Raw genomic sequence first — 72,089 nt, forward strand, 5'->3', positions numbered from 1 at the left:
ACCAAGTAGTTAAGCTTGTTTGGACAATATCCCACTTCTCTGTGAACATTCAATGGACTTATGATATGGACAAAAGCACACAAAAACTGCAGGGGCAGCTTGTTGCAACTGCCAGCAACTGGACACATAAGATCTTGACCCTGTCGAAGGAGGAGAGGCAGTGTTTTGGTGGTGGCTCGGATGTTGAGCCATACTGCAGTGGTCAGGACTTGGTGTTGCTGTGGATTTTGTATTGTTAGCTGTACTTGTGTTACGTTGCATATGGAGATAACCTATAAGTAATGTAATAAGCCCTCCAACCCCTACAGTGTACTAGACAACCCGGACCCAACCTTCTCGGGCACACTATAATGGGAAGTCTGGAACACTAATTGGAATAGGTGTGGTACACCCGTACGAGAGAAGGTGCAGGGCACTATCCTACACAAGGGGCAGTGGGACAAATGGAATATCGAAACCTTACACCTTGACGCCTGGCCCTATCAGGAAATGTGTCGCCATATGTCCTAGGCTTTTCCAGGGATACCTGGGCAGGAGGATCCCAAAAGAAAAGGAAAAAAAAGGGGTGGAGTGTTAGGATATAGATATTCAGGCCAGTCTGTAAAGGCCTATACCCTAAGAATTTAGGTGTATTCTTATCACTTGGCTAGTTATAGAGGTATAAAAGAAAGGAATCAAAATCACTGTGTGCCGGTGTAAGGGCCTTCTCTTACTGTGACAGTCTGAGGCCCTGTTCTTAGGCTAAGGCCTTTGGCTAAGCAGCAGAAGCAGCCATAAGCTGGGAAGCGAACAGAGCCTGGGTGCAGGCTCTGGGCTGGGGCAGGGGGTAGGGGTGCAAGTTCTGGGATGGGTCAGGGTTGCAGTGCTTAACTGGGCTCCAAGGCTTCTTATTGGCTGCAGGGGTGCTCGGGGTGCTGGCAGCACGCGGAGGCACAGCCCTGCCCCAGGGATGCAGGGAGGGGCCGGCAGCCACTGGAGCGAGCAGGCAGACGCCTCTCAGCTCCGCTGCACTGCTGGGGCCCCTGTGCGGGAGCCCCCAGGGGCAGCAGGTGGGGCCAAGGGAGAGACCCAGACTCAAAACTGCTGGAGCCCCACAGGCCACATGCGGAGGTTTGCAGGCCACAGATGGCCCGCAGGCCAGGAGGTTGAGACCCCTGCTTTGCAGGTTTGTTTACCTCCCTTACAGGCAGAGTCAGCCTTCAGCTAGGAGGCCTCCAGCTCCCTCCCTGACTGACTTCTCCCTGGCTGCCCCCTGCCTTCTGGCTCCCTGCCAGCCTTTATAGCCCTTGGCTTGTCAGGCCAGTAGGTGTTGCCAATCCTCAGGCCGGCATCAGGACTTTTCCATCAGCCCCAATCTGCTTCCCTTGACTGGAGCTGACCAGGCAGGGGCTAATTAGGTGCTTTTGCACCAGCACCCTGCTACAAATATATATAAAAATGGGGCCAAAGCTGGAGAAATGCCAGATCAGAAACAGATGAATGAGACTGAAAGACCAGACCAGGAGATCCTGGGAGGATGACCATCATCGAGCAAGAAAGGACTTCTCAGTGTCCTGGAATGTGGAAACTTGGGCCCATTTACCTATTCTGTCTTGTCTGTTATTCTTTGTTTTGCATAAATGTATGCCCACACTCTATGTCACAATAATTCTGTCTGAAATTGTGTTAAATAAAGGTACAATAGGTTAAGCCTACATTGGGTGGACGTGTGACTCCGTTTCCCACTCTACACTCTCAACAGCCACTTACACAATTTGCTAAAACAGAATACGTTCCACATAAGTTCCCTCATCTCTGCTTCATACACTAATTTAGCAAAGGTGTCACACTGATCTAATAATCAGAGCAACAAGTGGGGGCCTGTTATCCAACACATACAGGTTACGTAAGTACATACCATATTATGTAAATGTCTGGCAGTTATAAGAGCTGAATTGGTCTATGTTTTTTCCCCCACAGAGTTCTGTTCACTCATGCTAAGCTACATCTCACACTACCCTGCAATAGTATAACTGATCATTTAGCACAAGCAGATATGAAACTTGGTGCCTTCATGGACCAGTACCTGGAATATTGTGTTGAAAACAAAGGTAAGGAAGGTAAAGGTTCAGAACTACACATTAAGGAACTGGGATGAACTGTTAGGCTGAATTTTAGTGAGGTGTAAAAGAGTTTTGTAACTTGTAAAATCCTCCTAGAACTAATGCTGTAGTATATTATTTTTGACTTTTAGCAATAAACCTGACTGACATTGGTTATTTGATCTCCTGAACATATTTCATACTGAACCAAAGTGTGGTCAAGAAATTGACTATACAGTTTATCAACGATAGGCAGCAGAGGGCAGCAGATGGTGAATGACAGGGAACTAGGCACTAGGGAACAGCAGAGACAAGACTAGGAAAGGAGTGGCTATAGTAAACAAATATATATAATGGACACTAGGGGCAGCAGAGGGTGGGGGTGGGGAAGGGGTGGTTACACTGTATAATGTGCACTAGGGGAACCAGAGGGTGAGAGATGGGAATATGGAGCTATATTCTTTAATGGGTGCTTATATAACTCACACACCTTTTTGGTGTGCTGCTCTGTCCCCTCTAGTGGCACCGAGACCACTTAGAGATTAATGAGTGTGCTACAGCCTTAGCTAAGAACATGTGGCTTTTAGCTCATGCAGTAGAGGCTTATACATTTAGCTCCAGAGGTCCCAGGTTCGATCCTGCCTACCGACAACTGGGATGTGTCAGCGTTACACTTGATAGCTGTAGAGGTGAGGGATAGAAAAGGACGTTTAACTGAATGGGGGGGGGGGGAGGGAGGCAACAGCAGAGTGTGTGATGAGAAAGGTGTGACTATATTAAATGTGCACAAGGTGGCCACAGAAAGTGAGAGATGGGATACAAATTTCTATAGGGTATATTGATCTGTATGAGGGACACAAGGTAAGAATTAAGAAAGAGGTGACTATACATAAAATGGGCCATAGGGGGCAGAAGAGAATAAGTGATGGCAAAGGGGTGGCAATACTATATAATTAGGGCTTCTGGTTTTAAATTTTAACTGATAAACACCAATAAAATGTCCCCAATACAAAACAGATAAATTTAATAAAGTAAACATTGATGTTTATTTAATGAACAACAGAAAAACATCAGAAATGGTTACTCAGTTCATGTTGACATTACCTCTTTTCCCTGCGCAATTTATTTATATAGGCAGTATCTGAGCTTCCTGGCTTGTATCTAAGGGCTTCCCACACAGAAGCAATAATATGGATTATGGGGGCATGATTTTTAAGGTGTACTAATGTGTTACACACTAATTAGGAACAAATTAATCCTGACAATAGTAATGGTCCATTACTAGATGGGCATGGTAGAAATATCAATAATTATGCAGAAAAGGCAGAAGTGTTCAACAAATATGTCTGTTCCATATTTAGAGGGAAAAACAGATTATGTAGTCTCATCATATGGTGATGATAGCACTCTTGCCATTCCACTAATATCTCTAGAGGATGATAAACAGCTGCTACATTTTTAAAAGAGCAAGGACTGATAACTTGCATCCAAAAGTCTTAAAACAGCTGGCTGAGGAGCTCACTCAATGTTAATGTTGATTTTCAATAAGTTTTGGCCCACTGGGGAAGTTTCAGAATACTGAAAGAAAGCCAATGTTGTGCCAACTTTTAGAAAGCGTAAACAGGATGATATTGACAAGATAATGGAGTGGCTGATATGGGACTCCATTAATAAAGGAGAGTAATGTCATTAATGCCAATCAACTTTAAACTGTAGAAAATAGATTGTGTCAAGCTAAATTGATATTTTTTGATGAAATTACAAGTTTGGTTAATAAAGGTAATAGTGTTGAAATAATATACTTGGACTTCTCTACAATGTTTGACTTGGTTAGGGTTAGGGTTAGGGTTAAGGTTACACAACTTTTGATATAAAAAAACCCCTAGAACTATATACAATAAACACGGCACACATTACATGCATTAAAAACCTGCTAACCAATAGGTCTCAAAATGTAACTGTAAATGGGGCATCATCACAGAGTGGGGTTATTTCCAATAGTGTCCAGAGGGGATCTGTTCTTGTCCTTATGCTGTTTAATATTTTTATCAATTACCTGGAAGAAAATATAAAACAATCACTGATAAAGTTTGAAGAAGACAAAAAAAAAGTGGGAGTGTTAAATAAGGAATAGGACAGGTCACTAATACAGAGCGATCTGTGTATGCAACACACTTTGCACAATTTGCTTCCAGAGTTTACTTTGGATGTTTGATTTGGGAACCCGAGTACAAGCAAACAATACTTGTTTTAATATGGCTAAATGTAAACATCTATAAACAAAGAATGTTGGCCGGGGGACTCTATGCTGGAAAGCAGTGACTCTAAGAAAGATTGGGGCGGGGGATGGTGGATAATCATCTGAACATGAGCTCCCAATGTGACACTGCGGCCAAAAGTGCTTATGTGATTCTAGGATACGTAAACTGGGGCTTCTCGAGTAGGGGTAGAGAGGTTATTTTATTTGGCACTAGTTTGACCACTGCTTGAATATTTTGTACACTTCTGGTGTCCACAGTTCCAGAGGGATGTTGATAAATTTGAGAGGGTTCAAAGAAGAGGTACAAGAATAATTAAAGGCTTAGAAAACTTACTTTACAGTGATAGACTCAAAGAGCTCAGTCTGTTTAGCTTAACAAAGAGGTTGATTGACTAGATTGCAGTCTATAAGAATCCACATAGAAAACATACCCTCTCCCCCCAGAGTCCAGCTGCAGGGTGCCCCCCAGACCAGATACTCGCATGCACCCCCTCAACCCCCAGAGCCCAGCAATCCAAAGGAAGAAACCATTTCAAAGGTTCACTGAACTTCATACAATGCACAGTCAATCTGTAGAACTCTTTGCCATAGGATGTTGTGAAGGCCAAGACTATAACACGGTTCAAAAAAGAACTAGACAAATTCATGGAGGATAGGTCCATCAATTGCTATTAGCCAGGATAGGCAGGGATGGTCTCCCTAGCCTCTGTTTGCCAGAACCCCCATGACGCTTCCATTTTATGGGCCTGGAGTGCCTTCAAGACCATGACCTGGTCTCCTACTTGGAAGGAACGCTCTCTGGCATGTTTATCATACCAGGCTTTTTGCTCTTTTTGAGCATCTTTTAGGTTTTCTTTAGCAAGGGCTAAAGAGGTTCGGAGGGTGTTTTGTCAGTTGGTTACAAGTCCAGAATGTTAGTTCCTGGAGAAGGTGTCAACCCCTCCCACCACTGCCACCATGTCAGGGTTCCCTCCCCACTCTGAATTCTAGGGTACAGATGTGGGGACCCTCATTCCTCCAAAGCCAGTTACATCCCATCCTTTGAGCCATTTATCAAACAGATCTGTCATCTGGTTTACATAAGCCACATTACTTAGTCCAGGCCCTCTCTTAAGGGTTCGAAATTTTACTCTGTAAGTTTCAGGTGTAACTTGAAATTGTTTTAAAATCAAATCCTTGAATTTATCATAGTCAGAAGCCTCATCAATAGGCATCTTGTTGAATATGTCCAGAGCTCTTCCAGTCAATTTTGCGACCAATGTGGTCATCTTGTGAGCGTCAGGAATTTTATGGAGTGTGCACAGTCTCTCAAAGGTGAGAAAATAATCTGCAATATCACTGGATTCATCATACTGTGGACATAGTCACTCCTATTTGTGGATTGTTGGGGAAGGATTGTTAGGGTTATTCAGTGTATTCTGCTGAGCCCTTGCCTTCTCTATCTCCAGTGCATGCTTCTTCTCTTTTTCCCTCTCCTCCATTTCTTTTTCTTTTGCCTCCATAGCTCTCCAGTGGGCAGCCTCTTGGGCAGCCTCCTTTGTCTTTGCCCTGGCTTTTTCTCCAGCCGTTTCTGCCTCCCTAGCAGCTTTTTCTTTGGCCGCTTGTGCATCAATCTCCATCTGTCTGAGTTCTACCCGTCTTTCATGTTCCTTCTGTCTTTCCTCAGCTTCAAATCTGGCTAATTCCAGTTTCTGTTGGAGATTGCTTTCTGTCATCCTAGCCTCTCTGTGTTTAACCTAGCTATTCCAGAGAGTTAGAAAGAAAAAAAAACCCTGCTTGTGAATTCCCAGTTCGCTGTGCTGTAACCTGATACCTTTGCCTCTGATAACTGTTCCCAGCCTACAGAAAAATTCTTGTGTTAAAAAAACTAACACCTCTGCCTCCAGGCAGAGACAGAAAAAGCTCTAGCTGCTTTCAGTTAAAAAACCAAACCTCTTCAGGTCTGTGCTTTTGGTTCAAAATGATCTCTGGTTCAAAATGATCTCACTGCTCTGCCACCATGTCAGGGTTCCCTCCCCACTCTGAACTCTAGGGTACAGATGTGGGGACCCGCATGAAAGACCCCCTAAGCTTATTTTTACCAGCTTAGGTTAAAAACTTTCCACAGGCACAAGTTTTGTTTTGTCCTTGAACAGTATGCTGCCACCACCAAGTGATTTAGACAAAGAACAGGGAAAGGACCACTTGGAGTTCCTATTTCCCCAAAATATCCCCCCAAGCCCTTACACCCCCTTTCCTGGGGAGGCTTGAGAATAAACAAGATAAGCACAAATCAGCTTTGGATTTTTAAGACCCAAAAAACCCAATCAGATTCTTAAAAAACCCAGAACTTTATTAGAAGAACAAAAGAAGATAAGAGAACAACTCTGTAAGATCAGAATGGAAGATAATCTTACAGGCCATCAGATTCAAAACATAGAGAATCCCTCTAGGCAAACCGTCAAGTTACAAAAAGACACAAAACCAGGAATACACATTTCCTCTAGCACAGCGAATTTCACAAGCCAAAACAAAGAAAACCTAATGCATTTTCTAGCTAGATTACTTACTAACTTTACAGGAGTTGGAGGGCTTGTATCCTTGATCTGTTCCCAGCAAAGGTATCACACAGAGAGACAAAAGCCTTTCCCCTTGCCCTCCAGATTTGAAAGTATCTTGTCCCCTCATTGGTCATTTTGGGTCAGGTGCCAGCTAGGTTACCTGAGCTTCTTAACCCTTTACAGGTAAAAGGACTTTGCCTCTGGCCAGGAGGGATTTTATAGCACTGTATACAGAAAGGTGGTTATCCTTCCCTTTATATTTATGACTCTCCTCTTGACCTGCTGCTTACAAACAGGGAGGAATTGGTAGGGGAAGTAGAAGTGGGTGTCAACCTAGGCTCAGTGACCATGAAATGGTTGAATTCAGGATCCTCACAAAAGGAAGAAAGGAGAGTAGAAAAATATGGACCCTGGACCAGAAAAGCAGACTTTGACTCCCTTAGGGAACTGATGGGCAGGATCATGTGGGAAGCTAATATGAGGGGGAAAGGAGTCCAGGAGAACTGGCTGTATTTTAAAAAAGTCTTATTGAGAGCGCAGGAACAAACCACCCTGAAGTGCAGAAAGAACAGCAAATATGACAGGTGACCAGCTTGGTTTAACACTGAAATCTTCGCTGAGCTTAAACTCAAAAAGGAAGCTTACAAGAAGTGGAAATTTGGACAGATGACTAGTGAGGAGTATAAAAATGTTGCTAGAGCATGCAGGGGTGTAATCAGGAAGGCCAAGGCACAATTGGAGTTGCAGTTAGAAAGGGATGTGAAGGGTAACAAGAAGGGTTTCTGCAGGTATGTTCGCAACAAGAAGAAGGTCAGGGAAAGTGTGGGACCCTTAATGAATGGGTGAGGCAACATAGTGACAGAGGATGTTGAAAAAGCTGAAGTACTCAATGCTTATTTGCCTTGGTCTTCACTGACAAGGTCACTCCCCAGATTGTTGCACTGGGCATCACAGTATGGGGAGGAGGTGAGCAGCCCTTAGTGGTGAAAGAGCAGGTTATGGACTATTTAGAAAAGCTGGACGTGCACAAGTCCATGGGTCTAGATCTAATGCGTCCAAGAGTGCTGAGGGAGTTGACTGACGTGATTGCAGAGCCATTATCTTTGAAAATTTGTGGCGATCTGGGGAGGTCCTGGATGATTGGAAAAACGCAAATATAGTGCCTATATTTAAAAAAGGGAAGAAAGAGAACCTAGGGAACTACAGACCGGTCAGCCTCACTTAAGTCCCTGGCAAAATCATGGAGCAGATACTGAAGGAATCAATTTTGAAGCATTTGGAGGAGAGGAAGGTGATGAGGAACAGTCAACATGGATTCACCAAGGGCAAGTCATGCCTGACCAATCTGATTGCCTTCTATGATGAGATAACTGGCTCTGTGGATATGGGGAAAGTGGTGGATGTGATATATCTTGACTTTAGCAATACAATCTCCCACAGTATTCTTGCCAGCAAGTTAAAAGGTATGGATTGGGTGAATATACTATAAGGTGGATAGAAATCTGGCTAGATTGTTGGGCTCAACGGGTAGTGATCAACGGCTAAATGTCTAGTTGGTAGCCGTTATCAAGCGAAGTGCCCCAGGGGTCGGTCCTGGGGCCGGTTTTGTTCAACATCTTTATCAATGATGACACTAAGCTGGGGGGAGAGGTAGATATGCTAGAGGGTAAGGATAGGGTCCAGAGTGACCTAGACAAATTGGAGGATTGGTCCAAAAGAAATATGATGAGGTTCAACAAGGACAAGTGCAGAGTCCTGCATTTAGGAAGGAAGAATCCCATGAATCACTGCAGGTTGGGGACTGACTGGATAAGCAGCAGTTCTGCAGAAAAGGACCTGGGGACTACAGTGGATGAGAAGCTGTTTATGAGCCAGCAGTGTGCCCTTGTTGCCAAGAAGGCCAATGGCATATTGGGTTCTATTAGTAGGAGCACTGCCAGCAGATCGAGGGAAGTGATTATTCCCCTCTATTCAGCACTGGTGAGGCCAGACCTGGAGTATTGTGACCAGTTTCGGTCCCCCCACTACAGAAAGGATGTGGATAAATTGGAGAGAGTCCAGCGGAGGGCAAGGAAAATTATTAGGGGGCTGGGGCACATGACTTATGAGGAGCGGCTGAGGGAACTGGGCTTATTTGGTCTACAGAAGAGAAGAGTGAGGGGGGATTTGATAGCAGCCTTCAACTACCTGAAGGGGGGGGGGCGTTCCAAAGAGGATGGATCTAGGCTGTTCTCAGTGGTGGCAGATGACAGAACAAGAAACAACAGTCTCAAGTTGCAGTGGGAGAGGTCTGGGTTGGATATTAGGAAACACTATTGCACTAGGAGGGTGGTCAAGCACTGGAATGGGTTACCTAGGGAGGTGGTGGAATCTTCATCCTGAGAGGTTTTGAAGGCCTGGCTTGACAAAGCCCTGGCTGGGATGATTTAGTTGGTGTTGGTCCTGCTTTGAGCAGGGGATGGGACTAGATGACCTCCTGAGGTCTCTTCCAACCCCAATATTCTATGATTCTATGATCTTACCTTACATGAACTGCACCAGAATCTTTGCATTCAATGTTCTGCAGTTAGCTACGGTTGCTGGCCATGCTGAGTTTTTATCAGGTAACACGTTGGTAAACATAATAAAACAGATATGTCATGGCATATATCAAAACTAACAGATAACAATCTGACTCAGCACTTGCACTATGCAATATATACAGAGAGTGAGCAGCTGTCCAGGTAGAGTGGCGTTGATACTGGAGAAATTCCCCAGATTCTATTTTGTGTTCTTAACCTCCATTTTGTGTCCCTGGTTTCTCTCTTGAATAAGCAGGAGTCACTTTGCCACCTATAAGCTGCAGTCACTTACCATTGGATGGTATAGGTCACATGACCAGAGCTCAGCGTAGAATGAGGTACAGCTACAAAGTGTTTCTAGGTGGAGCAGGCCAAGTAGAAGATTCTAAGGGTTACTAAAGGTCATTAGCAAAAAGCCAAGGGGTTCCAAGTTGGTGCCTTGACAAAAAGCCCAGTTGGGAAGGTCATAGCTCTGAAGTAAACAATGGGAAACATGTGTGGACCTCTGGCAGCATCCAAGGGTGAGTTAATGCCTGACAATGAGCATGTGCTATCTAAGGTTAAGAATAGCTCGTATAAAAGAACTGAAGCCTAGGACAGTATAAAAGGCAGACTATCGACAGACAGAAGACAAGCAGGTGCTTGCCAGAAGAGCTGCTGGAAAGAAGTTAAAGGCTCCTGAGAGATCTGACAGCAGACAGAGGAGCAGAGCTGACTGACCAGAGCTGACTAGGAAGAAGCAGAAGAAGCAAGCAGCAGATAGAAACAAGCAAATAATACATCAAAGCCAAAGGATAGAGTAAGCCTGCTAGTTTTTAATTATAGTATTGCATAAAAGTTAAGAACTGCGGTCAGTGATTTGTTACAGTCCTGCCCTGCCCCTGTGCGGCTCCGGGAAGCAGCTGGGACCTGGAGGAGGGGGGGCACAGGGGTCTGTGTGTTGCCCTGGTCGCTCCTCCAGGTACCTCCCCCGAAGCTCCCATTGGCCACGGTTCCCAGTTTCTGGCCAATGGGAAGGTACCTGGAGGAGCGTACAGGGCAACACACAGACCCCTGTGCCCCCCAGGTCCTGGCTGCTTCCCGGAGTGGCGTGGGGGCAGGACAGGCAGGCAGGCAGGGAGCCTGCCCTGCCCCGGTGCGCACCGGGCCGGACCTGCCCCCTGAACTCCTCCTGCAGCCGAACCCCCTGCCCTGAGCCCCCTGCTGCACCCCACACCCCTCCTGCACCCCAACCCCCTGTCCTGAGTCCCCTGCTGCACCCCGCACCCCTCCTGCACCCCAACCCCCTGCCCTGAGCCCCCTGCTGCATCCCACACCCCTCCTGCACCCCAACCCCCTGCCCTAAGCCCCCTGCCGCACCCCGCACACCTCCTGCACCCCAACCCCCTGCCCTGAGCCTCCTGCCGCACCCTGCACCCTGCCCCCCTGCCCCACCCAGCACCCCAACCCCCTGCCCTGAGGCCCCTGATGCACCCTGCACCCCTCCTGTACCCCAACCACCTGCCGCACCCTGCACCCCTCCTGCACCCCCTGGGGGCAGGGAGGGGGCAGAGTTGGGGTGGGGATTTCAGCGAAGGGGTTGGAATGGGGGCAGGGAAGGGGTGGGAAGAGGTGGGGCCTCACGGAAGGGGTGGAGTGGGGGCGGGGACAGGGCAGTGGGTGGGGGGTGGTCAGTGGTGCAGCCCTCGGGCCAATGTACTAGTTCTCATGTGGCCCTTGTGGTCATATGAGTTTGAGACCCCTGAGTTGCATTAATAAAAATATACTTTGTTTTGAAAAGAATACTGCCTGTGTCAATCACTTTATCAGAAGGTTACATACATGTCATAGAATATCAGAGTTGGAAGGGACCTCAGGAGGTCATTTAGTCCAACCCCCTGCTCAAAGCAGGCACAATCCCCAATTTTATTTGCTCCAGGTCTCTAAATGGCCCCCTCAAGGATTGAACTCACAGGCCTGGGTTTAGCAGGCCACTGCTCAAACCACTGAACTATCCCTCCCCCTGTCCGCCAAGTGTTTTCCTTGACTAACCTGGAGGCCTGTACCTTGGGAAAGGCAGATTAAGAGGGTAATAGGCTATTCCAGGGGCACCAAAGCCTATTTTTCAGGGTTACAGCATCATTATAGATATGTATCATAGAATCATAGAAGATTAGGGTTGGAAGAGACCTCAGGAGGTCATCTAGTCCAACCCCCTGCTCAAAGCAGGACCAACACCCACTAAATCATCCTGACATCCCCTGAAATGAACAGTGCCAGCTGTGTTCCACAATCCTCTCTTGGGTCAATTCCATGCGTATGCTTTCTTGAGGGGATTTGTCAAAAAACAGTGCCAATGACAACATTGGAGTGGGCTTATTTTATTTGTTTATAGCTAACTTTAAAAGAATTGGAGCTATGTGAATGTATGATGTCTCTGTTCCTTGGTAGCAAGAGGAAAATACATTAGTAACATGACAAGAATGTTCAGCAGAACCTATAAGAAATGGGAGCCCAAGTCCAGTTTAAATTCAAAAGCAGTTGGGTGTCTGGAAAAATTAATTAGGTTGGCTTGAAAATCCTAGGACTGATCTATCTATCTATCTATCTATCTATCTATCTATCTATCTATCTATCCTCCTGCACCTCCAATCATTAAGCAATATCATTCAGGTAATTAGGACCTAGAGTCTGATCCAGTATTTCAGCACTTCCTACGTCACTATATTAAATGTTCATTTTCTCTCGTATACTTTAAGGTAAAGGAAGAATAAATTAGATGTTGGCCTGAGCTTTTGGATTTCCTGAAAGAGGTGGAGTTTTCCTTTTTCACTGGCAGAGGAATTTAAAATTACAGGGCAAACAGGAAAGCAAAGATGGAAATATTTCATAAACACAAGGTATACCATTCCTCTTACATTTTGCAGTTTCACTACCTATTGTCTTGGAAATGCTTGATCACACTTCATATGAAGGGTACATTCACAAACAACTCATAAAGAGTTCATAAATGATAAATAGATTTTTTAAATAAATGGCTAATCAATTATTATAGGGTCCAACAGCTCAACAGGTGGTTTTAGTCTTGGGGTATAAGCACCCATAATATCTTTTACCGATGTGCTTATCTATAATGCACACTACTCCTGTCTTTCATGAGCTTATAACATCTATTAACCATTTATTAACTAATTATAATATGAAGCGTGACCAAATAATTTCATCTTCGGCTTTTTTTTTCTAAACTATTCTGAAGTTCATTTGCTCCATTTATTCAAAGACAATGCCACATTGTTTCATTGTAGCTATGCAATACAGACTCAGGCCCAATCTTGCTATATTTGGGAGCACCTAAAATACATCCTCTGAACTGTAGGGTTCATTTTGACCAGTACTTATTTCCTATTTATCCTGTGTGGTGGGGTGTATCAACCCAGCACTGGTAATGCAGGGGTTAAGAAACTGCTTTGGGCCCAAGAGGCTCCGCCCCCTCACTCTTGCTGGGCATGCTTCCAATGGAGGGAGCAGATAAAAAGAAACAGCTCAGCTCAGTCTGGCCTGGATGAGGAGGGCTCAAATGTTCGGAAGTGTCTATGAGTTTCTCAGCTGTTTTCATTGTAGTTGTAGCCATGTTGGTCCCAGGATATTAGATTTTGAATGATTTCTGGTAACATGTTAACTCCTTATGTTTAACAAGCTGTACCACCTTGTATTTAGCTGCGACACTCTGAGTACCCTTCCCAGATCTGAAGAGCTCTGTGGAGCTTGAAAGCTTGTCTTTCTCACCAACAGAAGTTGGTCCAGTAAAAAATATCCCCTTACCCACTTTGTGTTTCTTTCTCCTCACAGAGTTTTCCCCCCATGTTGTTCCAGTGTAGGAGAAATGTCTAAAATCTCTCTAAACGGGCTCTGGGTTCCACCTGGAACATGCTTTAACGGATTTTCTGGATCTCTGTAGATTGTCCCATCTCTTACAGATTTTTGAGAGATGATACATTCTCTTGACATTTTTTTTCACAGAGTGAAGGTAAAATCCGAATTTCCCGTGAGCTCTCAGAAGGGGAAAAATTAGGAACAAGCAACAGAAAGGTGCGGGTGAAGAAATGCCTGGATAGCCTGGGGATTCCCTGTAATCTGGTAGGAGTCAATTAATGTCTTATAGAATTGTAGAGGAATATATAGGACATTGACAATGGTAACGAATACTCATACAGAGCTGGTGAAAATATGTTCATCAAAAAGTTATGGGTTGTTGGGTTTTTTATTTTATTTTATGTTTTTGTTTGTTTTGTTTTCTGGTTTTATTTTAAAGGCTTTTAGAATAAAACAAACTGAAATAAATGGGACTTAAGTGAGTGGCTAAAATTAAGTGCATGTTTAAGTGCTTTGCTGAATTGGGATGAACTTAAATACACGTTTAAATATAAATGATGGATAGAACAGGCTGGGAAATATATTTTATTTTCAGAGGGAAAAAAGAAAAAAAAATTCATTTATATTGAATTTTTTCACAGATTCTTTTAAAACCTAAAACCTGATTTTTTCTGTTTCCTAAAACTAAGTATATTGTATGAGGTGTGTGCGTATATACATATGGCAGTTTTTTATTGTTAAACAATGATTTTTTCCAGGTTTTGGGCAAAACCCTAACATATCAATAAAAATGTTCTTTTTAATAAAAAAGACATTTTTCATCCCCCAAACTCCAAAACAAAACAAAACAAAAAACCTTGTTCAAAAATTTTCCAGCAGTTCTGACAATTAACAGTAGTTATGCTACATGGAATACATAATATACACACACATCATCTATTATAACAGCTATTGGAGTTATTCTTGAAGAAGTAGAATTCAGGAAAGCTTGTGAATAAAGTTACTCATGGAAGTTGTCTCATTCAAATCAGTGTAAATAAAGAAATGTAAATAAAGACACTCCCAAATGTAAATGCTTGCAGAATTGGATCCTACAAAATATTCTTTCAAATCCCATGATGGGGGATATCCTAGGTGGGAATGGCAGGTGTTTGACTGCAGATGCCGTGAAAGTAACTTAGATGAGCAATGGCGGTTCCTCAGTAATCCCAGTTTATATGTTGTTGAGTCTTTTCCCTTCCTCAGGATGATGTGCCCAATATCGCCATCCTGGGAGCTGGTGGAGGTCTGCGGGCCATGATCGCCCTTCATGGAACCCTGCAGGAGCTACAAAAGCATAGTCTCTTGGACACCATCATGTACCTGTGCGGGGTCTCAGGTTCCACTTGGTAGGTGCATGTCAAGAGATGTGGTGAATGAAAGTGTGTCCCTCTGTAGAACTGACAACCAGGGGAAATTATTGCTATTGTTATTATTAACGAAAGGATATGCTGGGTACTTCATCATCAATAGGAGAAAACTGTCTGTCCATTTCCTGAGGAGATGAGAATGGGTGAGTATGCCAACATGTTACCCGCACAATCTAGGGCACCATACCTTTACCCTACCATGGGCTCAAGGCATAACCCAGTTAATTTAGTCACCCCAAACTTTTCCATCCTGGGCTCGGGGGATAAGGCACCCATGCTTACCTGTCCTGGGCTCAGAGCGAAACCTAGTCAATTTATGTACCCTCCCTTACCCGTCTTGGGTCCAGGGAATAATCTTCAGTGGGTTTATGGGACTTTTTACCAGTAAAAGAACCTTACACAGTAATGTCCTTAACTTCTATTTATGAACAGTTAACAAAACAGAATACACAAGCTACGCATACAATTCTCACCACTCCTAATAAGGCAAATGAACATTTCTTGATGGCCAGTCAAGATTAGAAGTTTCAGGGCTCCAGCTTCTGCACGGTATGGTCAGTAGAGTGCTGAGGTCTGTCATCTCTGATCTTGAGCTGTGTCCTGGAGTTAGGTTCCAAAGAACTTCCCTTTGGACCTCAGTTTATATGCTTAAAACTTGGGTCCTACTTACCTGTACCTAAACCAATCATTTAAAACTAAACAGTATTTTTCACCAATCCTGGTCCATTATGAAACAATTATTTAACCAATCATACCCCATCACCTTAGTTGATTTAAATCTTTCAAAATTATTTATGCAACATACAGAAACAATTAAAGAAATAGACAGAGACCATACAGAGAAACAATAGAGAAGTAGGGACCATAATGGCAAAACAATAGAAGTATAGATTTCACCATCACAACTGTTGGTAAGTGGTTTCTTGCCAGACCGAATACTATAAAACAAAGTTGTCTATAAGCATCCTAAGATCTGTTTATTTATCTGGCAATGATGGGTACTATTAGGACAGGAGTGCCTTCTTAACAACCCAATATTATATTTTTTGATGCAAATTAGATGGGACATGACTCCCTGGTTCTTAGCTCCTGGTGGCTGTTGTCCTATGGCTGTTGCTTCTTACTACAGAAAGGCCTTGGCCTACATACATTGCAATGTAAGCCCAGGGTTCAAACTCAGACTCAAACTCAATACCTCTTCCATCTACACACAAATCATGCAAACCCAGAGCAAGGATCCTAGGACTCCATGAGGGTGGAGGGTCTGAGCATGAGTCAGGTGAGGACCAGATTCAGGACTAATTGCTTTGCAGTGTAGACACAGTCCCACTGGACTCATGCTCTGGGAGTCAACCAAAGATGACCCACAGGCCAACTTCCTTTGTCCTCTTGACAGTCAAATTTGGTAGACCGTGAAGTTTTCCCACACTGAAGCAAGAACAAAGGGCTAATGCAGCCACGTTTTGGGAGCGTGCTAGAAAGTCTGGGATATGGGTGGCTGAATTCAGTCCCACATAATGCAGTGTAGACTCTAGAGCCCCAGGTTGTGACCAGGAGTTTAACAATTCCAAACCTGGGGTTACACATGAGTCTAGATGCTCAAGTCTCAGGTTAACAGATCCAGAGCCTGCTAACCTGATTTATACTAACATTGCTGTATGTACATGCCTTTTAAGTCTGACCCTTCTAAGATTTCTACATGGGCAAAAGTGACAGGGGCCCAGCCCTATAGTTCTAATTTAGTATTTATAACTCTTACAGTGTCATTGTGAATCTCTTGAATTCTGGTGTTTCCCTTAGAGCCCAAGCTCCATCAGTCATGTGATTTTTGTGAGTCTCACAGCTCATCTAGGCTATAGACGCACAGCTGTGCCACTGCAGTTTAGCTGCTGTAGTGCTTCAGTGTAGACACTACCTACATTGGAGGGAGGGGTTCTCCCGTCAGTATAGGGAATCCAGCTCCTTGACAGGCCATAGCTAAGCTGACAGAAGAATTCTTCCATCCACCTAGCGCTGCCTACATAGGGACTTAAGTTAGCTTAAATATGGCACTCCGAAGTGTGGATTTTTCACCCCTTGAGCAACACAGTTATGCTGGCCTAACAGTCTAGTGTAAACCAGGCATCAGCTTTCATTATTTTATGAAGCATACATGTCTGTCTCTGGTGGTTGTGGAGAAAAGCTTGGAAATGTGAACCCTACCAGCTCAAATGACAGAAGGCAAGTGAAAGGAACCCAAGTTTTTAAAATAAATCTCATGATTTTTAAGCCAAACTTGGGATTTCCTGTGACCTGACGTGACTTTTGGCATACTTGTAGTTTGCATTAGTGCTGAAATCAGGATAGCAGAACAGTGCCTACTACCTTCTTTGTCCCTTTTTCTTCAGTTGAGAGGCTGTTATTTTAGTTGTGGTTAAAGAGAGGCAGAGTGTGAACAATGGTTTGCGCCATAGGAAAAGTGAGAAATGCACATAACTGGTGTTTGTTAAACTGGAACAAGTGACAGGGTGTAACACAAGATGGGGATAACCAGGTGGAAAAGAGACAACAATGGTCACAGGTTTGTAGGATAGGGTGGAGAGTTAGTTTCTCAATGGAAAAGGAGACTGTGTCCTTCAGAACATCCAGCTAATCTAACAGGGCCACATACTGATAGCCTTGCTCACAATGAGTAGCAGTTGACACAGGACCCTAAGGGAGTTAGGCATTCCGTTGGTGATGCAATTCAATGGGAGACTGATACCAGTGGTGCCACAAGTACTCCTTTTCTTGATACCAGTGGGTGACTTCCTAATTATCGGTTTCAGAGTAGCAGCCGGGTTAGTCTGTATTCGCAAAAAGAAAAGGAGTACTTGTGGCGCCTTAGAGACTAACCAATTTATTTGAGCATAAGCTTTCGTGAGCTACAGCTCACTTCATCGGATGCTGTAGCTCACGAAAGCTCATGCTCAAATAAATTGGTTAGTCTCTAAGGTGCCACAAGTCCTCCTTTTCTTTTTCCTAATTATCATAATTACTTATCTGCCCCACATTAACATAGTATCTGAGCACCACTGTATTTATCTCCATAACACCCCTGTGAGTTAGGAAAGTGCCTGTATCCCCCTTTTCCTATGGGGAACCAAGGTTACAATCTCTGGGAGAGCAGGGAGCAGAACCCACATTTCCTGAGTTCTAGGCAAGTGTCCTAACCACTGAACCATCCTTCCCCTCCCAAACTTTCTGCACAAATAGTCCCACTGAAGTCAATGTTAGGGTGAAAGAGTCATCATGGGCAGGACAGATCTGTGGATGTTACAGATATCCTGAATGTAACCAGAGCTGTTCAAACTCTGTGTTATGGACCCTGTGTATTGCTAATGGAGATTCCCCATTTGCTCAACCTGGTAAGGACCTGGGGGATTTGGATTTTATCTCTGCTGATGCTGTGGCTTTCCACAGAAGCCATCCAGACAGCCATGTGATCCTTGGGGGTTACAAATGCATTGCCATGATAGAACAATAAGTGAAAATATTCTAATAAATAATTATGCAGACATTGAAAGGGCTGGGGAAAATTGCCCATATCCTGTTCCCCTTGCAATGTGTGTTTTGTCTCTGTAATAGGTGTATGTCATCTCTCTACAAAAATGGGGACTGGGCAGAGAAATTGCAGGCCTTGGAGGAAAGTATGTGTGCTAGACTTTCCAAATACACCTGGAGCATCCCAAAGGCAACGAAAATGCTACTCGAGGCGGCTGAAGATGAAAATTACTCCCTGACTGAGTTCTGGGCCTACACTGTGGTCTATGGAATGTTACATGAGGTGGGTGAAAAACTTTCCCTTTTGTAACTTTCTAAGGTCCCCGTCTAGCCCCACTCACCAACCTACCCAACCTTATGACTTGGGATTGCACGTTGATTTGAGTCCACACAGGAAAACAAGAGGGCTTGGACCCAAGTTGCTGTGGCACACTGGCTCTGACCTACCCCTCTATTAAGAACCTAAGACCTTGGGTCCTGAGTGCATGCTGAGCCAAGTCAGACTGATTTTTGTGTGCGGAGAAACGGGTCTTGGGCTCACACCTGAGTCAGACCCTGGGCTTAGTGTATAGAACTTCCCTCAGGGAGTCTGCAGGGGAAGTGGGGATTAAGTCTTAGGCTAATGGCTTGACCACTTAGTCATTGAGGAAGGTTTATTCTCATAAATAAATAAATGCTGAGTGGCTCCACTGAATTCTGTGGAGTTACTTGAGTTACTTCATCTATACACTTGGGTGACTGAGGGCAAACTCCACATCCGTCTAGCTACCATCTCAGCCTGTGGAAGTGTGTTGGCGCCCTGAGCTCAGGCTTGGACTGAGCGGCTGGGCAGAGACTGTAGGCAATGTTACAATCACAGTTTAAAAGTAGGAGTGTGTTTGTCTGAACTTATAAAATCCTGTCTGTACAGCTGGACAAGGGACACTTGTCTGAGCAGCGGAGTGCTTCTGAGAACGGACATAACCCCTATCCCATCTATGCAGCAGTGGATGAGCGAAGTTTTTCCAAAGTAACTGAATACTCTCCAGGTAAAAACAAACAACCAAATCTGTATGTAATCTCAGTGTAAAGAAGCCTGTCATTTATTTCACCTCCATACAACTCCTCGAGGCAGCAGAGATGTTGAGGTTGTCTTTAGAGCTGATTGAAAATGAAAAAACAAATTGTGAAAAAAAATAAAAAAATTTAAATCTTTTTTGTTCACCAGGATTATTAATGGGCCCCTTTTTCTTGTTGCATGACATTTGTTTCCTTTGTTTCCCCTAGAAATTGTATCAAAACATAGAATCAATCATAGAATCATAGAATATCAGGGTTGGAAGAGACCTCAGGAGGTCATCTAGTCCAACCCCCTGCTCAAAGCAGGACCAATCCCCAATCAAATCATCCCAGCCAAGGCTTTGTCAAGCCTGACCTTAAAAACTTCCAAGGAAGGAGATTCTACCACCTCCCTAGGTAACGCATTCCAGTGTTTCACCACCCTCCTAGTGAAAAAGGTTTTCCTAATATCCAACCTAAACCTCCCCCACTGTAACTTGAGACCATTACTCCTTCTTCTGTCATCAGCTACTACTGAGAACAGTCTAGATCCATCCTCTTTGGAACCCCCTTTCAGGTAGTTGAAAGCAGCTGTCAGATCCCCCCTCATTCTTCTCTTCTGCAGACTAAACAATCCCAGTTCCCTCAGCCTCTCCTCATAAGTCATGTGTTCCAGACCCCTAATCATTTTTGTTGCCCTTCGCTGGACTCTCTCCAATTTATCCACATCCTTCTTGTAGTGTGGGGCCCAAAACTGGACACAGTACTCCAGATGAGGCCTCACCAATGTCGAATAGAGGGGAACGATCACGTCCCTCGATCTGCTCGCTATGCCCCTACTTATACATCCCAAAATGCCATTGGCCTTCTTGGCAACAAGGGCACACTGCTGACTCATATCCAGCTTCTCGTCCACTGTAACCCCTAGGTCCTTTTCCGCAGAACTGCTGCCTAGCCATTCGGTCCCTAGTCTGTAGCTGTGCATTGGGTTCTTCCGTCCTAAGTGCAGGACCCTGCACTTATCCTTATTGAACCTCATCAGGTTTCTTTTGGCCGAATCCTCCAATTTGTCTAGGTCCCTCTGTATCCTATCCCTGCCCTCCAGCGTATCTACCACTCCTCCCAGTTTAGTATCATCCGCAAATTTGATGAGAGTGCAATCCACACCATCCTCCAGATCATTTATGAAGATATTGAACAAAACCGGCCCACATATTTTAATTTGATTTTCTTTAACAAAATCTTGATTTTCAGTAAGAAAAGAGTAAGTGAAACAAAACCTTAAAAAAATTCCTTAAAATATCAGTAAAACTATGGCAGAAAATTTCACAAAACAGGGAAAATCCAGGTAACATTTAAGACTGCTGGGAATAAGTTTTGTTCATGCAAAAACCTTTTTTGAGAAAAATTCAAACTCACTCTTGTTTTCTTTTTTCCTTTCTCCTGTTTTGGAAAATCTTTCTAGGTGGAGACACACTTTATTTATTATCTTATTTACTTATTTAGATTTAACAATATAAAATTATGTGTCTTGAAGCATCTAGGAAGCTAACAGAATTAATAACGCAGTAAAATTCCTGGAGCATGAAAGAATAATTTCACAAGAAACTCACCAGCCATCACTCCATTCACTTATAGGTATGACTTGAGCTGATCAAAAATGATCCAACAAAGTCAAAATTTTTCATGAGTATAGGTCAGTTTTGACCCCCAAAAAAATCATTTAGAAAAATACTGAAATGAAGCCTTTCAATTTTTAGTTTCAAGAAGACATTTTGTTTCAAAATTAATTTTACTTTAAGTTTTATAAAAAATAAATGAACATGAAATAAAAAGTCAAAATCACAATGAAACTTTTTTGACTGACCAAACTAAAATTGTCTTGAACACTTCTTTTTGCAGGGAATTTTTAGTTTAGATTTGTTTTCATTCCAATTCAGAACAAAACCAAATTTCACAAATGTGGAGTTTCCCTCCAAATGGAAAATAACAGCTTCTGCACAGCCCTAGATGTGCCCAGAATTTCTCTTATATTTTGGACGGTTTAGAACCAGGTGGTAGCTCACACATTTTGGGGAGGTGCTAAGGGACTAAGATGTGGGGAGAACCAATTGGAGGAATTGTAGATGAATTAGGGATCACATGGGCCTTCTGGAACACTGAGAGAACTCTGCATTATGGGGCATCTTGGAAGATAGCATGACGTTCATAATGGGAGAAGGTAAGGTAGGAGGTGAGGATGTAGGGAATTCAATGGTGAAGCAAAGGGGATGATCAAGTCAAGCTGGGAGCAATATTTTCAATAAATTGTTTTTTCACTAAAATGCATTTTCAGGCCCCTTTTTGTTGAATTCAAATATAATGAATAGTTTCAGTTGGGGAAACAAATTTTAAGTGTAAAACATTTTGTTTTTACTGTTTGATTTCAAATGGTCTTTTAATTTCAAATGTGGTCATTAAGAAAAGTGAAAACAGATTAATCAAGGAGGAAGGAAATGAGTCAACTAAAATGTTTTGTGGGACGTGAAATGAATAAAACAAAACAAAGTTTCATTTTCTGTCAACTCAAAATGATTTATTTATTTACTTTTTAATTTGGTGAAAAATTAGGTTGTTTTTTTCAGTTTGAATCAAACTAGATATTTCTCCAGAGTTTTTGGTTCAGCCCCTGAATTAAAAATTACATTATTTGCTCAGCTTTAGTGGTAAGAACTCTGAACTGAGACACAGGTGGTGTGGGGTTGTAGTTGGAGCCTGGGAGGTGAGGACCAATGGCTTCATACAGAATGTGAATAGGAGTCAAGGAGGAATATGAAGATGGGACAACATGGATGGGAAGAAACTTTATTAATGCAGATGTTGTCTGAAGCACGCTTACATTCCCCTGAGTTATGGATATCTCATGCCACCCTTTCCTGCTGATTCACCTGCAACCTCAAAACTCTTGCTGGGCTTTGTTTCCAAACTCTTTCTTTTTATTTTTCAGCATCCTGGTTTGAGTTCACCCCCCATGAAGCCAGCTTCCTTGGCTATGGAGCAAGTGTACCCATGGAATACTTTGGAAGTGAATACAAGAATGGGGAACTAAAGAAGCAGAAAGAAGAGAAAAGCATGAGTTACCTACAAGGTGAATGATCATGCCCCTTCTTCTTAGGAGATGGAGACAATTGACACAATTGAGCCTGGTTCGATGCATAGATATCGGAAATAAACCACGGAATACTAAAATGGAGAAATATTTACATATATTAGAGAGCTTTTATGTAGTCAGTTGAGTGGGGTAAAAACCAGTTTTCATAAGCCATAAAAAATTTTGCGTATCAAAAGAAATTCCTTTCCTAAATCAGAACAAAAAAACAAAATTATTTTTTTTCGCAAACTGAAAATAAAAAAAATGTTTTGGTTCAGGTGTGTCAAAATATTTCATTTAAATGAGAATATAAAAACAGCCACAATGAGTCAGACCAAAGGTCCATCTGGACTAGTAGGTCCATCTAGCCTCGTATGCAATCTTTCGACAGTGACCAATGCCAGGTGCTTCAGAGAGAATGAACAGAATAGTCAATCATTGAGTGATTTGTCTTCCTATTGTCCACACCCAGCTTCTGGCAATCAGAGGCTAGGGACACCCAGAGTATGGGATTGCATCCCTGCCCATCATGACTAATAGCCATTGATGGACATCTCCTCCATTAACTTATTGAAATCTTCTTTAAATCCCGTTATACTTTTGGCTTTCACAAGATCCCCCAACAACAAGTTCCACAGGTTGATTGTGTGTTGTGTTTTTGTTTTAAACCTGCTGCCTATTAATTTCCTAGGGGGTCCCCTGGTTCTTGTGTCATGTGCACGGATAAATAACACTTCCTTATTCACTTTCTCCAGACCATTCATGATTTTATAGAACTCTAACATACCCATCTTAGTCACCTCTTTTCCAAGCTGAAAAGTCCCAGTCCTTTTAATCTTTACTCATACTGTATCTGTTCCATATCCTTAATCATTTTTGTTGCTCTTCTCTGTACTTTTTACAATTCTAATATATATTTTTTGAGATGGAGGGACCAGAACTGCACACAGTATTCACGGTGTGAGTGTACCATGGATTTATATAGTGGCATTTGATACTTTCTGTCTTATCTAGCCCTTTCCTAATGAATCCCAACAGTCTGTTAGCTTTTATGACTGCCACTGTACACTGAGTGGATCTTTTCAGAGAATTATCCACAATGGCTCAAAGAGCTCTTTCTTGAGTGGTAACAGCTAATTTAGATCCCATAATTTTGTACATATAGTTGGGATTATTTTTTGCAAAGTGCATAACTTTGCATTTCTCTGCAATTAATTTCAAATGTTTCATTTCAGTTTTGACCCTTTTTATTTTTTACTTTTTCTTTACTATAATTAAATTAAATTTTAAAGTGTTCTTTTTAAAGAAAAAACAAAAAACAGTTTTTGTTTATAAAAAAGTAAAAATGAAACAATTTGAAACTTTATTAAAAAAAAAATCATGTAAAAAATTCATCCAAACTGACTCTTTTCGATCAACAGTTTAGGTTTGATCGAATGGAATTTTCTCCACAAGTGTTTCAGCAGAAAATCTCAACCAACTTTAGCACTTTTCATCCATAGCTCTTAAAGCACTTTTTCTGATTATCAATATGTGCATTGTACAGGTGGGGAAAAATAACATAGGAAGGGAAAATGACTCAAGTCACAACTGGGAAGTCACTCGGTGCAGTAACGGGAGATAAGGTTTAGGAACCAAGGTGTCCTGATTCTCAGAGTGGTGCCCAATTAAGTAGACCATTCTGCCTCCTTTGAAGCTATGTCTACACTAGCACTTTTCTTGGTAAAACTTTTGTCTGTCAGGATGTGGAAAAAAAATCCCTGTGACCAACATAAGTTTCAACAACAAAACTACCCGTGTGGACAGTGCTATGTTCATGGTTTATGCTGACGGAAGAGAGCTGTCCCATCGGCATACAGCAGCTACATGGGAGACCTTACAGCAACATGGCTGCAGCAGTACAGCTGTGTCTCTCTAAGGTCGCTCTAAGGTCTCTAAGGTCTATAGTGTAGATATAGCCTGAGTTGATCACCCATGTCTGTGTTGCTTGGCCTTTTCTGCTCATTTGAAAACCCAGCCTTACCTTCTAGGGATTTTAAAAGGAGTTAGGTGCCCAAATCCCAATTTCATTGGGAATTGGGCATCTAATTACCTTAAGCTCCTGTGTAAATCCAAGCAGTAATTTTTTTATTGCTCTTAAAGGAAATGGGTCAATTTCTACTCTGTTACACCTCAGAGTAACTTCATTGACTTGAATAGATAGTCTTGTGGTTTACAGTAGTGTAATTGAGGTCAGAATTTGACCCTTTGCTACATTTTGGGCCATCTGGAGGACAGTCCATTGGATACTGGTGAGGAATCTAATTAATGAATAACCTTAATTACCACACTCCCATATGTGGTCGCAATATGGAACCATTACATGTTCTCACAGTTTGGTCTTCTGAGGATTGTGAGACTTTTGTTTAATTCTGGTTGCTGGGTTTAGTGTGTGGATCTTGGGTAGTGTTTGTGGCTAGTGGTTTGCAGGAGGTGAGATTTGATGATCTCATGGTCCCTTCTGCCTCAAGGTCTATGACTGCAGGACTTTATGATCTATGGTATGTGTTTCTTTGGTTGTATTTCTTGACCCAAACTAGAGTCCTCCTTACATAGCAGAATGGTTCTTACCATGGAACTAGTAATTTTGGGGATTTCTCTCCCCACACTCTGGAAAATGGGATAATATTTTTTTTAAATACTGTGAAAATGTTCAGTGGAAATTTTTTGACTTTTCAGAAAAGAAAGGAAAAGAAAACCCCTCACAATAAAAACGTTCAGCGCAAAAGCAGTGAAAACCAAATCCTTTTGAAAACCAAAAAACATTTCAGTTTTCAGCCAATACATAAATAAATTAATACATAAAATAAAAAATAAAAAAAGTTTCTAATGAAAAAAACCCTTTTCATGAAAGCAGACATTTTACTTGACATTTTCATTTTAACAAAAACCCCAATTTTCTATAAAAAAATAATGTGAAGAAAATACTGTTATGATCAACCCTAAGTAGAACCTGTGTAAGTAAACAGCTTCAAATCCTTTTATACTCTTTTCCTTCTTGTTTTCAGGTTTGTGGGGAAGTGCCATTGGCAGCAAAACGGAAAATGAAAAAGTAATAAAAGGTATGCCAGTTTCTGTCCTCATAGCACACTGGCGTCAGAGCTCAGGTCCTCAAGTTTGTTCTGGATGGGACTCTCCAGAGTGGAGTCTTCTTTATCAACTCCAGAACTAGCTTCCTGCACTGCTCTAAAATAACCCACTGTAAGGACTTTTACAGCACAAGGCAAACTGCATCTCTTTGTGTGTGCTGCTGAATGTGAGGATGTTTTGTGTTCTGCAGACTTTTTTTATTTAGTTATTTATTCTATTTTAATTCATGGCAAAAGTTCTTAGACTGGCTGTTTTAAATTTTTATTAGAGGAGATCAGAAAATCACAAATTTTGGTGGGAAAAATGCCCAACTTTTTCTAGTTGAAAAATAGTAAAATAAGTTTGAAAATTGGGATTTACTCCACTTTTCTCACATCTTTTTATATTCTTCCACATGCGACTTTCCTCAGTGAGTTTAAAAAAAAGAGGACGATGAGTACAAAAGGGAGAGAGAGATTGTGAAATGCAGTGAAAATTCAAACACCAAAAATAGAAAAATGATATGTTTTGGTTTCTAAAAAATGAAATAAAGTGTCATCTTACACTGTTTTTTCTTTGTTAGGGTATGTCTACACTACGAAATTAGGTCGAATTTATAGAAGTCGGTTTTTTAGAAATCGGTTTTATATATTCGAGTGTGTGTGTCCCCACAGAAAATGCTCTAAGTGCATTAAGTGAATTAACTCGGCGGAGCGCTTCCACAGTACCGAGGCTAGAGTCGACTTCCAGAGTGTTGCATTGTGGGTAGCTATCCCACAGTTCCCGCAGTCTCCGCTGCCCATTGGAATTCTGGGTTGAGATCCCAATGCCTGATGGGGCTAAAACATTGTCGCGGGTGGTTCTGGGTACATATCGTCAGGCCCCCGTTCCCTCCCTCCCTCCGTGAAAGCAAGGGCAGACAATCATTTCGCGCCTTTTTTCCTGAGTTACCTGTGCAGACGCCATACCATGGCAAGCATGGAGCCCGCTCAGGTAACCGTCACCATATGTCTCCTGGGTGCTGGCAGACGCGGTACTGCATTGCTACACAGTAGCAGCAACCCCTTGCCTTGTGGCAGCAGACGGTACAATAAGACTGGTAGCCGTCATCGTCATGACCGAGGTGCTCCTGGCCATGTTGGCCAGGAGCGCCTGGGCAGACATGGGCGCAGGGACTAAATTTGGAGTGACTTGACCAGGTCATTCTCTTTAGTCCTGCAGTCAGTCCTATTGAACCATCTTATGGTGAGCAGGCAGGCGATACGGATTGCTAGCAGTCCTATTGCATCATCTTCTGCCGGGCAGCCATGAGATGTGGATGGCATGCAGTCCTTCTGCACCGTCTGCTGCCAGCCAAAGATGTAAAAGATAGATGGAGTGGATCAAAACAAGAAATAGACCAGATTTGTTTTGTACTCATTTGCTTCCCCCCCTCCTCCGTCTAGGGGACTCATTCCTCTAGGTCACACTGCAGTCACTCACAGGGAAGGTGCAGGGAGGTAAATCTAGCCATGTATCAATCAGAGGCCAGACTAACCTCCTTGTTCCAATAAGAACAATAACTTAGGTGCACCATTTCTTATTGGAACCCTCCGTGAAGTCCTGCCTGAAATACTCCTTGATGTAAAGCCACCCCCTTTGTTGATTTTAGCTCCCTGAAGCCAACCCTGTAAGCCGTGTCTTCAGTCGCCCCTCCCTCTGTCAGAACAACGGCAGACAATCGTTCCGCCCCTTTTTTCTGAGCGGACGCCATACCACGGCAAGCATGGAGGCCGCTCAGCTCGCTTTGGCAATTAGGAGCACATTAAACACCACATGCATTATCCAGAAATATATGCAGCACCAGAACCTGGCAGAGCGATACCGGGCGAGTAGGCGACGTCAGCGCAGTCGCGTGAGTGATCAGGACATGGACACAGATTTCTCTGAAAGCATGGGCCCTGCCAATGCATGCATCATGGTGCTAATGGGGCAGGTTCGTGCTGTGGAACGCTGATTCTGGGCTCGGGAAACAAGCACAGACTGGTGGGACCGCATAGTGTTGCAGGTCTGGGACGATTCCCAGTGGCTGCAAAACTTTCGCATGCGTAAGGGCACTTTCATGGAACTTTGTGACTTGTTTTCCCCTGCCCTGAAGCGCATGAATACCAAGATGAGAGCAGCCCTCACAGTTGAAAAGCGAGTGGCGATAGCCCTGTGGAAGCTTGCAACGCCAGACAGCTACCGGTCAGTTGGGAATCAATTTGGAGTGGGCAACTCTACTGTGGGGGCTGCTGTGATGCAAGTAGCCCACGCAATCAAAGATCTGCTGATATCAAGGGTAGTGACCCTGGGAAATGTGCAGGTCATAGTGGATGGCTTTGCTGCAATGGGATTCCCTAACTCTGGTGGGGCCATAGACGGAACCCATATCCCTATCTTGGCACCGGAGCACCAAGCCGGCGAGTTCATAAACCGCAGGGGTACTTTTCAATAGTGCTGCAAGCTCTGGTGGATCACAAGGGACGTTTCACCAACATCAGCGTGGGATGGCCGGGAAAGGTACATGATGCTCGCATCTTCAGGAACTCTGGTCTGTTTCAAAAGCTGCAGGAAGGGACTTTATTCCCAGACCAGAAAATAACTGTTGGGGATGTTGAAATGCCTATATGTATCCTTGGGGTCCCAGCCTACCCCTTAATGCCATGGCTCATGAAGCCATACACAGGCAGCCTGGACAGTAGTCAGGAGCTGTTCAACTACAGGCTGAGCAAGTGCAGAATGGTGGTAGAATGTGCATTTGGACGTTTAAAGGCACGCTGGCGCAGTTTACTGACTCGCTTAGACCTCAGCCAAACCAATATTCCCACTGTTATTACTGCTTGCTGTGTGCTCCACAATATCTGTGAGAGTAAGGGGGAGACGTTTATGGCGGGGTGGGAGGTTGAAGCAAATCGCCTGGCTGCTGGTTACGCGCAGCCAGACACCAGGACGGTTAGAAGAGCACAGGAGGGCGCGGTACGCATCAGAGAAGCTTTGAAAACCAGTTTCATGACTGGCCAGGCTACGGTGTGAAAGTTCTGTTTGTTTCTCCTTGATGAAACCCCCCGCCCCTTGGTTCACTCTGCTTCCCTGTAAGCTAACCACCCTCCCCTCCTCCCTTCGATCACCGCTTGCAGAGGCAATAAAGTCATTGTTGCTTCACATTCATGCATTCTTTATTCATTCATCACACAAATAGGGGGATGACTACCAAGGTAGCCCAGGAGGGGTGGTGGAGGAGGGAAGGAAAATGCCTCACAGCACTTTAAGCACAGCACTTTAAAAGTTTACAACTTTAAAATTTATTGAATGCCAGCCTTCTTTTTTTTGGGCAATCCTCTGTGGTGGAGTGGCTGGTTGGCCGGTGGCCCCCCCACCGCGTTCTTGGGCATCTGGGTGTGGAGGCTATGGAACCTGGGGAGGAGGACGGTTGGTTACACAGGGGCTGTAGTGGCAGTCTGTGCTCCAGCTGCCTTTGCTACAGCTCAACCATACACTGGAGCATACTGGTTTGATCCTCCAGCAGCCTCAGCATTGAATCCTGCCTCCTCTCATCACACTGCCACCACATTTGAGCTTCAGCCCCGTCTTCAGCCCGCCACTTACTCTCTTCAGCCTGCCACTTACTCTCTTCAGCCCACCACCTCTCCTCCCGGTCATTTTGTGCTTTCCAGCACTCTGACATTATTCGCCTCCACGCATTCGTCTGTGCTCTGTCAGGAGGACAGCATGAGCTCAGAGAACATTTCATCATGAGTGCGTTTTTTTTTCTTTCTAATCTTCACTAGCCTCTGGGAAGGAGAAGATCCTGTGATCCTTGAAACACATGCAGCTGGTGGAGGGACAGCGGTATTTAAAAAGACACATTTTATAAAACACTGGCTACAGTCTTTCAGGGTAAACCTTGCTGTTAACATTACATACATAGCACATGTGCTTTCGTTACAGGGTTGCATTTTGCCTCCCCCCACCACGTGGCTACCCCATCAACCCTCCCCGTGGCTAACAGCGGGGAACATTTCTGTTCAGCCGCAGGATAACAGCCCAGCAGGAACGGGCTCCTCTCAGTGTCCCCTGAAGAAAAGCACCCTATTTCAACCAGGTGACCATAAATGATATCTCACTCTCCTGAGGATAACACAGAGAGATAAAGAACGGATGTTGTTTGAACACCAGGAAACATACACTGCAATGCTTTGTTGTACAGTGATTCCCGAGTACGTGTTACTGGCCTGGAGTGGTAAAGTGTCCTACCATGAAGGACGCAATAAGGCTGCCCTCCCCAGAAACCTTTTGCAAAGGCTTTGGGAGTACATCCAGGAGAGCCGCAAATGCCAGGGCAAATTAATCCTTTCACATGCTTGCTTTTAAACATGTATAGTATTTTAAAAGGTACACTCACCGGAGGTCCCTTCTCCACCTGCCGGGTCCAGGAGGCAGCCTTGGGTGGGTTCGGGGGGTACTGGCTCCAGGTCCAGGGTGAGAAACAGTTCCTGGCTGTCGGGAAAAGCGGTTTCTCCGCTTGCTTGCTGTGAGCTATCTACAACCTCATCATCATCATCTTCTTTGTCCCCAAAACCTGCTTCCGTGTTGCCTCCATCTCCATTGAAGGAGTCAAACAACACGGCTGGGGTAGTGGTGGCTGAACCCCCTAAAATGGCATGCAGCTCATCATAGAAGCGGCATGTTTGGGGCTCTGACCCAGAGCGGCCATTCGCCCCTCTGGTTTTCTGGTAGGCTTGCCTCAGCTCCTTAAGTTTCACGCGGCACTGCTTCGGGTCCCTGTTATGGCCTCTGTCCTTCATGCCCTGGGAGATTTTGACAAAGGTTTTGGCATTTCGAAAACTGGAACGGAGTTCTGATAGCACGGATTCCTCTCCCCATACAGCGATCAGATCCCGTACCTCCTGTTCAGTCCATGCTGGAGCTCTTTTGCGATTCTGGGACTCCATCATGGTCACCTCTGCTGATGAGCTTTGCATGGTCACCTGCAGCTTGCCACGCTGGCCAAACAGGAAAGGAGATTCAAAAGTTCGCAGTTCTTTTCCTGTCTACCTGGCCAGTGCATCTGAGTTGAGAGTGCTGTCCAGAGCGGTCACAATGGAGCACTCTGGAATAGCTCCCGGAGGCCAATACCGTCGAATTTTGTCCACAGTACCCCAAATTCGACCCAGCAAGGCCGATTTAAGCGCTAATCCACTTGTCAGGGGTGGAGTAAGGAAATCGATTTTAAGAGTCCTTTAAGTTGAAATAAAGGGCTTCATCGTGTGGACGAGTGCAGGTTTACATCGATTTAATGCTGCTAAATTCGACCTAAAGTCCTAGTGTAGACCAAGGCTTAGTTTCCTTTTATCGTTTCCTACTGGATTTTTTTTTAAAAAAAGGTCAAAACTGATATTTAATATTTCAACTTTGACAAAGATTTCAACTTTGACAAAGCCACATTTTCAGAGAGGAAAAAACATTGGTCAAAACGTTTAAATCAGCTCTAGTTTTATATATTTTAAAAAAAACATAATCAATAAGTCAGTAAGTCAAATGGGAAGTAATAAGATCTAGATGATGGTTTGAGTCATATGAACAGACAGAAATGGATATATAAATCACTCCCACTCCAAGTGTCACTTTGTTCCCCTTTAGTTCAACCACAAATAGAGGTGACATCAACTTCTGTAAGTGTCCCAAGCACCTCTAGAGAAGGACACAGTGCCACACTAAGTGGGTGTTCAACATGGGATAATGATAAGATAGAGATTTAGTGACAAGATTGATGGGGAGTAGACAGAAATAGATGTGGTATAATTTCATCAATATATTTTTCTCCTAAATCTTTGCCGCCTAAAAGTTGTGTTCTAAAGGACTGAATTATTGTCAATGTATTGTGAAATAACTGACTCGCCTAATTGAGGTTGTTTTTTTTTTCAGATATATTCTTTGGCTTCTTTAAGGGAGAAAAAGAATCACATTCACCATCTAAAGAAAGTAGGTCATTATAGACCATGGTCACTCCAATGATACAAGTGGAATTACTTACCAGATGTGCCTACTGCTGATGTCTATAAAAGGCCATTCCCTTCCCCTTCCCTGGGGAAAAAATACTGGTTGTTCACTGAAATACCAGAAATAAAAAATATTTCACTAACAGTTTTCTAAAAAATGATTGTTTTTATCAAAACCAAAACAAATTTACTGAAAAAAAATCAGTTTTCATATTCTAGTCACTCATGAAAACAATAGAAATATTCAACCCCCAGAAATGTTTCTGTGCAGAAATTTTATTTTGTTTACTTTTGTTTTTTGGTTAAAAAACTATTTCAGCTAAAAAAATTGGATTTCCTCTAATTTCTACAAATTTTGTTCCTTATAAAACTTGAAAATATTGACTTGACCGTGATCTTTGTAACATGAATTGCTTCCTAGTTGATTATGTGATTGTCCATGAAATAACTGATACTCCTAATGGCATTTTCAGGTTGTCCAGAAGGAATAGTCGAGGGGTTTCCAGCACCCACCCTTGAACCTGAAGCTGGTAAGTATATACATTTGGCTGCCTGTTTTGTTCTGCATCGTTAGCCAATAGTTGGGGTCTTCAGGGCCATGTTGTTTGGGGGAGGAATAGATGAAACAAGTCAGGTAAATCATGTCTCCCTGAACAGAGTAGAAACAAAAAAACGAGCAGTTTCCTTCCTCAGAAATCCCCAAGTCTGCCACTCAAAGAGCTCTGTGCCCAACCAGCTCAATCTCTGTGCTTCCTTTTCACGGTCATGCTCACAACTCCATCTCTTGGCCTTCTGTCTCTCTGATACCCAGCCTTCAACAAATATCATAGCCTTTGCATGTACAACCAGGGAAACCATTCAGTATGCATGGCTGAAATCTGACCTGCCATAGGAAATACTCTCATTGTTTGCATTTGTTTCACTAAAAGGATGTAATTGTAGAGATGATTGGGAATTTTTTTGACAAAATAGTTTTTTGTTCCTGAAAAATGCCACTTTGACAAAACTCAAACTGTCAATTGGAAAGTGTTAATTTCGATTAACACCCCAACTAAAAAAGCTGGAAAAAATACTTTGAAATTGATGAAAAATCCTGTTTCAGCATACTTTAAACTAAACAAATATATTTTCAGTTTAAAAAGCTTTTCATTTTGAAAGTGAACTTAATTTATACTAAGGAAAAGGATTAACATTATTTAAATGAAACATTTCAATTGATCTGAACTGATTTTAGGGGTGAGGTATGTCAGTTTGCAAAGCATTTTGAGATTTGACTATTTGAATCAATTCAAGACAGGCACATTTTGGAAATCTCCAAAATTTTTGTGGAATGGGAAAACCATTTCCTACCTAGGCTGATTTATATGAGCCTTCTGAGTCTGAAGTATGCATAACAGGCCCACTGGCATGGAAGAGGTCTGTGAATGTCTTCAGATCAAATACATACCAGATGGCAGTCATTAATATGTTTCAGTATAACAATACATTCCTGGAAACCTGTAACTCTCTTTACAAGAGTAATGTTGGTTCTGATTTTTACCTGAATTGGGCGAATTGTGTTGTGAGTATTGGTTATCCATTCCAATAAATATTAACTCTCACATTCTCTGTTCGACAAAGGATCATAGAATCATAGAAGATTAGGGCTGCAAGAGACCTCAGGAGGTCATCTAGTCCCATCCCCTGCTCAAAGCAGGACCAACACTAACTAAATCATCCGAGCCAGAGCTTTGTCAAGCTGGGCCTTAAAAACCTCTAAGGATGGAGATTCCACCACCTCCCTAGGTAACCCATTTCATTGCTTCACCTCACTCCTAGTGAAATAGTGTTTCCTAATATCCAACCTAGATCTCCCGCACTGCAACTTGAGACCATTGCTCCTTGTTCTGTCATCTGCCACCACTGAGAAAAGCTGAGCTCCATCCTATTTGGAACCCCCCTTCAGGTGGTTGAAGGCTGCTATCAAATTCCCCTTCACTCTTCTCTTCTGCAGACTAAACAAGCCCAGTTCCCTCAGCCTCTGGTCGTAAGTCATGTGTCCAGGCCCCTGATCATTTTAGTTGTCCTCCGCTGGACTCTCTCCAATTACTCCACATCTTTTCTGAAGTGGGGGGGCCCAAAACTGGACGCAATACTCCAGATGTGGCCTCACCAGTGCCAAAAAGAATAATCACTTCCCTCGATCTGCTGGTGATTAACCTGAAATCCTTTTGAGATCAATTTGAGATTTTTTTGAGCCAGAAATACAGATTTTAAAAAGGAATTTTTTTTTTCCTTTGGGGCTGCTGGAAAGGAGGTCCAACTGAAAGCAGCTAGTTTTTTCTCTGCTTTGGGGCCAGAGCAGAGACAAAAGGGGCTTATCTTTGTGAATTGCAGGTTTTCTTTGCCTGCAGGCAAAGTACTTAACCTCCTGCAGGGAAATTTACAGTCTTCGCAAACCAGAGGTTTTTTCCCCCTAAAAGTAAATAGGGGAGTGTTCTACCCATTTGCCTGGAGACAAAAGTGGTAGGGTTTTTTTTTTTAGGATTTTGATTTTTTTTACAAGGAGCACAGATTTGAAAAGGAATTTTTTTTCCTTTGGGGCTGCTGGAAAGGAGGTTTCCAAGTAGTGGAGGTTTTTTGCTTTGATTTGGAGCCAGAGCAGAGACAAAGGGAATTGTCTTTTTCTGTAGGCTGACAATCACTATCAGAGAATAGGTATCCTATTCCAGCAGGGCAAAATTTTACAAGCCAAGTTTTGTTTGTTTTATTTCTAACCCTCGGGTGTAAAGTTAGTTAAAAACAGAGAGGTAAAGATGACAGACACCAAGGCACTACACAAATTGGAGTTAGCCAAACTGTAGACAATGAAAGAAGCCGAAAAAGCTCTAGAAGCTGCTGACCGGAGAACAATGGAGGCAAAGGACAAAGAGATGGAGGCAAGGGACAAAGAAATGGAGGCAAAGGACAAAGAAAGGGAGGCAGCAAAAGAGGCAGAACAACACCAAGTGTCTGCTCACAGGAGAGCTATGGAAGCAAGGGCCAAAGAAATGGAAGCAAGGGCCAAAGAAATGGAGGCAAGGGCCAAAGAACTGCAGGAAAAGGAAAAAGAGAGGAAGCATGTGGAGGAGATGGAGAAGATAAAGGCTCAGCAGAATATATCAACAAACCCTAGCAATCCTTCTCCAGGTACCACTTCCCATCCCAGAAAGTTTCCCACCTACGAGGCAGGTGATGATACTGAGGCCTTCTTAGAAAACTTAGAAAGGGCCTGCCTTGGGTACAGCATCTCTACCAACCAATACATGGTAGAGCTAAGGCCGCAGCTCAGTGGACCCTCAGTTGAGGTGGCGGCTGAAATGCCTAAAGAACACATGAACAAGTATGAACTGTTTAAATCCAAGGCGAGAGTCAGAATGGGGATCACACCTGAGTATTCTCGTCAGAGGTTCAGAGCTCTAAGGTGGAAACCAGACGTATCATTTACCCGACATGCCTACCACATTGTGAAACATTGGGATGCCTGGATATCAGGAGCAAGTGTTGAATCTCCAGAATTGCCCTTCCTAATGCAAATGGAACAATTTTTAGAGGCTGTTCCTGAGGAAATAGAAAGATACATCCTAGATGGGAAGCCCAAAACTGTAATCGAGGCAGGAGAGATTGGAGCCAGATGGGTGGAGGTGAATGGCAGAGAAGAAGAAAACTGGTCGCAGTTGGAGCGGAGACCAGAAGGGACAACCCCAGATCACACGCTATTACCGGGGGCCGCCGAAGGCCCCACCTACCCCCCAAAGAACCCTCCAGACACCTTATTGTCCCACCACCCCATTCTCCAGCAACCCACCTCGCCCCAGTGACCCGTCAGCTGGACGATGTTTTAAATGTAACGAGCTGGGGCATGTAAAGGCCAACTGCCCCAAGAACCCCAACAGATTACAGTTCATTGCACCGGAATCACACCAGAGGTCCGCAGACCCAGATACCTCCCAGATACCCTTGGAGCAGAGGGAAACTGTGAGTGTGGGCGGGAAGAAGGTCACCGCGTGGAGGGACACCAGAGCACAAGTGTCAGCTATCCATGCTTCCTTAGTGGACCCCAATTTAATCAACCCAGAGATCCAAGTGACGATTCAACCCTTCAAGTCCAACTCTTTCGATTTGTCTACAGCCAAGTTGCCTGTCCAGTACCAGGGCTGGTCAGGAACGTGGACTTTTGCAGTCTATGATGATTGTCCCGTCCCCATGCTGTTGGGGGAAGACTTGGCCACCATGTGAAGCGGGCCAAGAGGGTGGGAATGGTCACCTGCAGCCAGGATAAATAAGCCGTGAGGCCTAGCTCTGTTCCGGAAACTTCTATCAGGACCCGGTCAGAGGTGGTGGACCCGGACCCCAGGCCAATGTCTGCAACAGCAGTAGCGGATCCAGTCCCAGAGACCCAGACGGAACCAGTCCCAGAACCAGAACCAGCAGAACAACCAGCACCAGACCCATTGCCAGCACTGAATCCAGTACTTGCAACCTCAACACCAGAGGGCCCCACTGAACCTGAACCAGCAGCAGCCTATAACCCTACACAAGAAACTCAGCCAGAGCCTGAACCCCAACATAGTGTCCCAGCGGAGAGTGGTTCACAGTCAATGGAAACAGCCCCATCCCTTACATCGCTTCCAGAGGGACCAAGCCTAGGTCCACAATCCAATGAGGAACTGATGTCTCCAGCATCAAGGGAACAGTTCCAGACCAAACAGGAAGCAGATGAAAGCCTCCAGAGAGCTTGGACGACGGCACGGAGCAACCCACCGCCTCTCAGCTCTTCTAATCGATCCAGGTTTGTTGTAGAAAGAGGACTTTTATACAAGGAAACTCTTTCTGGTGGACACCAGGAAGACTTGCATCCTCAGAGACAGTTGGTAGTTCCAACTAAATACTGGGCCAAGTTCTTGAGCTTAGCCCACAATCATCCTAGTGGCCATGCTGGGGTGAACAGGACCAAAGACTGTTTGGGGGGGTCATTCCACTGGGAGGGAATGGGCAAGGATGTTTCTACCTATGTCCGGTCTTGTGAAGTATGCCAAAGAGTGGGAAAACCCCAAGACCAGGTCAAAGCCCCTCTCCAGCCATTCCCCATCATTGAAGTTCCATTTCAGCAAGTAGCTGTGGATATTCTGGGTCCTTTTCCAAAAAAGACACCCAGAGGAAAGCAGTACATCCTGACTTTCATGGATTTTGCCATCCGATGGCCGGAAGCAGTAGCTCTAAGCAACACCAGGGGCTAAGGTGTACCATATTAATTCTCTAAAGCCCTTTTATTCCAGAGAATTAAAGGTTTGTCAGTTTACAGCCCAGGGAGGAGACAACGCCGAGTGGCCTGAAGGTGTCTACTACGAAGGGAAAAGTGCTGCTGGTGTGGAAGAGGTGAACCTCTCCATGACCCTTGGGCGTATGCAGCGACAGCAGATCAAGGGGCTGGGCACTAGCTACGCACCAACGTTCTCAGCCACCCCAGAACTGACTGAACGGGCATACCACTCCATTGACACAGGTAATTAAAGTCCAACCTTACCGGGTGTCTCCTCAAGCTAAAACTGCTATAGAACGGGAGATCCAGGATATGTTACAGATGGGGGTAATCCGCCCCTCTGGAAGTGCATGGGCATCTCCAGTGGTTCTAGTTCCCAAACCAGATGGGGAGATACGTTTTTGCATGGACTACCATAAGCTAAATGCTGTAACTTGCCCAGACAACTATCCAATGCCACGCACAGATGACGTATTAGAGAAACTGGGACGGGCCCAGTTCATCTCTACCTTGGACTTAACCAAGGGGTACTGGCAAATACTGCTAGATGAATCCGCCAAGGAAAGTTCAGCCTTCACCACACATCTCGGGCTGTATGAATTTAATGTCCTCCCTTTCGGGCTGCGAAATGCACCGGCCACCTTCCAAAGACTTGTAGATGGTCTCCTAGCGGGATTAGGAGAATATGCAGTCGCCTACATTGACGATGTGGCCATATTTTCGGATTCCTGGGCAGAACACCTGGAACATCTACAAAAAGTCCTTGAGCGCATAAGGGAGGCAGGACTAACTGTTAAGGCTAAGAAGTGTCAAATAGGCCTAAACAGAGTGACTTACCTTGGACACCAGGTGGGTCAAGGAACTATCAGCCCCCTACAGGCCAAAGTGGATGCTATCCAAAAGTGGCCTGTCCCAAAGTCAAAGAAACAGGTTCAATCCTTCTTAGGCTTGGCCGGTTATTACAGACGATTTTGTACCACAATACAGCCAAATCGCCACCCCACTGACAGACCTAACCAAAAAGAAACAGCCAAATGCCATTCAGTGGACCAAAAAGTGTCAGAAGGCCTTTAACCAGCTTAAAGTGACACTCATGTCTGACCCTGTACTAAGGGCCCCAGACTTTGACAAACCATTCCTAGTAACCACAGATGTGTCCGAGCGTGGTGTGGGAGCAGTTTTAATGGAGAAAGGACCTGATCAAGAATTCTGAGAGGGAAATGCAGAAAGGACCTGATCAAGAATTCTGAGAGGGAAAGCAACTGGTCAGTCAGTGAAAAAGAATGTTACGCCATTGTCTACGCCCTGGAAAAGCTACGCCCATATGTTTGGGGACGGCGTTTCCACCTGCAAACCGACCATGCTGCACTACAGTGGCTTCATACCGCCATGGGAAATAACAAAAAACTTATTCGGTGGAGTTTAGCTCTCCAAGATTTTGATTTCGACATCCAACACATCTCAGGAGCTTCTAACAAAGTGGCTGATGCACTCTCCCATGAAAGTTTCCCCGAATCAACTGGTTAAAATCATCCTTGAGATGTGGAAAATATTGTTAGACTTTATGTACTTGGTAGTATATTTAGAGGTGCATGTGTCTTATTAACTCTGTTTTTCCTAGAGCTCCAGGAAGAAATCCCAGCCAGCATTTCACCCTAGCTGAGATTTGGGGGGGCGTGCCATAAATATAAAGGGAAGGGTAAACCCCTTTAAAATCCCTCCTGGCCAGAGGAAAAATCCTCTCACCTCTAAAGGGTTAAGAAGCTAAAGGTAACCTCGCTGGCACCTAACCAAAATGACCAATGAGGAGACAAGATACTTTCAAAAGCTGGGAGGAGGGAGAAAAAACAAATGGTCTGTGTCTGTCTGTATGCTGCTTTTGCCGGGGACAGAACAGGAATGTAGTCTTAGAACTTTTAGTAAGTAATCTAGCTAGGTATGTGTTAGATTATGATTTCTTTAAATGTCTGAGAAAAGAACTGTGCTGAATAGAATGACTATTCCTGTCTGTGTGTCTTTTTTGTAACTTAAGGTTTTGCCTAGAGGGATTCTCTATGTTTTGAATCTAATTACCCTGTAAGGTATTTACCATCCTGATTTTACAGAGGTGATTCCTTTACTTCTATTAAAAGTCTTCTTGTAAGAAAACTGAATGCTTTTTCATTGTTCTAAGATCCAAGGGTTTGGGTCTGTCGTCACCTATGCAAATTGGTGAGGATTTTTACCAAACCTTCCCCAGGAAGTGGGGTGCAAGGGTTGGGAGGATTTTGGGGGGAATGACGTGTCCAAACTACGTTTCCCAGTAAACCCAGTTAAAGTTTGGTGGTGGCAGTGGAAATGCCAAGGGCAAAGGGTAAAATTAATTTGTACCTTGGGGAAGTTTTAACCTAAGCTGGTAAAAGTAAGCTTAGGAGATTTTCATGCAGGTCCCCACATCTGTACCCTAGAGTTCAGGGTGGGGAAGGAACCTTGACAGCTGGCAATGTACCTACTAATATAGCCCAATATACTGTTAGCCTTCTTGGCAACAAGGGCACACTGTTGACTCATATCCAGCTTCTCATCCACTGTAATGTCCATGTCCTTTTCTGCAGAACTGCTGCTTAGCCAGCCTGTATCAGTGCATGGGATTCTTCCATCCTAAGTGCAGGACTCTCCACTTGTCCTTGTTGAACCTCATTAGATTTATTTTGGCCCAATGCTCCAATTTGTCTAGGTCACTCTGGAACCTATCCCTACCCTCCAGTGTATCTACCTCTCCCCCAGCTTAGTGTAGAGGGTGCAATCCATCCCCTCATCCAGATCATTAATAAAGATTTTGAACAAAACCAGCCCCAGGATGATGGCTAAAGAAGAAACCATTTTGTAAATATAGAATTTTTTATTTATGGAATTCATTATGGTGCTAATCAACAAACTAGACCTTGTCATGTGTGTGTGTGTGTGTTTGTGAAAAATAACTGTTTGATTAAATGGAATTATTTTTAATATATAACATTTCTGTTTTCATTGACATTTTGGGGATATTCATAATAATGTCCCCGACAATCCAAACTCCCCACACCCTAATTTTGCAGCTAAAACTATTTAAAAATAGTTTTGACAGAAAACTTTCAAACAGCCCTCGAGGTGATGTGGCCATCTTGGCAGACAATGAGGAAGATGATATTGGGGTAGAATTTTGGTCCAACCAGAAGTGGATTAATGAATGTTTTTGTGAGACAATAGAGGAAGAGGCTGCAGAAGTTGAGAAGAGAAATAATAAAGTTTGGACACTGAGGCTTGGTCTTCACTAAGTGGGCGGGGGGATTGATCTAAGTTACGCAACTTCAGCTACATTATTCATGTACTTAGATCTACTTACCGCACTTCATTGCGGTAAGTCAATGACTGACACTCTCCCATCGCCTCTGCCTGCGCCTCTCGCCCTGGTGGAGTACCAGAGTCAACGGGAGAGTGCTCGGCAGTTGATTTATCGCGTCTAGACTAGATGCGATAAATCGACCCCTGCTGGATCAATCACTGCCTGCCAATCCAGCGGATAATGTAGACAAGCCCTGATTGTAGCCATGTGGACACAGAGGAAGGGATAATTTTTTTTTCAGATGAAAAGTAAAAAAAAAAAAAAGGCAAAATGTGGAGACATCCCAGACTAGAGGTAGGGAAGGAGGGGGAAGAATCTATCCTGAGGCATTTCAACTAACAACTTTGTCCTTGGGCTACTTGACAATATCTTCATTGTACTCTGTGTGTTGTTTCTTAAGCTTTGTCTACACGTCTACAGATGTTAAAATGGCACAGCTATGGCACTGCAGTTGTGTCACTGTAGTGCTGTCTTGTCAATACTTCCTGGACCGATGGAAGAGTTTTTTCCATCATTGTAGTTAGTGTTCCCCCTTGAGAGGAGGTAACTAGGCTAATTCTTCCATCAAACTACCTGTGTCTATACTGGGGCTTACGTCATTTTATTGCATCTCTCAGAGGTGTGAATTTTTCACACCTGTGAGTGAAGTAGCTAAACTGACCTAGGTTTTCAGTTTAAACTAGCCCTTAGATGTTTATATTATTGTCTGTGGCTGTGTGAAATGACTGGAAATCCTTATGACATTTTCAGGTGATATGGAAGGTGCATTACAGTGTGAGCCAGCAGGATCTGCACCAGGTGGCTTTTCACTAGGTAAGTGTATATCTTCCTGGATCTCTCACCCTGACCTTACAGTTGTAACTGCTTTTATGTTCATAGCATTCAAACGGAGAAGTTAGATTAAAAATTGCATAATTTTGCTCCAAGGTTGCGAGGTATCACCATGTTTTTCTGAAAATGCAGAACCTTTCCACACAAGAAACAAAAACAGAGAGAGAAAAAGCAGGCTGCTCGTTAAGGCAAGCTAGCACAACTCAACCATCTTGCTCTAGGCTGCCTCTTTGTAGACTGAGTGCTGAAACACCCACATTGCATGCTTCCCTCAAAGTCCTTTAACCTGCAAATATGACCAGGAAACCCCTTACAAGGAAAGTGATAGCATGTAATTATAACACTTTTTAACACTCATTTTTGCAATGTGGACACACAGTAAAGGATAATTTTTCAATTTTTGGAAAAGGAAAAAATGTGGAGGCAACCCCAGATTAGCAGTAGCAGAAGGGGAACTCAATTCTGCTGTAGCTCAACTAATATTTTTGTCCTTCTGTTACTAGCAAATGTCATCATTGTAACCTGAATACTGGTTCTTAAATTATTATATTGTTGTCTGTGGCTGTGTGAAATGACTGGAAATCCTTATGACATTTTCAGGTGATATGGAAGGCTCATTGCAGAGTGAGCCAGCAGGAGCTTCACCAGGTGGCTTTTCACCAGGTAGGTGTGTATAATTCTGGATCTCTCGCTCTGACCCTATAGCTGTAACTGCTTTTATGTTCATAGCATTCAAACAGAGAAGTTGGATAAAAACATTAAATACTCTTGTTGGAAGGTTGCAGTGTAATATTACATTATTTTTTTAAAAAATCCAGAACCTCAATACTCAGGAAATAAAAACAGAGAGAGAAAAAGCTGGCTGCCCCCTAAAACAGAGAGGCAAAACTCTCCCCACCTTGATCTAGGCTGGCTTTATTCAGAATGACTGCTTAAAAACCTAGATCACATGCCTCCCTTAGAGCCCAATAGCCTACAGGCCTGATCAGGAAACCCCTTACAAGTAAAGTGAGCGCTAACACATTTTCAGACTAGCACTACCAACAGTGGAATTGCTTCTGATCTGCTCCTGCTTGAGAGGATAATCATATCCAGATTGTTAATGACATAGTCTCATGAGTAATGCTCATGTTCTCTGTTTTCTAAGTGTGTGCTCAGGACCAAAGCCTCCTGGGAAGCTCCTGTTTCTTAAATAATATAGGCAACTCTTTGATGGTTACCACCAAAGTATCTGAGAAGCTTTCAAAAATTCAGGATGGGGAACTGAGGTTCAATGAGAAATAAAGTTGGGTAAAAAGTTGGGTAAATTCAAAGGTATCTCAACAAATTAAAATTGATGTTCAGTGGGATATGAGCGTTTAATCCCTTACAAATCCCAGCCTAAGTGACTTCTCAAATATCACCTAGAAAACTTTTGGCAAAGGCAGGAGTAGAACTGGCTTGAGTTGATTCCCAATCCACTCCCTGAAATTGATACTTGAATTCTGTCTCTGGTTCTGGTGTCCATATTTGAAAATGGGTCACTGAAACATTGGAGATGAATGCAGAGAAGTGTCACAAAAATTATGCCAGGTCTTATACAATGAGAAATTTAAGGAGTTCAGTCTGTTTAATGTATGAAAAAGAAGTCCAAGAGGTGACTAGATTATGGTGTTTAAATACAGCGGACCCTCACTAGAGCGCGCATCACTATAGCGCGGATTTGTATATAGTACGGTCCTGGCGATGGATCCCAAATTTAAATATTTAAATTGGGATCCATGGTAACGTGGCCTCCACTATAACGCTGTCCCCACGTTAATGTGGTATCACTCATGGATCCCGACCCCGCGTTCTAGTGAGGGTCCGGTGCACTTTCACAGTGATAAAATACAGGCATACTCTTGAATCTAGCAGGGAAAGGCATAAAAAGAAGCAATGGCGGGAAGTTAAAGTGAGACAAATCAAAGTGAGAAATAAGGCACACCTATTAATGATGAGAGTGATTAACCATTGGAACAAACTCCCAAGGGAAGTGGTGGAATCTCCATCTCTTTGGCTTCAAAGTCTGATTGGATGCCTTTCTGGAAGAGATACTTTAGTCAAACACAAGTTACCAGGATCGGTGAAAGTAACTGGATGAAATTGTATGGCCCATGCTATACAATAGATCAGACTAGGTGATCTAATGGTCCCTTCTGGCTTTAAACCTATATATAGAGAGAGGTTTCAGAGTAACAGCCGTGTTAGTCTGTATTCGCAAAAAGAAAAGGAGTACTTGTGGCACCTTAGAGACTAACCAATTTATTTGAGCATAAGCTTTCATGAACTACAGCATCCGATGAAGTGAGCTGTAGCTCACGAAAGCTTATGCTCAAATAAATTGGTTAGTCTCTAAGGTGCCACAAGTCCTCCTTTTCTTTTTATATATAGAGAGAATACTGAAGCTTATAGGACTTTGGCATTCTGTAGTCATATGCTATTCTCTGCAACAGTGGCATATGTTGGGAAGAGGAAGTCATTGGAGTTATGTGGCATGGCAGGGGTAAACCCCTTTAAGGCCCTGCCAAAATGCTGGCTGCAGCCTGCTCTCTGACCAGGAGGCCAGGGGTAGAGACACAGGTACTCAGCAGGGAGCCCAGCTGCAAGCCCTAAGGAGGTCTGGCTCAGAGGAACATGCTGAGCTAAGTGCTGACAGCTGGGCTGAGGCATGAGAGGGCTATAAAAGCCCTGGGCAAACCTAAGTGGGGAGGCTAGCCTGGGAGGAGCTAGGAGGGTGATATCACTCTCTCCTTACCAAAGAAGGAAACCTCAAAAGCTAGGAGACCCTGGGGAGGGTCTGTGGGGCACTAGCTGTTGCGGGATCTGGGAACTGCACAAACACTGTAAATAAAGACACTTGGGTGATCCAGCAAAAGAAGGCGTGGAAGATTCTTTATTATACCAGCCTAAACACAGGGTGCAGGCTCAAGAGGGAGAAAGCCTGCGAGGACCCTGTGAAGTTGCTATAGATTTACCCATCAATAAATGAGGGAAGAATCTATCTTACTGCATTTTGCCAAGATCTCCGGGGGTCATGTCTTCTAATCTTTCAGAGCAAACAATAATTCCCACCCTCATTGTCTCTAGGTGACACATCTAAAATCTCTATGAACACAGTTCCTGATTGGTCCTTGGACCAAATATTCACAGCCCACCTCCAGAGCTTTAAAGTCTAAAGTTTTGTAGAGATTTCCTGTCCTGTGTGGCGGCTATCAGTGAGTAATTGTGAGTTCCTGGAAATAAAGACAGGTTTCAGAGTAACAGCCGTGTTAGTCTGTATTCGTAAAAAGAAAAAAGAAAAGGAGTACTTGTGGCACCTTAGAGACTAACCAGTTTATTTGAGCATGAGCTTTCGTGAGCTACAGCTCACTTCATCGGATGCATACTGTGGAAACTGCAGAAGACATTATATACACACAGAGACCATGAAACAAAACTTCCTCCCACCCCACTGTCCTGCTGCTAACAGCTTATCTAAAGTGATCATCAAGGAAGGCCATTTCCAGCACAAATCCAGGTTTTCTCACCCTTTCCCCCCCCCACACACACAGACACACATACAAACTCACTCTCCTGCTGGTAATAGCCCATCCCTCTTTGAAACCTCTCTTTATAATGCGCATGATAATCAAGGTGGGTCATTTCCAGCACTAATCCAGGTTTTCTCACCACCCCCCCCCCACACACCCCCCTCCAAAAACCACACACACAAACTCACTCTCCTGCTGGCAATAGCTCATCTTACAATGTGCACAGCAATAATCCAAGTTTAACCAGAACGTCTTGGGGGGGGGGGGGTTTGTAGGAAAAAAACAAGGGGAGATAGGCTACCTTGCATAATGACTTAGCCACTCCCAGTCTCTATTCAAGCCCAAATTAATAGTATCCAATTTGCAAATGAATTCCAATTCAGCAGTTTCTCGCTGGAGTCTGGATTTGAAGTTTTTTTGCTTTAAGATAGCGACCCTTATCAGGTGGCTGAACTTTGTGACTTTGTCCTTACCCATAACTATTTTACATTTGGGGACAATGTATACCTTCAGATCAGCGGCACTGCTATGGGTACCCGCATGGCCCCACAGTATGCCAACATTTTTATGGCTGATTTAGAACAACGCTTCCTCAGCTCTCGTCCCCTAACGCCCCTACTTTACTTGCGCTATATTGATGACATCTTCATCATCTGGACCCATGGAAAAGAAGCCCTTGAGGAATTCCACCATGATTTCAACAATTTCCATCCCACCATCAACCTCAGCCTGGTCCAGTCCACACATGAGATCCACTTCCTGGACACTACAGTGCTAATAAATGATGGTCACATCAACACCACCCTATACCGGAAACCTACTGACCGCTATTCCTACCTACATGCCTCCAGCTTTCACCCTGACCACACCACACGATCCATCGTCTACAGCCAAGCTCTGCGATACAACCGCATTTGCTCCAACCCCTCAGACAGAGACAAACACCTACAAGATCTCTATCAAGCATTCTTACAACTACAATACCCACCTGCGGAAGTGAAGAAACAGATTGATAGAGCCAGAAGAGTTCCCAGAAGTCACCTACTACAGGACAGGCCTAACAAAGAAAATAACAGAACGCCACTAGCCGTCACCTTCAGCCCCCAACTAAAACCCCTCCAACGCATTATTAAGGATCTACAACCTATCCTGAAGGATGACCCAACACTCTCACAAATCTTGGGAGAAAGGCCAGTCCTTGCCTACAGACAGCCCCCCAACCTGAAGCGAATACTCACCAACAACCACATACCACACAACAGAACCACTAACCCAGGAACCTATCCTTGCAACAAAGCCCGTTGCCAACTGTGCCCACATATCTATTCAGGGAACACCATCACAGGGCCTAACAACATCAGCCACACTATCAGAGGCTCGTTCACCTGCACATCCACCAATGTGATATATGCCATCATGTGCCAGCAATGCCCCTCTGCCATGTACATTGGTCAAACTGGACAGTCTCTACGTAAAAGAATAAATGGACACAAATCAGATGTTAAGAATTATAACATTCATAAACCAGTCGGAGAACACTTCAATCTCTCTGGTCACGCAATCACAGACATGAGGGTCGCTATCTTAAAGCAAAAAAACTTCAAATCCAGACTCCAGCGAGAAACTGCTGAATTGGAATTCATTTGCAAATTGGATACTATTAATTTGGGCTTGAATAGAGACTGGGAGTGGCTAAGTCATTATGCAAGGTAGCCTATCTCCCCTTGTTTTTTTCCTACAACCCCCCCCCCCCCAAGACGTTCTGGTTAAACTTGGATTATTGCTGTGCACATTGTAAGATGAGCTATTGCCAGCAGGAGAGTGAGTTTGTGTGTGTGGTTTTTGGAGGGGTGTGTGTGTGTGGGGGTGGTGGTGAGAAAACCTGGATTAGTGCTGGAAATGACCCACCTTGATTATCATGCGCATTATAAAGAGAGGTTTCAAAGAGGGATGGGCTATTACCAGCAGGAGAGTGAGTTTGTATGTGTGTCTGTGTGTGTGGGGGAGGGAAAGGGTGAGAAAACCTGGATTTGTGCTGGAAATGGCCTTCCTTGATGATCACTTTAGATAAGCTGTTAGCAGCAGGACAGTGGGGTGGGAGGAAGTTTTGTTTCATGGTCTCTGTGTGTATATAATGTCTTCTGCAGTTTCCACGATATGCTATGCATCCGATGAAGTGAGCTGTAGCTCACGAAAGCTCATGCTCAAATAAACTGGTTAGTCTCTAAGGTGCCACAAGTACTCCTTTTCTTTTTTGGAAATAAAGAGAGATTCCTTCTCTGTAGGGAGGTGGAATTTTCATTGTCTGGGACTGTACTCCTGAAATATTTAGCAAGAGCTTCCTTTTGCCCACAGATTATGTGCAATCACAAAGCACATGGCAGGAGTGCTGTAAGCAAGGCACAAGAAGTAATACTTCCATTCTACTCAGCACTGTTAAGGCCTCAGCAGGAGCACTGTGCAGCAAACTTCAGGAAAGATATGGACAAATGGAGAAAGTCCAGAGGAGAACAACACACTAATTTTCTAATTAAACATGTAGAAAACAGGACCTATGAGGAAAGATTGAAAAAGTTCACTTTATTGAGTCCGGAGAAGAGAAGACTGAGGGGGTCATGACAACAGTTTTCAAATGCGTAAAAGGTTGCTGTCAAGAGGGGGTTGATAAATTGTTCCCCTTAACCACTGAGGACAGGACAGGAGCAAGGGAGATTCAGGCTAGATATTCGGAAAAACTTCCTGTCAGGGTAGTTAGGCACAGGAATAAATTCCCTAGGGAGGTTGAGGAATCTCTGACACAGGAAGCTTTTAAGAACAGTTTAGAAAAACACCTGTCAGGGATGGTCTAGATAATATTTTGTCCTGCCTCAGTGCACGGAACTGGAGTAGATGACCTGTCGAGGCCCCTTCCTGCCTTACATTTATATGATTCTGTGTAAGTAGCCAGGGCTAAATTAGTCCTAGTTTGGCTTCCTGGTAGAGCCAGAGTAATAGAGGAGACAAAACAAATAGAAGTGGAAACTCTTGAAACTGAAATGAGACCTCCCTCCACAAGGGCCAAAGTTTAGTGTTGTTGTTGTTTTTTTTAGATGCATCTACATCAGAAAGCTCTGCCATGGAAGTAGGGAATGTTCCCAAAACTGATGAGTATGATTTTCACAAGTTATTTCCATAGAGCTCTCAATGAGCACAAGGTGGATCTAGAGAATAACAGACAAGCATTCCTCTCTCCCTTCAACTTGCCTCTGTCAGGGTGAGACTTTAGTGAATAGCGTTCACAGTGGCTGGGTTTTCAAAGGACCCTAAGAAAATTAGGTACCCACATCCCATTGGGGTTAAATGAGATTTGAGCACCTAACTCACTTAGGATCTTTAAAAATCAAAACTGGTGACTATAGTTTCATTATCGTTGTCTGGGTTGGAAAGGATCATGGTATCTTTGTGCTATTTCAGTCATACACCAAGTGAGATTTCTGCTGCTGGATTCCCCAGTCCTGTTCAAATAGAAAAGGATGAAATTGCGAGGTGGCATTGAAAAAGAGGAAGAGAATTTTAAATTCTGTGGAATATGCAAGGGGGTTGCAGTGGAGAGATTCCAAAAGGGCACTTACTAATCAGAACCACAAGCAAAGAAAGGTCATTTTAGCAACTGAAATGTGGACAGATTGCAGTGTAGTATGGGGGTGGGGGTGGGGGGCGTGACAGGCACTCTCTGTGCATTAGGAAAGCTATAGAGAAGCTCACAGTGACTGTGAACATAGATGGTGGATCCTGGGAAAAAGATTTTAGCCAAATGATAAGTTTAGAAGGTATATAGAATCATAGAATCATAGAATATCAGGGTTGGAAGGGACCTCAGGAGGTCATCTAGTCCAAACCCCTGCTCAAAGCAGGACCAAATCCCCAACTAAATCATCCCAGCCAGGGCTTTGTCAAGCCTGACCTTAAAAATATCTAAGGAAGGAGATTCCACTACCTCCTTAGGTAATGCATTCCAGTGTTTCACCACCCTCCTAGTGAAAAAGTTTTTCCTAATATCCAACCTAAACCTCCCCCACTGCAACTTGAGACCATTACTCCTTGTTCTGTCATCTGCTACGACTGAGAACAGTCTAGATCCATCCATATATTGTCTATATATTTTAAATGAGAAAGTGGCAAGACATTGACGCAGCCTAGTAGGAGAATCGAAGATACTGCATATCAGATCATACATTTCTCCCATTTTTTTCTTTCTTATGATACTTACAACCTGCAGGAAATGCAAACTTGGCCTTAATCATTGTACCCTGAATGTTGTTGCCTAGGTGATTGCATTATTGTCAATGATAGTATGCAGTGATTGATAACCCAAATATATTTTTCAGATACGAAGAACAAGTCAATTACTGAAAACATTAAAGGTGGAGTAGGTAAATTATTTTAATCCCCTGTGGATTGAGTTTGAAATTCCTCTTGTACACTGCTGCATGAGGAGTTATTGGCATCTTTGTGAAAAGAGACTCAGGCCCAGTGAACTGTTCAGTTAAACAAATCCCTCAGCTCTTGTTCACCCTTCCTCATGAATAATAATTTTTATGTTGTCATTTTTTGAAAAATGTCTGCTCAGCACAAAGCTGTTCCGGAATAGCCTTGTTTATGTTCAGGTTTTCTGTCGTGCCCTTTATGAAAGTTTCTGGGCCCTTCACCAATATCAATGATTGTGTTTTTAAAATGTCCTTTTCAGGTGGTGCAATGTGATTATTTCTGCTTAGAGATGTGGATCTGATGCACCATGACAGATATATGGTGAAGTTTTCAAAAGGCATGAAAAGGAGGTCAGAGTATAAACCCTGTTGACTTTCAGTGGGACTTTGCCCCTAAGTCACATAGCACCAGATTTTCAAAGATATTTAGGTGCCTAGTGGTATTTTCAGAAGCACTTAGGCATCTAAAAGCCATTTTGTGTTGACCAAAATGTTTAGATTGACTCCAAATCATTATTATAAGTGGGCCGTATTTGGATTTTGACGATTTTGAGTGTTTAACAATTGAAGGTTGTGTTTCCTCAGCTCAAACCAATTCTAGTGGGAGTTGAGGGAACTCAGCATTAGAAGGGGGTGAAATTTTTCAGCTCAATTTTCTTTCCTGAAAAAAGCACGTTTGGGTCAACCATGGTTTGAATATTGGCCTGCTAAACCCAGGGTTGTGAGTTCAATCCTTGAGGGGGCCATTTAGGGATCTGGGACAAAAACTGGGGGATTGGTCCTGCTTTGAGCAGGGGTTGGACTAGATGACCTCCTGAGGTCCCTTCCAACCCTGAGATTCTATGATTATAATATTTCATGAATTTGCATCAAATTTGCGAAACTGTTTATTTTACAACAAAAACAAATCAGAAAAAAACCACACCAAATATTTCATACTGAAATTTTCAAAGTGAAATGTTTTGATTTTTTGGATAAAAACAGTTTTTTAAAAAAATTAATAAAAAAGTTTGGTTCAATTTCACTTAAAAAAAACTTTTAGAACTCAAAAACCAAAATGAAATATTTCATTCTGAGTAAAACCAAACATTTAATTCTACATACAATGATTTTTTTGTTGTTTTCTTTCTCTTTTCACTGAAATATAAAAAAAAATTTTCATTTGGGATTTTTTAATTACAATTGTTTGTTCGACAGTGAAACCAAAATTCAGTTATTTGCACAGCTCAAATCAGCAGCTAAAGGAACTGGGCCACATATCTTACATAGTGGAATATAGGAAATGGTTTATACTACCATCAGGTGTTCTGTGCAGGGGAGAACTTGACAGCTGACACATCTCAAACCAGATAAGTGTGTGTGGGTCATTATGTGGTACAATGAGGGAATCCAGGATTCTGAAAATTCCACAGCTTTTGCTCTGCTGGGATTGTTCCCACAGCTCCTGGTCGGCACTAGCAAATAAGAGATAAGAAAAACTCTGCTGGTTTTCAGAAGTTCCTGAATATATATATATAGATCTGATATTTGAACTCTGGTTTGTGCCCTCTCACAGGCTCAGTGGTGGATTTCGCTAGAATGTGGCAAAAAACCACTCGTGGTCTCTTGACCTGGAAATGGGGAACGAACAATAACTTTCTTTACAAATGCTGTAAGTAAAAAATGGGTTTACAGACTCTGTGGTGTGGATGTCTCCTTTTCCTAGGGTCCCGTTCTGACAGTAAATACATGACACAGAAACATGAGAAAGGGTTGTCTTCCTATACGGTATTTTTAAGGTCAGAAGAATTCAATGTTTATTTTTAAATTTTGACAGACAGTGTCATTGTTTACTTTAAGCATTTTTAAGATTTTTATTAATTTAAATTTTCAGTAGCATGAAAATATAGATTTTAAACATTTTTTAGTCTTACCAATTTAAATCTTCATGGTTGATGAAAATTAAGAGGAGAATCAAATGATTATTTAAACCATTAAAACACAAACTGTCAACATCATATGCCAAAATGTACAAACTAAATATCCTTAAATCAACAAATCATTCTGGTTTTTAATGTTAATTCACTAGTCTATTTTATAACTGCCCTAAATCAAAAGTCTAAATCACTGGATTTTGACTTTAAATTCTCAAGAAGCATTTTTCATATTTTGTTTATCAGTAAATTTTGATTATCAGTGGAAACAGGTTTTCATTGGTTTATATAGAAAGAGTGAAATCCATGGTAACTGACCAATAAAATCTAATACTTTCAAGCCAAAGTATTATATTCTAAATATTATGTTAAAATTGTAAAGTCAAGCACTCAAATGTTAGGACAGTTCAGAATTCTGCTGAATTCCCTGATATCTGCTGGGAGAGCAATATAGCGGTGCACAGAAAATCCAAGAAGTTTTTGGAAAGGGTAGGGGACAATTTCCTGGTGCAAGTGCTAGAAGGAACCAGCTAGGGGCAGAGCTCTTCTTGACCTGCTGCTCACAAACCAGGAAGAATTAGTAGGGGAAGCTAAAGTGGATGGGAACCTGGGAGGCAGTGACCATGAGATGGTTGAGTTCAGGATCCTGACACAGGGAAGAAAGGAAAGCAGCAGAATACGGACCCTGGACTTCAGAAAAGCAGACTTTGACTCCCTCTGGGAACTGATGGGCAGGATGCCCTGGGAGAATAACATGAGGGGGAAAGGAGTACAGGAGAGCTGGCTGTATTTTAAAGAATCTTTATTGAGGTTACAGGGACAAACCATCCCGATGTCTAGAAAGAATAGTAAATATGGCAGGTGACCAGCTTGGCTTAACAGGGAAATCCTTGCTGATCTTGAACACAAAAAAGAAGCTTACAAGAAGTGGAAGATTGGACAAATGACCAGGGAAGAGTATAAAAATATTGCTCGGGGATGCAGGAGTGAAATCAGAAAGGCCAAATCACACCTGGAGTTGCAGCTGGCAAGAGATGTTAAGAGTAACAAGAAGGGTTTCTTCAGGTATGTGAGCAACAAGAAGAAAGTCAAGGAAAGTGTGGGCCCCTTACTGAATGATAGAGGCAACCTAGTGACAGAGGATGTGGAAAAAGCTAATGTACTCAATGCTTTTTTTGCCTCTGTCTTCACAAACAAGGTCAGCTCCCAGACTACTGCACTGGGCAGCACAGCATGGGGAGGAGGTGACCAGCCCTCTGTGGAGAAAGAAGTGTTTCGGGACTATTTAGAAAAGCTGGACGTGCACAAGTCCATGGGGCCGGATGCGCTGCATCCGAGAGTGCTAAAGGAGTTGGCGGATGTGATTGCAGAGCCATTGGCCATTATCTTTGAAAACTCATGGTGATCGGGGGAAGTCCCAGACGACTGGAAAAAGGCTAATGTAGTGCCCATCTTTAAAAAAGGGAAGAAGGAGGATCCGGGGAACTACAGGCCAGTCAGCCTCACCTCAGTCCCTGGAAAAATCATGGAGCAGGTCCTCAAGGAATCAATTCTGAAGCACTTAGAGGAGAGGAAAGTGATCCGAAACAGTCAGCATGGATTCACCAAGGGCAAGTCATGCCTGACTAATCTAATTGCCTTCTATGACGAGATAACTGGCTCTCTGGATGAGGGGAAAGCGGTGGACGTGTTATTCCTTGACTTTAGCAAAGCTTTTGTCACGGTCTCCCACAGTATTCTTGCCAGCAAGTTAAAGAAGTATGGGCTGGATGAATGGACTATAAGGTGGATAGAAAGTTGGCTAGATTGTCGGGCTCAATGGGTAGTGATCAATGGCTCCATGTCTAGCTGGCAGCCAGTATCAAGTGGAGTGCCCCAAGGGTTGGTCCTGGGGCCGGTTTTGTTCAATATCTTCATAAATGATCTGGAGGATGGTGTGGATTGCACTCTCAGCAAATTTGCGGATGATACTAAACTAGGAGGAGTGGTAGATACGGTGGCAGGTAGGGATAGGATACAGAGAGACCTAGACAAATTGGAGGATTGGGCCAAAAGAAATCTGATGAGGTTCAACAAGGACAAGTGCGGAGTCCTGCACTTCGGACGGAAGAACCCCATGCACCGCTACAGACTAGGGACCGAATGGCTCGGCAGCAGTTCTGCAGAGAAGGACCTAGGGGTGACAGTGGATGAGCAGCTGGATATGAGTCAACAGTGTGCCCTTGTTGCCAAGAAGGCCAATGGCATTTTGGGATGTATACGTAGGGGCATTGCCGGCAGATCGAGGGACGTGATCGTTCCCCTCTATTCGACATTGGTGAGGCCTCATCTGGAGTACTGTGTCCAGTTTTGGGCCCCACACTACAAGAAGGAGGTGGAAAAATTGGAAAGAGTCCAGCGGAGGGCAACAAAAATGATTAGGGGACTAGAACACATGACTTTTGAGGAGAGGCTGAGGGAACTGGGATTGTTTAGTCTGCGGAAGAGAAGAATGAGGGGGGATTGATAGCTGCTTTCAGCTGCTTGAAAGGGGGTTCCAAAGAAGATGGCTCTAGACTGTTCTCAGTGGTAGCAGATGACAGAACAAGGAGTAATGGTCTCGAGTTGCAGTGGCGGAGATTTAGGTTGGATATTAGGAAAACCTTTTTCACTAGGAGGGTGGTGAAACACTGGAATGGGTTACCGAGGGAGGTGGTGGAATCTCCTTCCCTAGATGTTTTTAAGGCCAGGCTTGACAAAGCCCTGGCTGGGATGATTTAGTTCGGGATTGGTCCTGCTTTGAGCAGGGGGTTGGACTAGATGACCTCCTGAGGTCCCTTCCAACCCTGATATTCTGTGATTCTATGGTTCTATGAATTAAGCTTCCCCATGAAATTCCAGTAAAGCTGCCTTCTGCATCGGCATTATAATAGAGCTTTAATTCCATGGCTATATACTATTCCCCCCATTCCCTGAACTCATAAGAAAATTGAAAACATGGAACGGGAAGCGTTAGGCAACCTAAATGATAGGTGTTGCTTCCAGATGTGCCTATAATGATGCCCTGTAAATAGCAGGAAGGAGAAAGTGGTGGCTGTGCTGTATAATGGCCAGTGGATGGAAGGATCAAGTATAAGAGAACTATACTGTATAATAGGCACTAGGGACAGCAGAGGGCGAGGGATGAGGAAAGGGCAGCCATACTGTACAATGGGCACTAAGGGAAGCAGAGGGTGAGGGTGGGGAAGAGGTGGCTGTACTTTAAGGGCAGAAGATACACACACTTTACCAAAGCACTGCTGCAGTGAATATTATTTATTAATCCTGCCACTGGCAAGGTGCAGATTCTAATCTCTTAGTATGAAAACTTTATTTTTGGATACATTCCTTTAGCTGCTCTTGACTCTGCTGAGCTGGTGAAGGATAAAGTCATCTCCTTGGTAGATGCTGGAATAGCCATAAACTGTGCTTTCCCTCTGGTTCTCCGCCCGGAAAGGAAAGTGAAACTGATCCTCTCCTTTGACTATGGCCCTTTTGAACCATTTAAGGTAACTCCTATCATTATTACATTTCTACAGTCATTCAAATTAGGAATGAGGGGCCATTGCCAGGTGATATTTGAACACAGAAAAATACATTGTCCCTGACCCCAAGAGATAAGAATCCAACAAAGAAATTTCCAATCTAAAAAAAAAAAATCTAAAAGTATTTTCTTTACTTTATTTCTGGAAAACAGTTCAGGACAAGAAGGGAGCAAAGAATCGCATACCCTTCTAACCTGCTGGGGAAATGTTTAGTGGAAAGAATCCTACCATCCAAGTAGCAAGTTGGTCAGCCGACTTGAGTCAACACTAATACTTTTGCGAGGTGTCCCAGGGCCCAATGGCTCTCTACAGGAGGAGATTTTCAAATGCACAATGGACAGTTTTGTGACTTAATCAATGGAAGTAGGACAACACATTCCCATGTGTGCCTTAGAAAATATACCTCATAGTGACCTTAAGGAAGGAAATCTGTTTTTCACCTTAAGTGAAAGATGAACCTTTGGTAGCCTTGAGCATTCATGTGTCGAGTACTGGAGATGAATATTGACCCATGTCTCCTACTGTACCAAGGTGGGTGAGGTAATTTCTTTTACTGGACCTTCTAGCATTGGTGCAAGAGACAAGCTTTCGAGCTTACATGGAGCGCTCCTTCAGGTCCTACTGAACCACTGAGATCTATCCCAGTTGAACAGTTATGGGCTGCTGTGAACCTTCTAGCTCTGTTCTTGGGTACTGAACTCAGTGTGCCATGTTTAATCTATTCTTACGGCTGTGGGCTGAGATTTTTAAAGGCTCTTAAGTGAGTTCAGTGTCCAACCCATATTGACTTTTCCTGGGAGATAAATTCATGCTCCTTTAAGCTTCTTTGGAAATCCCAGCTATGGGGTTTCCTTGTAGACAGTCATGCATTGCTACACAAACATTCTTCCTATCCCAAGAGCAGAGGGTATGATTTCCACTGTAGGTTTTCTGCGTAGTCAATTGGTAGAGGACTCAGAGAGAAAGTTTGATTTTGAGCTATCTGTTTTGAGCTATCTGGTCTTGTGGACAGCAGTTCTCTTCAATAAAATCATCACGATACCTTCACTTACAGGCCCTCAAGCAAACTGCCAAATACTGTAAAGAAAACTGCATCCCATTTCCTGAGATAGACGAGAAATTGCTCCAAGAGCCAGATAACCCCTCCGACTGCTACATCTTCAGAGGAGAGGGTGCACCTACTGTCATGCACTTCCCACTTTTCAACAAAGTGAATTGTCCGGGTAACTTTCATGTCACACCCATTTTCTTAAAGGCTACTGACCTCACTTTCATTTCACTTATATGGATGAGTTAAATACTGCTGCATCTGGTTTGCTCTGGGGTAAGGTAGCAAAGGGACATAGGGAATGGGATAAAATGTCAGATTTATCTAGTGCAGTATCCTATGTTAAAGAGGGTATCCAGTAATAGAAGCTTAAGAGGAAGTTGTGAGAAATCACAGATTATGTAGTTATAGAATTATCTGCCATAGGGGATGTTTGTCACTAGACTCTGTGGGGGGTGGGGTGGGGTTGGCTCTGATTTCTAAACATTTTAAGCCAAATTTTCAAATGTATGTAGGTGTCTACAGATGAAGGTAGCCACCTAGTGGGATTTATAAAGTGCCTAGGTGAATTAGGCACCTAACCTACTCAGCTGCTTTTGAAAATCTCACCAGTTGCCTATCTTTATCTTTCCACAACTCAATACATTTCAAAATCTGGCCTATATCGCTTCCATTTTTTAAAAAAAATTAACTAATTTAAATGTGAATCTTGAAAATATTCATGAAGATGTCTACCTGCGTTTTGAATCCTACTGTACTCTTGGCTTTAATGTTATGTGCGGTGAGTCCCATAGGTTATTTTTTGTTGTGTATAAATAAAACTCTTTGCTTTTATGATTTTTACATTTACAGATTTTCAGTTTCATCAAATGACTCCTTGAGCTCAGAATAAGGCACCTTCTTTCTTTAGCTCCCGTCTAGACACAGGGACCAAATCTTCTCTCTGTTACACAAATGAAGTCGAAGGAATAAATGTAGATTTACACTAGTGCAATGAAGAGATGAGTCTAGCATATAAAGAGAAATTCAGAAAGGAATGCAAAGGAGTCTAAAAGTGGGAAAACCTTTAACCTTCTCTCAGCTGTCTGGGCATGTGAGTTACACCAGCTCAGATACCCATATGTTCTGTACAAGTTCTATTTCTCTTGATTTTTGATCCACTGTGAATGCAGAGTGTCATGCCATTAGATGCTCTGTTCCTATAATGATGGGAGTCTTATAAGAACTCAGGGGCAATATTTTTAAGGGAGCCTAATGGAATTAGGCACCAAAATTCCATTTTTTCCATTGAAATCCCTAGATAGGTAGATGCATAGGTTGTACTCTAGATTAATTTACCTTAGTACACATGAGAGCAGAATCTGCTCCTTGTTTTTTTCACAAACATGCTGAATATGGGACACTACTGAGAAAAGCAAAGAGACAAAAGAATAGCTGAGGGATGGGTAGAAAGCAGGGAAAATAGGAGAATGAATTTGATAGAATTAAAGGAAGTCTCCAAGTCTGTAGAAAACCTGATTCAATAGCTCTGAAAAGTGCAAAGTATCCATTTCAGTTCAGGAGGTTGTTGACTCTGAACCCTAAAGATGACAGTTCAACTATATTAACTATGTCACTGCTGATCGCTGTAGACAAAACATCCAGATGCTTTTGGATTGGGAGTAGAGCATTTGTGAAACCCTTTTCCCCATACATGAGCCTCACTTGATTCTTCTCCTTAAGTCTCGGAAGCAAGATATTCCTCTCACGATGGCCTGGGAACCCTAGAACACAACCAAAATAATAGTATTAGTTGTTATTGACACTACAGTAGTATTATCATCCTAAAAATGTATTCACATCTTTTCTCTCTTTGCTTTCAGCCTATGTGACAGAATGGAGAATTAGATTCACCCCAGTTCGCTGTCTCTACCATGTGGGAGACATCACCAAACTCCTCCAGTCGGCAAGACTGAATGTGTCGAACAACAAAGACAAGATCCTTCAAGAGATCAAATACATTGTGGCTCACTCCAGCAAGAAGAGGAGCTCTTAAGAAGAGTTTCTCATCTATGCCCCACATACATTAAAGCCACCCAGTAGATTTTGAGAACTACAGAATTGTCACGTAGCTGGAAACTGTCATTATTTGGGATTACAGGACTCTCAGCTTCTGCTATGAAAGCACTAGTACCTAGCTCGTGAGTTAACCCCTTAAGTTGACTGCACTTTAGTTCAGCAATTCTGATTCTGCGCATTAGTCAAAGAAAAATTCTCTCTTGGTATAAATCATTTTTTGCTTGCTGTTGTGAATTATTGCTCAGTCAGTCTCTGCTCTGCGTGATGACAGATGCCCTTTTCTCCTGATGCACAATTCACATTCAATCAATAAAGCCTATAGAATCAAACCATTTGCACACAGTGCCTCCATCCTAGAAATCGCCTGCAAAAGCACAAGCACCTGACACCTATGGTAAAAGCCATCTCCCCTAGCTCTTATCACACTTTATACATAGACAGGTTAGAAAAATAATAAACTAGTTTTGTGGGGGGGGGTCATTTTTATTCCAAAGGTGTGTGTGTGGGTTTTTTCATGAAAACATTATTGAAAATGTTGAAATTGTTATCAATATTTTTTAACAGAAAACAATATTTTGGATCAACAGAATATTTTGATAAAGTTTTTTGCTGGTAAATTCTGATTTTGAAAGCATAGATAAAAATGAAAACAAGAAGAATGAGTAATGGCGAGTTTCCTCTTCCAATCCAGCAAGGCTCCACTGGAGTCTTTGGAGTCGGTCCAAAGGTGTAATGGGGAGTAGAATCCTGTCCAGTATTTTCAACTTCTTATGGGAGCTGGGTATTAATATGAACAGGAAGACTCTAATATTCATGGTGTGAAGAGCCACATGTTGCAGAATCTCAAGTCCGATTCTCGTAGTCCATCTGGTTGAGAAGGAGCAAACGGAGTGGCAAAGTGCTGGCCCCTAGAGGGATTTAAATTGATATTGATCTGTGCTGCTTGGACAAGCTTCCTCAGTCAGGGGCACTGTACAACCCATGGTAGCCCCGCCTGGCTGTTTGTCTCCCTCTAGTGACTATACCACATATAAATGATGAGTAAGGCTGGGATTTAGTTATGGGTATTTTTAGTAATATCATGGACAGGTCACGGGCAATGAACAAAAATTCACACTATAAATACATATGACTAAATCTTAGGAACTCTGGGGCACCGCTGCTGCTGCTCAGGGGACTGTGTGGACTGGGGCCTCACTGCTGCTTGGAGGGGTGGCCCAGGAGCCTGCTGCAGCCCCGGGGCAGTGCCCGAGACTGGTGCTGCTCCAGCAGCCCCTGGGGCCAGCTGCCTAGGGCTGCCCGATCAGTGGCCAGCACCACTGGCCCCAGAGTTGCGCAAGCAGCTAACCCCTGGGGCTGCCCGAGCAGAAGCCAGTGCGGCTGGCCCCAGGGCTTCCTCAGCTGCTCAGACAGCCCTGGTATCAGCCACACTGGCTGCTGCAGAAGTCATAGAGGTCCTTGAAAATCATGGAATCTGTGACTTCTGTGACCTCCATGAAAGACTCGCAATTTTAATGATGAGTCTTCTGCAGACTTTCATCTGTGGTAGCCGGTTCTTTAGTGCCGGCAGTACGGCGTGTGCTTACAGATCTGGCATTCCTGGGTCCAGTCCATCTGGAGATGGCATTGTTAAGACACAGAGCTTTCAGATGCACCCTGTGAGGTGAATGAACTCTATCTGAAAAGCCAATGAATAAAGATCCCAGATTGTTCTCAGGACCTTTGCACTTCATATTATTGTAAATCAGGGGTTCTCAAACTGGGGGTTGTCACCCCTCAGGGTGTCACAAGGTTATTACGTGGGTGTCGCATGCTGTGAGTCCCCGTGCATGCCAGGGATCAGCCTGTCAGCCATGCACGGGGCTGACAGCCCAAGCTCTTCAGAGGTGGGCAGCTGGAAAGCAGCAGCTGCTGGCCAGGTACCCAGCTCTGAAGGCAGCGCTGCCCCCAGCAGCAGTGGAGAAGTAAGGATGGCATGGTATAGGGGGTAGTCATTGTTTTGGGAGGGTCATCACAGCTGAAATATTTTCAAATTGGGTCCCAGCAAAACAAGTTTGAGAACCCCTGTAAACTAATATGGAGGATGGTCCCAGATCCCTTCCCTGTTGGATGAGCCCTGCCTGTGTAACTCAAGGTAAAGAAGCGCGTGAGAGTGAGCAGGAGAAAATATCAAACAGTAAAATGGAGCAGGCATGAGACTCTTTGCACTTGGCATAAATAAACCAGGAGTTAACTACACAGAAACCAGTGGCTATGACTCTCCTTTCACTTTGGACATGATCCAACATCCAGTTGAAGCTATTCCACTGTGGATAAATAAATAAAGTGTCAGCGGGCAAAAAAGAGAGACAGAGCAACCACTAAGAGAATGCCTGTAAGGCCCCACCGGTCTAGAGCCCAGGCCTGTAGAGCTACCAGGTAGCTAACAGTTCCAGGCTGTCACCCAGGAGCAGCGGTAATCAGCCTGCGCTCCACTTCCCATGACCTGCCGTGGATACCGACCACGGGAAGTTCCACCTTAACGTTTGACAGGCAACAGCCCTGTGACTCCTGATTGGCTCCATGCCCTATATAAACCCAAGGTGCATGACCAGGAAGTGTCCAGGCAACAGTGTGGATCTCTGTAGTTGCCAACTCTGTTCCTGCTCCTTGCTCTAGAGTCCTGGCGTGACCTCAGCTTTTTTTTTCCCTCCTGACTGGGACCCTGAAACCTGACTTGTACTCTGACGGTCAGTGTCAACCCCAGACCGGAACTGACTATGAACTCCTCAGCTACTCACAGCCTCCGGTTTGCCCCTGCTCTGACCCTTATCACTGACTGCCCTTGGTGGGATCCTGGTGATCATACTGTAGCCTGGTGGTTAGAGCACTGAGGTGGGAGACCAAAAATCCAGTGCTCCAACTCCAGTGATTTTCTTTTCAAAGTATTTATCCACCATGGAGCTTCAACAGGAGAGACTAAGAGAGCCTCTGGCCCAGTCACTCGGGCACTCTCCTGAGAGGTGGTAGATCCCTGTTCAAATCTCTTTGGCCCCTTAGGAAGTGGGGGTCTGGGCACCCTCACTGCAGGGCTAAAAGTTATGAGGGAGATTCTCCTCTTCTCTTCCCCCCTCCCTGCCACGTGCGTGAGTTTGCGTGAGTCTTGTGCGTGAGTTTGCATCCAGAGCCCAGTCTGCTAAGAGAGCTCTGAGCACACTTATCTTATTGGGCCCCACAGGCAAATTAGGGGGAGTGATGCTGATCTTCCCCTGGATTGGGCATCACTGTGGGGCTTTGGTATCCAGGTGCCTACAGTGCAAGCAGAAACAGCTGCACAGGGAATATCTTACTGCAGAAATTTAGGCACCTACAGTATTTAGGCACCAACAGTGTTAAGGCTAGAGGAACTCACTGTCTCCTCTACCTCACGCTTCCTCTGCCCTGACTCCATCTCCTCCCTTGTCTGAGGGCTCAGGCCTCACTGGGTAAATGGCCGGCACCTCCAGCTCTCTTGGTTCCCAGAAGCAAGAGAGAGACACGCTCACATTTTCTCCTCGTTAGCCCATACCCGCAGCTGAACACTGCTCCTCTGCCAATCGGTGACATGGGACGGCCCTCTGCAGCCCTGGCCCAGCCCTGCCTCTCCCAAGCACCCCTGGAGAAGGTTCTGGTTATGGGTGACCTAACACAGCCCTCTGCAGCCTGGCCCAGCCCAGCTACCTCTCCTAACTGCCCACGGAGATGGCTGTGGTTGCTCCTCAGATCCCCATTTTGTCAGGCCTGTGGTAAATACAGCACCAGCATCTCCTGCGCTCCTGACTACTGTGAGTAACCCGTAATCAGGAAAGTGGCACCATTAAATGCAATGGAGGTGCTGGTGTAAATAAGGGCTGATGCAGTGAGGCAATTGAGCCAGAGTTGGGGACGTGACAGGGATCAGTGTTACATTTCAGCCATTCAGAGCAATCATTTCATCCAGTGTTTGTACAGCACCTAGCACAACGGACTTCTGGGCCATGACTGGGGATCTTAACTGATTGCACAATGCAAATAATAAATTATATTGTAATTTTTTAGGGTTTCCATTAAAAAAAGCAAAACCTTTAAGGAAAGCTGATAATTTGCTTGAAATCGTCCTTTTATTAAGATCCCAAATTTCCTTCAGAAAAAGATTTTGCCGAAACTTTGTGACCATATTTTACACCTGGTTATGAGGTGTAAGCAGAGAGAGCTCATGTGATTTAGAAAGTTGTCAGTGTCAGGGCTGTTGTCTGTGCCATCGACACAGAAGACATAGCAATCATTCCCCAGACTCTGTCATTTAAATTGCTTTCACGAGCACTTTCGGGTACGACATGACCTTCTCCTGAAAAGCTACAAACATGAGCAAGCATCTCCAGTTCATAAGGAACTTGTTCTTCCACATGATCCAATACTGTGACTTGTGCTCATCATAAGAACAGCCATATGGCATGAGACCAATGGTCCATCTAGTCCAGTATTCTGTCTTCTGAAGGTTTTGTATAATATTACTATTCCCCAGGAGTTTATTTCTTCACAGTTTACTTTCCTGTTAACTATTTTTATGGGAGGTTTGTGTGTGTCTGTGTGTGGTGGGGGGTTGGGTTCTAACAGTGCAAACTATTTAGACAAAAATTACTAAAAATCTTGATTTAAATTGTGCCACAGGGATGCTAATTATGTAGTTATGGGAATTAAATAAACTTAATTTTCCTCCCTCGGCATTTCTTTAGGATTTAAACCATGCTTATGTTATTTTTAAAATGTATGATAATATAGCTTTGAATTACTTGATTTCAGTTCCCATTTTATTTACTTTTAGTATTGTGATTAAAAACTCTTTCACTGCAGAAATTAACAGTTTGCTTTTTTTCTTTTAAGCAGGAAGGGATGTGGGGCAACACACTTCTTCATTACTATATCATTTCTCTCCTTCATGTTGTTACTCAGCCCCTCATGATCACACATGGCTTTTGTGTTTTGAACTGTTAGATTTTATTAAAACACATATGTAAATAAGGTTGATCTGTAGTGACCTTTCCACCTGTGCTTTAAATAAAATTTTATTGTGAACCCCCTCAATTGAGGATTTTTATATTACACCCAGGCATCTATTAGCAGATATCCTCAACAGCCAGAGATTGGGCACTAGATGAGGAGGGCTCTGAGTTATTACAGAGAATTATTTGCCAAGGGTCTGGCTCATGTGTCTCGCCAATATGCTCAGGGTCTAACAGATCATCATATTTGGGATTGGGAAGGAATTTTCCCTTGGTCAGATTGGCAGAGACCCTGGGCAGTTTTAACCTTGCTCTGCAGCCTGGGGCATGGGTCACTTGCTAGTTTGAACTGGAATAAATGGTGGATTCTCTGTAACTTGAAGACTTCAAATCAGAATTTGAGGACTTCAGTGACTCAGCCAGTGGCTATGGGTCTGTCACAGGAGTAGGTGGATGAGATTCTATGACCTGTAATGTGCAGGAAGTCAGGTTAGATGACCACAATGGTTCCTTCTGGCCTTAAACTCTGCAAGTCTAATCCACATAGGAGAGAGACATTATATATTTATTAGAACTCAGACTTCTAAAGATGCCCATAGGATCTGAATGAGCAGTTCTTATTTTAACAGGAATTGGGCATCAAAATCCCTAAGGCAGATTTGAAATCTCAACCTCAGTGTCAGAAATACTTCAATCAGCATTTTATGAGTGATTCACAGATAAAGGGCCAGGTTTCCAAAGGTGTTGAGGCAACCTAAAATGGCAGATGGGAAGTGGGATTTACTAAAGCATCCAACTAAGTTAGGCACCTGTCAAGGTTCCTTCCCCACTCTGAACTCTAGGGTACAGATGTGGGGACCTGCATGAAAACCTCCTAAGCTTACTTTTACCAGCTTAGGTTAAAACTTCCCCAAGGTACAAAATTATTTTACCCTTGGATTTCCACTGCCACCACCAAACTTTATCTGGGTTTACTGGGAAACGTGGTTTGGACACGTCTTACCCCCCAAAATCCTCCCAACCCTTGCACCCCACTTCCTGGGGAAGGTTTGGTAAAAATCCTCACCAATTTGCATAGGTGACGACAGACCCAAACCCTTGGATCTTAGAACAATGAAAAAGCATTCAGTTTTCTTACAAGAAGACTTTTAATAGAAGTAAAGGAATCACCTCTGTAAAATCAGGATAGTAGATACCTTACAGGGTAATTAGATTCAAAACATAGAGAATCCCTCTAGGCAAAACCTTAAGTTACAAAAAGGACACACAGACAGGAATAGTCATTCTATTCAGCATAGCTCTTCTCTCAGCCATTTAAAGAAATCATAATCTAATACATACCTAGCTAGATTACTTACTAAGTTCTAAGACTCCATTCCTGTTCTGTCCCTGGCAAAAGCATCATACAGACAGACACAGACCCTTTGTTTTTCTCCCTCCTCCCAGTTTTTGAAAGTATCTTGTCTCCTCATTGGTCATTTTGGTCAGGTGCCAGCAAGGTTACCTTTAGCTTCTTAACCCTTTACAGGTGAGAGGATTTTTTCCTCTGGCCAGGAGGGATTTTAAAGGGGTTTACCCTTCCCTTTATATTTATGACAGCACCTAACTCTATTAATTTTCAACCAGAGTTTGGTGCCTAACCTCCATAGTCCCTTTTGTCAACCTCAATAGGCACCTCACTGCATCTTTAGGTGCCTGAATACCTTTGTCAGTGTAGCCCACAGTGTTGATTTCAAAGAATAAATATGCTTGAAATGGACACGATCTGCTCATGGACAATTCATGACTTTAGCAAAGCTTTTGACACTGTCTCCCACAGTATTCTTGCCAGCAAGTTAAAGAAGTATTGGCTGGATGAATGGACTATAAGGTGGATAGAAAGTTGGCTAGATTGTCGGGCTCAACGGGTAGTGATCAATGGCTCCATGTCTAGCTGGCAGCCGCTATCAAGTGGAGTGCCCCAAGGGTCGGTCCTGGGGCCGGTTTTGTTCAGTATCTTCATAAATGATCTGGAGGATGGTGTGGATTGCAGATTTGCAGATGACACTAAACTGGAAGGAGAGGTAGATATGCTGGAGGGTAGGGATAGGATACAGAGGGATCTAGACAAATGAGAGGATTGGGCCAAAAGAAATCTGATGAGGTTCAACAAGGACAAGTGCAGAGTCCTGCACTTAGGACGGAAGAATCCAATGCACCGCTACAGACTAGGGACCGAATGGCTAGGCAGCAGTTCTGCAGAAAAGGACCTAGGGGTTACAGTGGATGAGAAGCTGGATATGAGTCAACAGTGTGCCCTTGTTGCCAAGAAGGCCAATGGCATTTGGGGCTGTATAAGTAGGGGCATTGCCAGCAGATCGAGGGACATGATCGTTCCCCTCTATTCGACATTGGTGAGGCCTCATCTGGAGTACTGTGTCCAGTTTTGGGCCCCACACTACAAGAAGGAGGTGGAAAAATTGGAAAGAGTCCAGCGGAGGGCAACAAAAATGATGAGGGGACTGGAACACATGACTTATGAGGAGAGGCTGAGGGAACTGGGGATGTTTAGTCTACGGAAGAGAAGAATGAGAGGGGATTTGATAGCTGCTTTCAGCTGCCTGAAAGGGGGTTCCAAAGAGGATGGCTCTAGACTGTTCTCAGTGGTAGCAGATGACAGAACAAGGAGTAATGGTCTCAAGTTGCAGTGGCGGAGATTTAGGTTGGATATTAGGAAAACCTTTTTCACTAGGAGGGTGGTGAAACACTGGAATGCGTTACCTAGGGAGGTGGTGGAATCTCCTCCCTTAGAAGTTTTTAAGGTCAGGCTTGACAAAGCCCTGGCTGGGATGATTTAATTGGGGGTCGGTCCTGCTTTGAGCAGAGGTTGGACTAGATGACCTCCTGAGGTCCCTTCCAACCCTGATATTCTATGATTCTATGAACAGGGGAATACTAATTGCAACAAGGCCGTGATTTTCAAAACTGCCTAAGGGAATTAGGTGCCCAAATTCTGTTGATTTTCAAGATCCATCCAAGCTGCCAGCTGTGAGTTATTGGTCCAGGTCCAGCACTCTTTTTTTCTACTCACTACTGCCCTTCTGACTCAGTAAATCAATGCTGATAATCAACAGCCCATTTCAACTGACAACAAGAAATATCCTTGGAGTGTCTAAATTCTTTCTATACTGGTAGAGGTCAAGGACTCCTTAGGGAGAGCTTTGTTTCTCAGACTGTATATGAAGGGATTGACCACAGGAATCAGGATAGTGTAGAGGACTGACCATATTTTGGTAAGATCACTCACAGAGCAGAGTAGGCTGCTTATGATATGATTATATGGGCTGGGAGTTTGAAAGAAGTCTAAAGGAAGTAGGTGATCGGCTCCTGGTGAATTTGGTGGAATATTTGACCAAAACTGCTCAATTTCAATTTCTCCATGAAAAATAGTGAGCAAATATTTTATATTTCATTGAAGTATTTTTACTTCTTTTTCTTTTTTTGGAAGATTTTTGTTTTGGGGTTTCCCATCTTCTCCTTTCCCTTTAAATCCATTTTTAAAACATTTTATGCCTTTTTCCCCCATATGAAAAAATTGGATTGGAGGGGGATAAAAAAAAGAAAGTGGGAATTTCCCCACTATTCAATAAGTAAATAAATATATTCAATAAATAATTGCAACATTTTTTCCAATTTAAAAAAGAGCATTCAAAATAGTTAAATATTACTTTTTTTCATGAAACATATCATTTTTGACCATAACCACAATTTTTGACTTTCAATTGAAAACTATATTGACCAATTCTAGATTTGGGTGCCTGTAGGGTACCAAAATAACCTCTATTAAGTACTGCCATGAGTTAATGCAGTTACTCCATTCAAGAAAGAGATAGTGATCTTTGCTTCAGCATTGATTACACGTATAGGAATATGGGATTGTAAGAGTTACCTCTTTAAGAAGATTTTTCCCCATAATTCTTTATAATAAAATAAAAATTCTGGAAATTTAAGACTTTTCAGTGCCTGAAACGGCAATATTAATACAATAGGCTTTTGGACCAGTGTATATAGAGTCATAGAAATGTAGGTTGGGAAGGGACCTCAAAAAGACATCAAGTCCAGGCCCCCTTGATCTAGGCAGGACCAAGGAAACACAGACCATCCCTGACAGGTGTTTGTCCAACCCGTTCTTAAAACCCCTCTAATGACAAGGATTCTACAACCTCCCATTGGAAGCCTAGTCCAGAGTTTAACAACCATTAGAGTTAGAAGATTTTTCTTAATATCTAACATAACTCTCCCGTACTGGAGATGAAGCCATTACTTCATTTCCTATCTTCAGTGGAGAATGATTGATTGCTGTCCTCTTTATAACAGCATATATGAAGACTGTTGTCAAGTTCTCATCAAGAAAACTGAATGTTTTTTCATTGTTCTCAGATCCAAAGGTTTGGGTCTGTGGTCACCTATGCAAATTGGTGAGGATTTTTACCAAACTTTTCCCAGGAAGTGGGGTGCAAGGGTTGGGAGGATTTTGGGGGGAAAGACGTGTCCAAACTACGTTTCCCAGTAAACCCAGTTAGAGTTTGGTGGTGGCAGTGGAGATCCAGGGACAAAGAATAAAATTAATTTGTACCTTAGGGAAGTTTTAACCTAAGCTGATGAAAGTAAGCTTAGGAGGTTTTCATGCAGGTCCCCACATCTGTACCCTAGAGTTCAGAGTGGGGGAGGAACCTTGACATGGTGGCAGAGTGGTGGGATTAACCTGAAATCATTTTGAGATCAATTTGAGATTTTTTGAACTAGAAATACAGATTTTAAAAAGGAAAAATTTTTTTTCCTTTGGGGCTGCTGGAAAGCAGCTAGTTTTTTTCTCTGCTTTGGGGCCAGAGCAGAGACAAAAGGGGATTATCTTTGTGAATTGCGGGTTTTCTTGCCTGGAGGCGGGATACTTAACTCCTGCAGGGAAATTCACAGTCTTCCAAACCAGAGCTTTTTTTTCTAAAAGTAAAGGGCGGGGGGGTGTTCTACCCATTTCCTGGAGACAAAAGTGGCAGGGTTTTTTTTTTTAGGATTTTGATTTTTTTACAAGGAGCACCGGTTTGAAAAGGAATTTTTTTCCCCTTTAGGCTGCTGGTAAGCAGGTTTCCAAGTAGTTGGAGGTTTTTTGCTTTGATCTGGGGCCAGAGCAGAGACAAAGGGAATTGTCTTTTTCTGTAGGCTGACAATCACTATCAGAGAATAGGTATCCTATTCCAGCACAGCAAAATTTTACAGCCAAGTTTTGTTTATTTTATTTCTAAACCTCGGGTGTAAAGTTAGTTAAAAACAGAGAGGTTAGGATGACAAAATCTACGGCTCAACAAAAGATTTCAGACTGAGGAAAAACAAAAGGAACATGAAAGACAGATAGAACTCATGCGGCTGGAGAAGGAGGTACAGGAGGCTGCCCACAGGAGGGAAATGGAGGCAAGAAAGCATGTGGAGGAGGAGAAGGAAAAAGAGAAGAAGCATGTGGAGGAGGAGAAGGAAAAAGAGAGGAAGCATGTGGAGGAGGAGAGGGAAAAAGAGAGGAAGCATGCACTGGAGATGGAGAAGGTAAAGGCTCAGCAGAATATACCAACAAACCCTAGCAATCCTTCTCCAGGTACCACTCTCCATCCCAGAAAGTTCCCCACCTACAAGGCAGGTGAGGATACTGAGGCCTTCTTAGAAAACTTCAAAAGGGCCTGCCTTGGGTACAACATCTCTACTGACCAATACATGGTAGAGCTGAGGCCGCAGCTCAGTGGACCCTTAGCTGAGGTGGCAGCTGAAATGCCTAAAGAACACATGAACAAGTATAAACTGTTTAAATCCAAGGCGAGAGTCAGAATGGGGATAACACCCGAGCATTCTCGTCGGAGGTTCAGAGCCCTAAGGTGGAAACCAGACGTGTCAGTTACCCGACATGCCTACCACATTGTGAAACATTGGGATGCCTGGATATCAGGAGCAAGTGTTGAATCTCCAGTAAATTTGCCCTTCCTAATGCAAATGGAACAATTTTTAGAGGGGGTTCCTGAGGAAATAGAAAGATACATCCTAGATGGGAAGCCCAAAACTGTAATCGAGGCAGGAGAGATTGGAGCCAGATGGGTGGAGGTGAATGGCAGAGAAGAAGAAAACTGGTCGCAGTTGGAGCGGAGACCAGAAGGGACAACCCCAGAGCACACCCTATTACCGGGGCCGCCCAAAGCCCCACCTACCTCCCAAAGAAGCCTCCAGACACCTTATCGTCCCACCACCCCATTCTCCAGCAACCCACCTCGCCCCAGTGACCCGTCAGCTGGACGATGTTTTAAATGTAACGAGCTGGGGCATGTAAAGGCCAACTGCCCCAAGAAGCCCAACAGATTACAGTTCATTGCACCGGAATCACACCAGAGGTCCGCAGGCCCAGATACCTCTCAGATACCCTTGGAGCGGAGGGAAACTGTGAGTGTGGGCGGGAAGAAGGTCACTGCGTGGAGGGACACCGGAGCACAAGTGTCAGCTATCCATGCTTCCTTAGTGGACCCCAATTTAATCAACCCAGAGATCCAAGTGACGATTCAACCCTTCAAGTCCAATTCTTTCAATTTGCCTACAGCCAAGTTGCCTGTCCAGTACCAGGGCTGGTCATGAAAGTGGACTTTTGCAGTCTATGATGATTATCCCATCCCCATGCTGTTGGGGGAAGACTGCACCTGGGCCCTGCTGCCTGGGCGAACCCAGTGGAAATCTCCGGTTTGTTTACATGTCAGTTTCACTGCAATCCACCCCCCCGCCCACTACATCCCCTAGCTAGGTGAGACTCTGGTGGAATTTATGAATGAAGGGATCACCTTTCACAGGAGCTGGCCAAACTGGCTTGACCCCTTTCACTTTACACATCAGGCAGCTCCTTTCCATAGGAACAAACCCTCCCCTTCCTTTGTCTAACATTAATCAATGGCTCTGACTTTCCTTTCTAATCAGCCCCGATGGGACTGCTGCCACAACCTGCATTTCCCAACAGTGTTTCCATTCTAATGGCCTCCCTGAGACCCATTAAAACAACAAGTAACTTTGTTTCTGCCTCTGGCCTTTAATTCCTTGAGAAGTTTGTCAGATCTCCAGGCAGTGCCCAGGTCTCAGCTGAGCAAAACATTTCTCAGAGTGCAGATTAAGACATGAGGAGTTATAATGACCTCAGGAGTACTTGTGGCACCTTAGAGACTAACCAATTTATTTGAGCATGAGCTTTCGTGAGCTACAGCTCACTTCATCGGATGCATACTGTGGAAACTGCAGAAGACATCATATACACACAGAGACCATGAAACAATACCTCCTCCCACCCCACTCTCCTGCTGGTAATAGCTTATCTAAAGTGATCATCAAGTTGGGCCATTTCCAGCACAAATCCAGGTTTTCTCACCCTCCACCCCCCCACACACAAACTCACTCTCCTGCTGGTAATAGCCCATCCAAAGTGACCACTCTCTTCACAATGTGTATGATAATCAAGGTGGGCCATTTCCTGCACAAATCCAGGTTCTCTCACCCCCTCACCCCCCTCCAAAAACCACACACACAAACTCACTCTCCTGCTGGTAATAGCCTATCCAAAGTAACCACTCTCCTTACAACGTGCATGAAAATCAAGGTGGGACATTTCCAGCACAAATACAGGTTTTCTCACCCCCCCCCCTTTTTTTTTCCCCAAAACACACACACACACAAACTCACTCTCCTGCTGGTAATAGCTTATCCAAAGTGACCACTCTCCCTACAATGTGCATGATAATCAAGGTGGGCCATTTCCAGCACAAATCCAGGTTCTCTCACCCCCTCACCCCCCTCCAAAAACCACACACACAAACTCACTCTCCTGCTGGTAATAGCCTATCCAAAGTAACCACTCTCCTTACAACGTGCATGAAAATCAAGGTGGGACATTTCCAGCACAAATACAGGTTTTTTCTCACCCCCCCTTTTTTTTCCCCAAAACACACACACACACAAACTCACTCTCCTGCTGGTAATAGCTTATCCAAAGTGACCACTCTCCCTACAATGTGCATGATAATCAAGGTGGGCCATTTCCAGCACAAATCCAGGTTTTCTCACCCCCCTACCCCCATACACACACAAACTCACTCTCCTGCTGGTAATAGCTCATCCAAAGTGACCACTCTCCCTACAATGTGCATGATAATCAAGGTGGGCCATTTCCAGCACAAATCCAGGTTTTCTCACCACCACCACCCCCCTCCCCCAACACACACACACAAACTCACTCTCCTGCTGGCAATAGCTTATCCAAACTGGTCAGTTTGGATGAGCTATTGCCAGCAGGAGAGTGAGTTTGTGTGTGTGTTGGGGGCGGGGGTGGTGGTGAGAAAACCTGGATTTGTGCTGGAAATGGCCCACCTTGATTATCATGCACATTGTAGGGAGAGTGGTCACTTTGGATGAGCTATTACCAGCAGGAGAGTGAGTTTGTGTGTGTGTGTTTTTTGGGAAAAAAAAGGGGGGGGGGTGAGAGAACCTGTATTTGTGCTGGAAATGTTCCACCTTGATTTTCATGCACATTGTAAGGAGAGTGGTCACTTTGGATAGGCTATTACCAGCAGGAGAGTGAGTTTGTGTGTGTGGTTTTTGGAGGGGGGTGAGGGGGTGAGAGAACCTGGATTTGTGCAGGAAATGGCCCACCTTGATTATCATACACATTGTGAAGAGAGTGGTCACTTTGGATGGGCTATTACCAGCAGTAGAGTGAGTTTGTGGGGGGGGGGGGGCGGAGGGTGAGAAAACCTGGATTTGTGCTGGAAATGGCCCAACTTGATGATCACTTTAGATTAGCTATTACCAGCAGGAGAGTGGGGTGGGAGGAGGTATTGTTTCATGGTCTCTGTGTGTATATAATGTCTTCTGCAGTTTCCACAGTATGCATCCGATGAACTGAGCTGTAGCTCACGAAAGCTCATGCTCAAATAAATTGGTTAGTCTGTAAGGTGCCACAAGTACTCCTTTTCTTTTTGCGAATACAGACTAACACGGCTGTTACTCTGAAACCCGTCATAATGACCTCAGTGTCCTCTTGCAAATCCCTATAGAGCCACAGGTGCTGCATGGCTAGTTGGTGAGATTTCTCTTTAGTAGCTGTATTGCTAACGGTGATGATTTTAATGAGCATAGAATGAAGCAGGGTTTTTTAACTGATTATTATTTTTATCCTAAACAAGAGTCAATGAAATTAACATGTTTCAAATGACATTGCTCAGGGTTCCTTCATGCTGGGGATCTGTCACTGCAGATCTGCAATCAGACCTAGAGAAACAGCTGCATCCTTAAGATCAAGCACTTTACACCCTATGGACAGACTGTTCATTGCCACTTCTCCGGTCAGCTACCAGAGACCAAGACAGCTCTTGTTACAGTCTATCCCCTTGCCACTGCTGCCCTTAGCAGAGTGTTACAGTCACCCTGCCAGCCCCTTGTCAGCTCT

The 72,089-nt window shown here is 43.7% G+C and overlaps 1 protein-coding gene across 1 annotated transcript; it reads left to right on the forward strand.

Annotated features, from left to right (window-relative positions):
• The first annotated feature begins 12,297 nt into the window (after positions 1-12,297).
• LOC141997740 (cytosolic phospholipase A2 gamma-like) lies at positions 12,298-57,573 on the forward strand. Its single transcript, XM_074970158.1, has 16 exons — positions 12,298-12,321; positions 13,442-13,558; positions 14,540-14,682; positions 18,310-18,508; positions 19,136-19,253; positions 22,250-22,390; positions 25,441-25,494; positions 31,448-31,504; positions 31,995-32,051; positions 41,598-41,645; positions 47,638-47,687; positions 48,912-48,960; positions 50,570-50,665; positions 54,300-54,454; positions 55,545-55,713; positions 57,401-57,573. Exons 1-16 carry the CDS (start codon positions 12,298-12,300, stop codon positions 57,571-57,573), a joined length of 1,650 nt encoding a protein of 549 aa, XP_074826259.1.
• The last annotated feature ends 14,516 nt before the right edge of the window (positions 57,574-72,089 follow it).

The sequence above is a fragment of the Natator depressus genome, chromosome 13, assembly GCF_965152275.1.
Source record: "Natator depressus isolate rNatDep1 chromosome 13, rNatDep2.hap1, whole genome shotgun sequence".
In the NCBI taxonomy this organism is placed as follows: Eukaryota; Metazoa; Chordata; order Testudines; family Cheloniidae; genus Natator; species Natator depressus.

What these genes read in the sequence shown, in the direction of transcription:
- LOC141997740 (XM_074970158.1), top strand. Translation starts at nt 12,298, where the DNA reads ATGGAAATATTTCATAAACACAAG. An exon ending in GGGGTCTCAGGTTCCACTTG is followed by an intron (nt 14,683 to 18,309) that starts GTAGGTGCATGT and finishes TCTCTGTAATAG; the next exon opens with GTGTATGTCATCTCTCTACA. An exon ending in CAACAAAGTGAATTGTCCGG is followed by an intron (nt 55,714 to 57,400) that starts GTAACTTTCATG and finishes CTTTGCTTTCAG; the next exon opens with CCTATGTGACAGAATGGAGA.